The sequence below is a fragment of the Anopheles marshallii genome, chromosome X (genome assembly GCF_943734725.1).
Source record: "Anopheles marshallii chromosome X, idAnoMarsDA_429_01, whole genome shotgun sequence".
Taxonomy (NCBI): Eukaryota; Metazoa; Arthropoda; class Insecta; order Diptera; family Culicidae; genus Anopheles; species Anopheles marshallii.
In genome coordinates, this window is record NC_071325.1 from 12,221,194 (window position 1) to 12,277,191 (window position 55,998).

Below are 55,998 nucleotides of genomic sequence, written 5' to 3' on the forward strand. Positions count from 1 at the left end.
TCACATGCGCGAGCTATCTATAGACACGGACCGTTTTCGTGGTAAGGTACATGAATCCTCCTATTCTTCGTGTTTTGTTTTGTTTTTCGTTTAAAAAAATTGCGTCCATTGCATTTTTTCCTCTCTTGTATCTATCGGCCGAAAAAACATACACACGGAATACAACCAACCAGGAACATAGAACTATCCACATCGAGATGGGGAATTTTTGTTATTCCTCTGTTGCGCATGACAAAACGACAAAGTAGTGGCTTTATGCGCCGAAAAGTATGCAAAAATCACCGTTTCTGCTTTGGCGCTAATTGCACATGCGCCTACCTTAAGCATTTGTAAATAATTCTCTAGATGTAGACCTGTGTGCTTCAAGCTTCGCGTCACCCATATGGGGTTATTCGTCTCTAAAGGTTTCGTCTCTCCACTGCCTGTTGCTGTCTCTTAACTAACCCTTTCTCCACCCCGCTCTATCTCTCCTCTCTCACCTCTCTTTCTGAACGGCTTGTTTTCGCTTGAAAGTGACGCTTTTCCTTACACAAAAAACCCAAACATGGAGTATAAGGCAAGTACGAACAGGCGCGTAAGAGAGTGTTATAGAAAGGAAAGTAGCCTCGTTGAAGGATCGTGGGTAGTAACCACAAAAAACTCACTTTTCTATCATACAATTTCATACGACAACTTTTCCGCATTCAAACGCTTCCTAACTGTTCTACAACGTATGGGGTAAATTTTGGTTCGTTATGTTCTACTACCGATTCATTCGAAGCGTGCTAACCTAATCGACAGACCCATCCAAACAAAAAAAAAACTCTACTCCTCTTTCAAAAAGGGAAAAGGACCGTAATGAGTGGCTGTATCTCGCTGTCGCTAAAGGAGCGTCACAAGGAGCGTGTTACCATTTACGAGCATTATTTGTTCCGTTTTTATACAAATATTACAATATTATGTTCACATGCTTTTGACGACCAAACGGATAACACGCAGATTGGCAGATGATCGTCTGGATCTGTAAGGTTTTTCTTTTACTTCCATGTTTGTTTTCCGTTGTTTTCGCATCAAATTCGATTTCTAATTTTGCATTCATTAAAACATTTTCTTTTGTTTGTTTCGTTTGTTTTTGGTCTCATTCCTTCTCGGTTGGGGTTTCGATTTTGTGTCTTGCTCTCGGTAGTTTTTTGGCTCCTTCTTTTGTTCGATCATATTTTTTTTCTATTTTAGTACAAATGAGACCATCTGCGAACGAGTATTCGGCTTTTCGTGGCTCTCTAAACCGTGGGACTTTTGTTTGCGTTTGTGATGTACCCTTGTTGGTTGCCTGGCTATGCCCTGGACAAATATTGAGAAGAACGAAATGTTGATAACTGTTGTTGTTTTTATTAATAAAACGCAGATATTTACCACCTATCTATATCTGGTAAGGAGAATCGAACACAATGGAAAACAAGCTAAACTTAAAACCTCTAACGATTTACCTAATACACAAAAACACACGAAGAGAAACAAAACTAAACACACACTTGGGTCGCTTTTGCTCTACCAAAGGAATAATATGCCCTTTTTGACAGATATCATGAAACTTAATATAAACAATGCATAATACACTTAACATACATCGGCCAAAGCCGGAAAATAAGGGGTAATTCCATTAAACGTAATGGTGATACAACAACTAATAAACGTAAACCTTAGCGCTAGATACTAACAAATTAAGACCTTTTTTGAATTATACACACTTGCATCAACCTTTTGCCGCCTTAACGGTAGACCCATAAAAAAAAAGCTTTACGCACACAGCAACAGCAACCGGAGCCTTTGGTTTTGAATGCGAAACGGTAGCAGGTGGCGCACTGTGCGTGGAGGCACCCCACAAACAGCGCAGCAAACATTTGAGAATTTCGCATTTCAATCCCGTTTTTCGGTTTTGCTCTTATGATTATGAGAACTGCCTCGCTTGCAGCACCGTTCCCGCAAGAACTTAAGGAAGGGGCCAGAAAGGTTTTATATAACATACAGCCGTCAGACAATCGTAGCTCGGACAGTGTTTGGTAGCTTTCTACGTGGTGCGTTATCCTTCACCTTGTGCAGTCAACATTTAACGCCACTTTCACGCTTCACTTCGGTACTTCTGGTTAACATATTTGAGCGCGAAAAAATGACCGAAACGGACTAACAAAGATAAAAAATGAGAGATAATGCAAATATTGATTTAGGTTCGAAAACAAAAAAAAATGGAAATCGGTCATGAAAAGTCTTTATTTCACACCAGACATTCAGAATTCGAACACTTGGATTCAATAATGATAATAGTAAATATAACTAGCTTGCATTATTACTAACAATTTGCACAATAACAGCTGGCTCTCGACCCTTTGTAAACTTATCGTTTGCTCATTAGATTTCTGCACACCGTGAAGATTTATATGTGGCGGGGTTTGATGGTTTTTGGTTGTCGTAACCTTTCTCTTTAAAATAAAAAAGCATCACTTAGCACAAAACTACACAACAGCATCCGACTGCGATTGTTTGAACACTGTAAACGTTACAGCACGAAACCCCTTAGCTTTCTACCGGCATTCCGTTTCGTTTATACAATTGGCTCTGTGTGAGATGAATCAGCGAGCCGCGGGACAGATAACATATAACAGGGTAATGCACAATTTATACAACATTGCCCGCCTCTGGGTTCGATTCTCCACTATGCCGTTACCAGCTTAACTTCCGACTTCCTAAAAGTGTGATTTTTCTTTGTGATTTTACTTCATTTATCTTCATTCTTCATTTACTTTTGTACAATTGTTCTGCCTACTTGGCCCAACACAAAACAAACCGACACACATACACACACTGTTTTGCAACTAGCCCGAAACGAAATAAATAAACAAAAAAGTTCAATTCCTTAACATTATGTTGCCTTGCTTTGCTTTGTGTTGTAAGTTACTTTGTGGCTCAATTTTCCTAGTGGTGGTTTCTTACATCTACTTCCAGTTTTGCGTTTTCAAACGTACTTGCTCTGTTATTCATCCTTGCAGGATATATCTATATACGGTACACCGTTTCTTCGCTGTTCTGCGTTTTCTTTTCTGCTTGCACCAAAAGCTCTCGTACCGGATGGTTTACACAATGGTATGCGCATATATGTGTATGTTTCTTTTGTTGTTGTTGTTGTGGGCACATGTACGTGGCGTTACGGGCTTTCGGTGTGTGTGTGTGCTGTCAAAATAAAACCGTGGGATTAAAATGTACTTCTGTCTCGCGTTTGAATCGTTACCTCTCTTCTGCCTACAAACTATGGCAAACGGAAATATCAAATATTAGAATCTCACCCTCCCCAGAAAGCGGATCATCATCGAAAGATCGCGTAAGTAGTAATGGTAAAACATAAATCTATTTGCTGTACATGTCGGGGCATCGTATGGTGTCACCGTCCGGTCTAGACACTACACGAGTGGGTTGGGTTGGCGAACGTACCCGAGCCGCAAACGGACTGACCCGTTCTTCTTTATAAATACAAGACTAAGTATGACGACGTAAGGCAGACACAATGATTTGGTTTCGTTGGTGCCGAAATAAACGATATTAAAAATAAAACATTTGCTGTACACGTGTAATTTAGTCATTTGTGGCAGATATTGACAAAGCTAGCTTCAAATCTTAAATCCGCCCAACTTATGGGCGGAGCTTATGGAATTTAGACATACAAAAAAGTGCCGCGACTGTCTAAACAATTCGCTGGGATTCTTAGCAAAATGTAAAGAAAACATACAGTCTTTTCCCGAGTTACGCGAATTCGAGGTACGCGAATCCCAAAATTTTAACAATTGGTGTAATTTTGTATGTGGAATTGAATTGAAGTTTGTATTTGGCTAATTAAAAATTTTCCCAAAAATACGTTACATTTTGATATTAAAAACATTAATTATGGTAAAAATTGCCTCTACTTATCGAAATAATCATAAAAATATTAATTAATAAAGTATTTCTTCATTGAATACTACATATAAACAATATTACAAAGGGAATTCGAGTTACGCGAAAAATTCGAGTTACGCGAACTTCTCTGGCACGCATTATTCGCGTAACTTGGGAAAAGACTGTACTATCAAAACAATTTCGATCTCACTGATAACAACAATTGTAGTACAGTATTTATACATCTCATCGATCTAACCCTGCACCAAATCACAATGAGATTGTTAAAACAATGGCTTCAGATCGTACAAGGAATTTCTGGTTGAAGTTGCAAAGCTGCAATCATTTCTGAGTGCTTTTCAAAGTTTGAAGATAGCGTATGCTGAGGTAGTTCTGGAATTCGTAACAATTTCTGGCATGCACACATTTGCAAACACTTCTGTGTGTCTCTCAAATGCTAGCATAGCACTACTGCAACACGATATTGGTAGAATTGCAAATCCATCTCAAAATATCAACTTCAAAAGAAGCCAGAAATATCTTCCACTTTGCGCTTTCGGCTCAAAAATCCTGTACATCTGCCCAATGTTATGTATGTTTCAAAATATAACAAATGTCCGAAGTCAATGGGCTATGGGCAATACTAATTAATCCAGAACATAACGCACGGTAGGAGGAAGAGCGCAGTCTTTCACACTTTTTTAAGTTTGTTGGGGGCTATCTGTGCTGAAAAATAGATTCAAACGATTAAAATAGTATCTTGAAATCTAGTATGCCTACTGGTACGGGCAACGCTCGCCATTTTGTACATCTGTTACACCAGAGATGTAACGTCAACTGTCACAAATGTCACCATTGGTTCCCCCATTGTGTCGCGTCCGGTTATCCGTGGCATCACCACCGGTCATTGTCTGCACACACTGTAGAGTACTAAGGACTAGTGCACGTTAGTTGTCTGGATGCAATTGTTTGTGGTGGGCCCGTTCTCCTCCCCTCTTCCCGTCCAAAAGCTCCACGGCTCCGCGACGAACTGCTGCTACGTATGGTCCGGTATTTCACGCTGCTGTTGCTGCTGCTTCTAACGCTACTGCTGCTCCACTAGTGCAGCCGACCACCACCAACAACAACCACCCACAGGTTGGCTTACTGCTGGTGGTCCCGCCGTTCAGGAGTTCAGTCACTTTTCTGCTGACAGTACAACTCCTTCAGCGACTTCAGCTCCTCGATTAGGGCCTTGTTTTGGTTCTCCAGCACCGCCACCCGGTTCTCTAGGCACTTGATGTACTCCTTCTTCTTGCGGCGACATTCCCTGGCCGCTTCCCGGTTCTTCTGCAATCGCATCTCCCGCTTGCGTGACTGATCCTCCAGTTGCACGTTACCGCCCATGACTGTGTTGGGAAAAATATCTGCTCAAGTTTTTTTTTTGTGGATGAACGATAAATGACGAACGGGAACAGTGGGTAACGGTTGACCCGTGGATGGTTTTTGTAAGGGAATGGATGGTTTTTGGGTGTGGGACCAACCGCATCCCAGTCGGTGTGCCGGATTAGGCGTGATGGATCCGAGAATGCATCGGAGATGTGTTTTTGGTTGCCGGGTGGGTCGTGAGCCAGGTGTATTTGTGTTTGTATGGAAAGGAGATCAGATCAACAGGATGAGGTCACATTAGGGAGGTTGGTTAGATATTACAACGGGAGCGGAATTGGGACAATAGAACATTTATATGCAAATATTTATATATATATATGTATATAGTATGACACGTTCATCGGTGGAGCGGTTCGGGTATATGCCCATGAGCGGGTAACGCGCGAATGAATTTTTCGTTTCCAGACGGTTTGAATAAACGCATAATGTTTGCGAAGTTGTGGAAGGCGAGTAATTTGAATGCCGATGAGAAAACGAAATCACCACCACGGGGGGGCGAGGCGAGTGGGTATGGAGGAGGAGGAGGGGAGGGAGAAATGTGTCCATAGGTGGAAGATTAGAAACGTTGGCCACGGTACAGAACAAGATTTTTTTTTATAATAATACAATCAACGTTATCGTCATTGTTATATGCCAGTTACCATACACGTTAGCAATTGTATAGGGCAACATGCCAGGGAAAGGTAGATTACGTTTTAGTAGCGCGGTAGCAGCATGGTTATGTCACGGTAGCGCATGGTGTGTTGGTGTTTATAAATAATCATAACCGTAGTAGTAGGGTTAAACAATACAGTTGAGGGTGTGTTGTGCGTTGGGGAAGGAAATGAAAACAATGGAAAAAGTAATGGAAAAAATAGAAAAATAAAGAGAAAAGAAAAGAAAAAAAACTCATTATAACACCACGAACTACCACTACTGGCTCCTTACAACAATACCGAGAATTCTAGAAAACGGGGACAGATTTTAACATGAAGACATTGGCACTAATAAAAGGAAGGTTACAGGGTTTGATAGTCCAGAAAACAACTGTCCACATGATCATAACAACTGACTCTTCGACTTGACACCACTGTCTACCACTTGTACACACGACAGGCGGCGTAAGCTACTCTGTTCAAATGATTAATACAATAGTCAACTTCTTTTAAACAACTGTCAGCTTCGCCATTTCGGCTACATATTTATCATGTACACGCATATGTATACCTAGCTTTTCCCGCTTAATTAATTTTAATACAGGTGAGTTAATCATTTGGACAGAGTAGCTCACGCCGTCTGTCGTGTGTGGTAGGCAGTGGTGTCAAGTCGAAGAGTCGGTTGTTATGATCATGTGGACAGTTGTTTTCTGGACTGTTAAACCCTGTAAGGCAAAACTTTAACATGCGACTCTACTTTACAAACATTAAAGCGAAAGAGACCTTACAACGCCTTCTGGACAACATTTCCAACAGAATTGCTTGGTTTTTTGAAGATCGTTTTAATCGGAAAAGCTACTTTACAATCATTGGGAACTTACTGGAACTTTAAATTGCCAAAATCTTGGATAGAAGTTCCAACGCGATGGACAAAGGTCAAATATGAAGAATTATCACACTAAAGATTTCTTCCCATCTACAGTGATGCGTAGCAATTCCAAAAGAAATATAATTAACAAAAAACTATCTGTTTACAACAAAGCTACATATTTAACTACACTTTGTAAGCGAATAAAATATAGCTAACGTTACCTACAAGTACTAAACGAAATTAAACAAACTAGCGCACTATTATAGACATGGACATCGACATAACATATAGGAAGGGGGGAAGAAAATTGAGCAGGTAGAAGATATTCTTGATTGGTTCTCGGACGGGGCCAAGGGAGTGTGGAAAGAAAAACGTTTGACACATCGGAGCATTGGATCATACTTACGAGGTACGTAAATGCCCTCCGAGGGCTGGGAATATTGCACCACACCACCAGGTGTTGCTATGGTATGCAGGCCGGAACCATCGCTCGGGGTGTTGGCTGTGGTAGTGGGTAGTAGCAGTTTGACAAGTTGTAGTAATGTATGTCATTCAAAGCAGATGTGTGTACGAAAACTAAACCGTCGTCTAATAAAGGGACTGTTTTTGGATGGTGGAGGTTTTGGGGGGTTGGGGGGGGGGGGGGGGAGGCTCCGAAACGGGTGGAATGAATAGTGGGACATGTGGTTGTTTGGCAAGAATTTGTTGGACACTATAGTTGTTCGAGCTGGACTTTTCCCCAAAACACACTTGCCGTCTTTAACTTGTATGGTTCTAGCGTTAAGGGTATGGAATGCATGTTTTGCGTATATGATTTGTTAGCACCCATACCACATGTATTTTTTTTTTTTTAGTTTTGCGTATGAATGATGCACGGTTTAGCGTTAATGAGTTCTACGCAGTACAAGTTGGTAGTAGCGCTGTCTTGAATGCGACATCAAAGAGGCATGTTGAACAATACCAGATTAATCGACGAGCTTTACTTGCTAGCACAGAATTGCACATGGGAGATATTTACTAATACGGAACAGGGCAAACCAGATTGTTCCCGCCGTATGAGAGACTGCCTATCTGGCTATACGGCTAAATTAGCCTAATATGCAAAAAAGCAGACATAACCTAGTAGGTTGTTACGCCGAGAAGAATTTTGCTGTCCGAATTGTTCGTAGTTCATCATGTCAAGAATCACGAAATTCCCAGTAAAGTTGTTGACGTTAACAGTGACGCTATAAGATATCTCCATCATTAAATGAACCAGTCGGAAGAAGGTTATTTCTGGAAGGATGAATTACTTATTGTCGTAATTACTCTAGAGTCAGTGAATGTCGTGGAAGTGCAGGTAAGTAGAGGAACAAGGGATATATAAAATGGATATCTACTGAAGTCGTCATGTCTCGACTATTAAAATAAAACTAATATTGCTATATGCATTCCTCTACGAAATATAGAATCCGATCGATTAATGTTTGAACATTGTAAACGAAACCGAGCTCGACTGAAGCATAAACTAAACTAATTACAATTGGAGTTCATTTTCAAATAGTAAACATACATGGTAGGCAATCAACTATAACAGTGCAACAGCTCTGGCAGAACCGACAAAGCGCACTTCTACTGAAACTAATGCTAACTATTTGAAGAGAATTGTTGAATTTCAAAACGCATACTTATTGCTAATTTCACAACCCCATTCTAGAACTACAGTACAAAATAAAACTTTATCATGCGCAACAATATTGGGCCGAATAGTTCATTAAATCATCGCAGAAAACCTTGTTTGCTCATGAAACAAATAAAATGTAACAACAAAACACATTGCTTAGTATGTTTGTATTTGAGATTATCTTCAACTGGTCAATTACTACATTTGACATGTTTGGACATGACCAATGTCCAAACCACTCGATGTTTTCGTGTGTGAAAAGGTGTTGAGAATATTTTGAACGTGCAATAATAAGTTGTTTTCTTTTTTTAACCCTTGCACGCCCTCTCAAGTGTATATGATATGTTGAAAGTGTAATGTTGCTATCATTATGTTATGACATCTAACATAAATTACATTTAAAAAACAAAACGGAGATTTTACACTTGAAATTAGTGCTATAAATTAAGAACTTATGAACAGATTGTGAGCTCTCAGCACCATTTTTGAAAATAATGTAAAAAGTGTTCAACAGCAAAGCATAACTAATGTACATCAATCGTATCCGCGAGTATTCGAAAATAAATTATACAAATTAAAATAAAAACTCAAATTGGCCGAGCAAACCGGGATAAGGTGCCCTTTTGCGGTCAAGGTCGAAGAAAAAATAAAAAGAGCTTATTTTTTAAAACAAAGTACAAGGTTGATACAAAAAATAATACTATGTTGAAGTACGCAACCCAACGCGTTTCTACTGTATTCGGTGTCCGTGGTACGTATACTTCCTAATTTGCGTTGCACGATTATATAGAAGGTTTAATGCTTTAATTAATGGGAGTTTTGAAGAAAAAAAAACTGACAGAAGGCAAGGTTCGGTGAAAATTCAGGTTAGTAATGCAAGCTACTGCTGTAGTGTCATTGGAATGTTACAGGAGATTTACATCAAATAAATACGTTTTCTTTTGTGCGTTAGAGGCGATGGATCGATGGTGATGTTTCGTTTCATATTTTGATGCAACGATTTTGGCCAATAATGTTTGTTGTGAGAAAACGAAGTAATAATCGAAGCTAAGAACGACCAACGAGCCAAGTTAGCGAAGTGGGACACATTCACGCATTGAACAGATAGTCACGCACACGCACGCAATTTCCCGGGTATTGGAAATGACGGTCTGGACGAGCACGCACCGGGTAAGAGTAATGACAGAGATACAGAGCGAGAGAGAGAGAGCTTTTGGTCAAGAGTTGGTCATATTTCCTCTTTTCCTCCAGGGTGTGGGAAAAAGCACAAACACACACGTACCGATTTCCGCCCCGCCGAGATCGCTCAATATCTTACGATAGGATGGTCGCCTGGTTAGCAGGTCTCTTCGCTTTTTCGGGGACGCTTCCTCGTCCGAGAGTGTATCATCGCTGTTTGTGTCGGTCATAATGCTACCGGATACGATGTGCGGTTCGGGTTTGATCTGGATGTGAAGACCGTGTACCGTAAAATTGAGGGGAAAAATCATTAAATTATTGTTGCCTCATATTAAGTTGGTAAGTCGTACTTACGTGTATGGTTTGCAAATTGCCCGTAGTTGTGTGGATCACGGAGTTTGGTTTGTTACACACTAATAGTACGCTTCTTGCTAGTGGGACGTTTCCTGTCGCCGTTTGTATAACAGATTGCTGGTTCTGCTGTATAACAGATTGTGCCTGGTTGAGTTCGTTTAGAAATAAAAAGAGATAGGATTATTAGAATGGAGGGATTGTCACCAGCTTATATGCAGTACTGGATTTGCGAATATCTTGCATTGGGAACATTATTTTCCATGGTTTTCATTTCCAAGCTCAGTTTAAAAAAAGGGGACACACCGTTCCTTAACACAGTGGACAGAACAGAGAACAATTTGATTCTAGGAAGCACCCGGGTTTTCATACTAACCTGCCCGGGCGATTGCGATGTCGACAGTAGCTGCACAATGTTGGTTCCGGTGGCAGTTACTGCTGCTGCTGCTGCAGGGACCAGTGTCACTTCCGGACCGGCGGCACCACCAACGGTCACCGTACTGTTGGCGGACCCAGACCCTAATGCGCCGACCAATCCACCCGCGCCTGCACCGCCTGGTACCACGCCCGTCGCTCCCTTTCCTCCACCTCCTCCTCCACCACCTCCTCCACCGCCGCCACCGCCACCACCACCTTCACCGGTAGATGCTGCCACCGTTATTGCCGTACTGCTATCGGTGCTACCGTTGTTGGAGGTATTAATTAGCTCGTTCTGGTGTTGTGTTCCAACTCCCGATGCGGGGCCACGACCACCACCGCCCGTTACCGCCTCTCCGACCGTCGAACCGGTTGCGTTCGGGCCGGTACCACCACTACCACCACCAAGCGGATCGCCTATCGCCGAGGAACCGTTCTCCTCGACCATACTACTGTCCATAATCCGCCGCTGCGTTGCGCCGCCTCTTCTAGGCCCCGTCACCGTGCCGTACCAATTTTTGTACTGTGCCAAGCTTGTGTTTTTTTTTCTTTTAATTCACAAAAAAAACCCGTTCCAAAATCGTACTCCCAACTCCTCTGGCTAACCCACCGTTAAAGTAATGTTCGCACAATGACACTCGATTTGCGTTTTGCTTTGTTCTACCGCGGTCGTTCGATTGTTTTGCCTAACTGTATACCGACACAGGGTACAAGGTAAATTTCATCTAACTACGGTAAAACGACAAAAAATTAACCTTCACTACGAAAACTTTTTGTGTTTATGCTCTTAAATTCGTCCTTGTTGTGGGTGGGTATAACATAAACGCAAAACAAAAGCTCACAAGCACTTACAGATGCACGTAATCGGTGCATTCGTTCATCTGGACCACGGTTTTAAGTACCTCGTATTAACCACCTCGCTTAGTTCTTGTTTACCATCAACCCCGGTATGCTGCATACCTTCGGGAACACACGTGACGAAGAAATAACCAAACATAACCAAACCTCGGTTTACATTCGGCAGGACCGTACCACCCAAAACAACTCCGTTCGGCGGGACGGAGAATCTATACTTGAAAAGTTGAAGCGGACGCACGCGGCTCTACCTCGAATAGCCTTAGCTCCTTCACGGGAATGTTCTTGCCGTCACTAGCGCCTATCGCCATACGTGGCAAAGGTGTATGCGCGCCCGCCAAAACACTCGTATACCTCTCGCACGATCGACTCACATTCCAGTCTGTTGCGGCCTGTTGCGGCATCTACACATTTGTTTCGAATAGCGGGCGATCTGGAGCTTCTTGCAGCTTCCTTCGTCTCGAACACATCGATCACACACTATACGGTGCGCACGTGCGCATACCAAGGCATGTCCCGGAACCGTCCTGTCCTGTTTGTAGCACTACTGGTTGTACACGTCGATAGTACATTACATTGCCGATCGTGCCTTAGACGGTTTCATCTTCGCTCGTATAGCATTTCGGCACTAGCAAGGGCTGCAAAAGTCGGAAAAGTCGAAAATTGGATATTAGAACCTATTTTGTAGGACAATGACATTCATGAGCTCCAATAAATTTTGCAAAGATAACTATTACGCCGCTGAAATAACAAAATGAATTTATATCGGGTTCGGAAATTGGAAGTAAGGGAGATGAGGTGTATGCAGGATGACTCGATGATGACCTTGAGCGCATTGCACGCAGCCGTCATACCCATCCCAGTTTTGCGGACCAACGTCCTCGCAACCTTGAAGGGAACGGTGACACCATAATAGACGAGAATGGTGAAAAAGGGCGCAACAGCAAAACACACACCATCTTCCAGCGGAAACACATTTGCTGGTGCATTCGAAGTACGATTTGTTTGATTTCGATTGAGGTTCAAAAATCGAATATATATCAGGGACTACCAAACTAAATGCATATTTCCTTGCAGCAAATACAACAATTCGCCATGTCCTTGAATGTCATACATCTCTTTCCATGGTTGTCTTCCAGAAGCAGCACATCTTAAAGCACTTTTTGCAAGAAACTTCTAAATGTCATGTTATTAAATTATATTGAGCAATCTTCGAACAAGGCGTGTAAGAGAAATAGACAATATTAAGCAGCATTGTCCCGCACAGAATATTGCGTGACCAAGACCATCGTTATTGCCCAAAATGGAAGCACAACGAGATATATAAGACTCATTAGCATTATGCCCGGTCTGGTCGTAAGGGACCTCTTAACTTTCCGCTCGACACAAGGAAGCATTTGTCTTTCAACTGACGTCTAAAAAAATAATAAAAGGAAAGTAGAAAGTAAGGCGTATAATAGTAACCACACACAAGACACCGTCTCTTTACGACATTTCTACACAGAACCACTTCTGGAATGGTCGACCGTTAAGCTGCAGGATCTATGCATTTTATTACACTTGCGTGCTTGCCCGCAACCACATGTGGAGTCACGTGCTGGCTGTTTTAAGAACCAGGAAGTTACCAAACGCAAACATTCCATTGTATGACTGGTGTAAACATTTAAAAATAAATTTCCATAGGTAGCGGGATTTCGCTCAGCGGTGCATTTTCTGGGCCCGGTTCCAACTATTTACGCTACACTAAGGAAGTACCATGTGCGCAAAACCTTCCGCGTCTAGACCGTTGGTTGTGTTCAATACGGTACGCTGAACCACATCAAGCTAGCGCTGAGTTAATTTACACCTTAGGCCAAGTATGGCGTTAAATGGTCCGAACCACCGATTGATTTAGCGTCAATCTGTTCGCTGATTCTGTCAGTGTCTGATGCTATTCATCCGGAAGAATCATCTTGGGATGGGTTTGAAATATGTTTTTTTTTTTCATAAAATTGTTTGTCTTGTCTTTGATAAACAATTCTTTCCCTGCTAATATGTGTGCAAATCTCATCACGAAAACGTCTCTTTTGGGGCCAGGTTTTTATGTTTTACACGTTATATTGTTGTTGCGTTTCCACACACTCCAAAGTGTGCATAATCGCTGGGCATCTTTTCACGGTCACCCCTTGTCAGCTTCTTCAGCGAGTGCTTGCTTGCAAAACGAGTGTTCCATTGGTAATGGTTGAGCATTTTCCACTCGATTTTGCCAAACAAGGAGAGCATTACACCCATACACACAGGGCAGACACGAGGTAGTGGCAGTATATGTTTCGTCCTTTCTTTCCTACACTCTCGTTCCAACAGCAGCATTTTATGATTACGTTCGCTTTTTTTTCTTAAGGTTACCGCTCGTTTGTTACATCGAACGAACAATCCGATTCCATACGATTCTTCCTCTAAACATCGGCAGCAGCAGCTCAAACCGTGACTCACGCACAAAAGCAAAACATTAAAAATCGCGTAAGCAATAAAGTAGAGCGTGATACGATGCTGCTTACACACCTCCCAGGCATGTCTGAAGATGGTGAATAATAATAAAAAAAAAAAACGCGATTTTGCCAAAACTGTTTGCCAGTTTTATGAGCGCAAGCGAGAAGAGTCGAACGTCTCAACCGAAACCCATTGCTTTCTTCTGCGCCCGCTCTTCTGGGTCGACATTTAACCGCACACTACCGTGTGTCTTTGATGCGCCCATATGTTTTCAAGGATGGTCCCCTGTCAACCCACCATCTCTGTCTCTGTTTCAACGAAACTGGCTGGCCCGTTCTACCCTACGCGCAACACTCCGGACAGTTAAGTGCTATCTCAAGGACATCAATATGGTTGGAAAAAAAAAACTAGGAAAATCAGGTGCATTACGAGTGCGAGGAAAATTAGGAAATTCATTTAATGTAGTTACAACATCGTACAAGCAAAACATAATGCAGGTTTTCGATGCATTTATTAAACAAAATATACATTTCTTTTCCCTTTCCTTTAACATGATTAACGATCATTACATATCTCGTTACCACTTTTGAGCCCAAAAAAACAAAAATAAAACAAAGAGATTTTTCAAATTGATCAAACAAGCCAACTTATACCGATTTGCTTGGACTAGCGGCACGCATCGAAACGCTGAGAGCAAACATTTTTCGAAACTGTTGCGCTTGATGCTTCGCTGTGTTGGTAGTGTTTGTTTATACATAACCTCTCACAACCGTACGTAAGCAACTCATCGCGCTGACGTAGCAACAGCGTTCTACGCGCCCGCACGTTACGCGAGAGCGCACACGGGCGAAAAATAAAACGGTTCGTCACGTCATCCGAATCGGGCGGCCCGCTTCGACGTGATTATCAGTTGAGATGCGAAAGATAATCTTGGCATTAGATGTACCAGCCTGGAAGCGGAATTCCACACCCGTTGGAAAAATGTACACCAAGGTGAAATAGCGCAGAAATCAAATGTGAAACATGCGTGAGTCCGATTTCGCTGGAGATTTCGGAAATCGCCGTAGAGGTGAGAAAAATCTTTCAACCGTCTCATCCGCTCCAAACAGCTATCGTTCCCTGGTAGGCAAAACACCGTTCGAGCTCCGAATTTGATTCAGACCATATGGAAGCGGAATGGAAACGGTCCCGTACATCATCTTTGGAGTGAGACAACCTGCATGCAGTAGATTAACCTTGAAACATCTTCCCGTACAGCTGTGGGCCTAAGCTATTAAAATGCAGTTGAAAACAGATGGATACACTTTGGAACTAAGACCTTGATTTGCTGATGTTTATGATGTTTGCATTCACCACTTGCATATGTTGGCGTATCAATTTTACTTTGGCCAGTAACTACAACACAAATAAAATATGTTCTGAGCTCATATGGATTTTGTTTTATTTTTAGAGTAAACTAATTGAGTCGTAGTGTTAAGCCACCATCCCCCAGTTATTATGACTTGCCTCCTAGATAAAACAGTGCTACAGCCTTCATTTTTTGCACTACGACAGTGACGGTTTGGTCAAGCGAGTAGGCTAAATATCGCAGTGTGATGACGTCATGCACCGAACCGAAAGCCGGCGTTATGATGAAGGCAAAGCAAAGGGCCCTGGAGAAATTGCGCTACGATTGATATATATGTCAGAACTGAGTGCTTGTGAAACGGGAGATTGATGTCCCATCCAAGTGGACTACGGTTGGAAGCAACAGATGGAAATTTATTTCCGGTTGCAAAACAGATCGTAATCGAATAAATTCGGGGACAGATACCGTCATGGTGGGAAATTGTGCATACAGTGCAACATATGGCTTTTTAGTTAAAGTAACTACAGGGCGTAGAATACTTCGAGAGTATGTCAATGTGGAAGCTGAACTTGTTGATACTTTAATGCTTTTCAATAGCAAACTTCATGAGTGAATAAATATGTAATGGATCATTTCTTTTTCTTTTTGGCCCATTCATAGTAGAGCACTGTTTGTCGCATTGAACCGAAATCCAATTCTTAAGGTGGCGTTTTTCAGTAGTATGTACGCTTCACACACCACCGCCGATGTCCGTCCAATGATGTCGATGTCATCCGCGAAGCCAAGGAATTGATGTGAACGGGTGAAAATCGTGCCCCGGATATCGCAGCCCGCGCTTCGTATTACACTTGCCAGAGCTGTATGCAATAGGCTACAGTACAGTCCGCCTCCTCCCCTGTCTCAGTCTTCGGTGAGATTCGAATGGTTCCGACAGCATGTTCGAGACTCTCACCCTGCATCGCACTCCATCCATTATGGCCCTTAATAGCCGCACTAGCTCCCCAGGAAATTCGTACCATGATACTTCACAGCATTCGACCTATGGTATCGTACACCGCCTTGAAGTCAATGAGTGCGTATTGATGAGTATTGATCTGATGGTCGAATCTGCCGAAGTCTGAAGATTTGGTCGGTGATGGATTTTCCTCCAACAAACGCAACTTTGTTACCAAGTCCGACGAAATTTGTGGCAAGGAGCGCAAGCCTACAGCAGAGGAATAGGGACAAGATCTTGTAGGCAGCATCAAAGACTGAGATGGATCGGAAGTTAACTCAATTTATTTCGCGCATTCGCATTCATTCCGATAAGATGTCCATCGAAGTAGCACTTCCACCTTTCAATCACCTCTCGCTCGTCCGTCTTTACACAAAGACTGTTCTTCCTCTCCACAGACACAACAACCTTAATAGGTCTAGACCTGCCATTTCTGGCTCTCTTTTGACTTTATTCATCCGTGGCTGGATAGTCAATCCTGCGTTCAGTACCGAGTACCGAAACAGCAATAGCCACAGAATTGAAGCCACTATTGAAATCGATTCAATAGACAGACTTCGCAATGCCCTGTGTTTACTCTGCCTGTTCCTACATACCACATTTGATTGCAAACTAATCTAAATATCTTCATATTCATCAGAACGATCTGATCGTGATGATCAGCGGAGAGGAATGTGTTTTTCATCGCTAAGGATATTCAAAATGGCTGTGAAAGTGAAGGTCAAACTTATCCCATTCGCATTGGAGAGTTCCCCAATATTCTGGGGAATGGACAAAAAGTAATGTCTGTGAAGCAACTCGAAGTTATCTGTAAATAAGGATAAAATGGTAAATTTTGCCAAATAATAGGTATCTCCTGCAGTGTATCAGATCCTTCTAAACTGTAAAAATCAAGCCTCCATTCCTACTCCAGAGTACTAGCTTATCGGAGTCCCAGAAGTCCTCAGGCAAATATCTAACCACGAAAGTGACTGCAGTGGAACCCAAATCTCGCGATGCGCCCAATCCTAGATATTCGTCGGTTTGATAGTGGCTGAACTCTTCATGTTTGATTTGCTGACCAGCTGGTATAACATTGATTGTAGAGTCGAACATCGAGTACACCGGTTGCTAGTAGATGTGTTTGAACGGAGCCACACAAAAAAACTCCAAAAGAGGCACAACACGTTGAACCGGCACTGGGACTGAGCGGTGTGTATGAGTGAGCGTATGGGCAACTGATATCGTGCGGGCTCTGCTCTATTTGTCTATCTTATCTAAGCGAATAAACGACTTCATATTGCCAGGCAAAGAGCCACAGATACCACCACGGGCACGTTTCACGGGCGCTCATCATCTTACCTGCAAAAGCGCGTTTGCAAGTTGGAGAAACTTTTTTGCACTTCTCACTGGGTCAGTCAAAGGTAGGTTGAGCTCTATTTGGAACGTCAATAATGTCCTTTTTCTCGCCCAAGAAGAGCTATTTGTTGGTGTGCGTGCGTGTATATGTAATGCTGCAGTGTGTTATTATGTTTGTGAATGTTGCACCTTCGCTAAAGGGATAGGCGGATGGTGAAGGTTACCTATGTCCTTAGACACGGTCACGCACCGCACGCGTGATAGCCGTGTGCATACACACGTACCGTGACTTCCCGTGTCGCACAAATACACACACACACACAAGACCGTTCTTCGTACGAAGGGCACGCACGCGTAAGCCTCCCTCACATATTAGTCACACGCAGTGTTGTGTATGTGTGTTCCTACCTTCCTACACACTTCTCGCCCGAAGCTGAGCAAATCGATGAGCTCAGCATTCTAGCAAGAAATGGAAGAGAGAAAGCGATAGGTGTGCCAGGCGTAGGCGTAACACCCACAGGGGAGCGAGAGAAACAGAGCACGCGACGTGTGCTTTCACAGGAGTAAAGTACACTTTCTTGCAGATTGGGTTATCGTACGCTGAGGGTTGCCAATTTCGGACATTCGTCCACAATAATATTCTCTTGCCCGTGTGTGTTCTTATCATACGGGCATTCGACACTAGAACCACACACACTTCTACAGAGAGCCCCCCCGAAAGGCAGCACACCGGCACACGCGGGGCGTAGGTTAAACACACTAAATAAACAGATAGGAACAGGATAGATAACACTCAACCGTCCGACGGGTACGGGTACGTAAAGTCGGGTTTTCGGGATTTTTCTTGTTCGCCTTCTTCCTTCCCTGCCACAAACACACATACACTAGAGTGGATTCTTTCGGTCTTCGGCCTTCAACCACTCACACACACACGCACAGACTGATGCGTCACAGTGCACAACAATAATATTATTCTCATATATACCTCACTGCTCTGAAGAGTTTACGAAGCGAACGCGCTACCATTGAGGCGGATACGGAAAGAAAGCGAAGAACTTCCACCCAAAAGTGAGCCCAATGTGGATGGGGGTGTGATCTTGGGAGGGTGGATGGTTGACCAAAACGTCGAGGCCGTATATGCGTCCTAGAGCGCGTAACACAGCAGTTTCTTCCCGCAAGAGGGTATACACACTAAGAGGGCAGGGCAACACACACGCAATCACGCATTTATAAAAAGAGTATACAAACACAAATCACAAACACGCCCGCACACACACATCACCCAGTTGGGGCCGCTTCTGCCAGTGTGCTATTCGAGCGAGAGTGCAGTCTTACTGCTCACACACGACTCACCGTGCTGACCGCGGGGTGTTGGTGAACCCCTCACTGTGTGAGAGCCAACCCCTTTTACGTATGTGTGTGTGTGTTTGTGTGTGTGCGCCTGCGCCCATGTGTATGTGTGCGTGTGTGTCACGACTGAAATTATTGCTACACCTGGCAAATGGGAGAACGCGCGCGCGATCTCTGCAAAGTGGGCCCAAAACCACTAGACACACGGAGGTAGCCGTTGTTGTTGTCGTTGGAGCGCTAGGGATCTCGCGGGAAGAATAATTTGGGGACTTTGTAAAGATTGGTAAAGGAGAGGGACTAAGAAGAATAGACAACAGATAGGAACAACGGAATAAATGCTTACGACGGCAATGCTGCTGGCGACGGGCAACAACAACAATAATAACAGCGCTGAATGCGACGATGCGACGACGACGGTTCACGCTTGCCAGCAAGCGGACAATTCGTCATATTCGTTGCGAACACCGAAACGGAACTATTGTGGCGTTGTTTTTGACAGTTAGCTCGAACGTCATCGTGGCCGTGCCTATGGTTGGTTCCCTACGGCTGTACGACGGGGACGGGAATGTACTACGCGTGAGTGCGAGCGAGATAACCCGTTTTAATGCCGTTTGCTACCATAGGGGGGAATTGGAATGACCGCCGTCATGAGGTGCCAGCAGAACTAACCCCGGCTAGATCTCGTGCTTTCGCTCGCTTTCTCGCTCTTGCGGATTGGCGGAATCAATTCTCGGCTTGCTACCTCGCCTCCGCACAAGCGTTATTGGACACACATACACGCGCGCGCAATAAAACCCAATAGCTCTTGCAGTTTAGTTGCTCTCTTTCCCGCATTGTATCACTAAACCCTGCTAAACGTCACGAGCAAGCTGTACCTGGCGGGGTACACCAATGAACGTGATATGGGCTGTTTTTAAAGTGATTTTAAGAATTTTACCATTAAATATCTTCTTCAAGGAATACCCCTAACCTCCTCCAATCATTATTCCATGTTTAGGTAAAAGTCAAAACTTCTTTAAAATAACTTCGGGGCTTCATCTTCATATTATGCCTTTGCTACATTGAATATCCCCTAGGTTTTTGCCTGGTAGGCAAAAAAAATCCCCCAACAAATCGTTACCATGATGCGGACGATGACGGCGATGCGTTGCTAATACGAAACATGCCAATGTTACGCGAACTCGATAGAGTGAAGGAATTTTAAAAGCCTGCGAAAGGGGAACCTCGGCCGTAAATTAACGTAGCTTGAACAATTCGTCCGACGATCTGGCAGTACCGTCGACGTCGGCGAGATAAATCGTACATGGAAAGGGGTACCAGCACCCGACCGGCCGACTGCAGTGAACCTTTTTCTGCGTGGTGACGTTTGCCGCAGGGCGACGATGATGTCAGCCGCACGGCATACGTAATCGCGCGATGACGTCATCCAACATCCCAGGGTCTTTCCAGCACACGAGGCGCAAAACCCACCGGGTGACGATCACCTTGAAAGTGTCTGGCAAGGAACCTGAAACTCTCCCTCCTTTTTTACATTATGCAGTCCTTTGCGGTTTTTTGAGGCTGAAGATTTGTGGGTAAGGATTCCCGCCCAAGAAATATGATAACGTTGGATAAGGTGGCAAAACCATCGCAAAACATATGAAAATCCCGGGGATATGTCGAGGCTGCAAAACGGAGTTAACAGAAATAGCAGGCGGTAAACGAGTTCCTGGTGAAAAGTGGTACGTGCGCACAGAGCCACACACACGACGACATGGCAGCTGAAAATACGGGTCGTCGATGCCAGAATCACGTCATCCAAACCCCACCCCGCGCTATGTTCACCCCAAAAGGCGCACGAAACGGTGTGAAGCCGAACCACGGTTTCCTTCTCTTCTACGCCACGTACGCTTACGTCATCGCGACGTAAGCAATAGTTCAACTTCTGCGTTGCATTGTTTTCTTCGCTACACTGCGATAGCTTATTATCTCTTGAGCGCGCGTGTATGTGTGTGAGGGTTTCACTCTCCTTGATGCGATGCTGCTTCGAAGGGAGCCGGAGTTGCCGATATCGGCTGAACCTTCTGGAACGGCTTTAAGCCGGGAAGAAGCAAGAGCGCAATCATTCAATTTCACCGCCATTTAGGCGGCAGCTGGAGCTGTATGTGTGCTCCAGGACTGCATTGGAGGGGCACCTTGGATATCCAGAATCAGTTGTGCTTCCATGAATTCATTACCATATTTTACCATGCAGCCAGTATTTTCAACTTTCAAAGACACTTTTCCTACTTTTCGAAATTGTGGAATACCGTAAAATATCGGAGAAATTATAAATGGAGAAGATTGAAGTTGCAAAGCGGTTAACTTTCGCACAAAAAGGCGAATGAAGCTGTCCAGCTCAAAGTCTCTATAAAAACAATAAACAACATAACTTTCGCATGTTTAATGTGCAGTTGACTAGATTGTCAACTGCGGTGGCTTGGAATACCCACAACCGAAAATTTGCAATTCCAAAACGCTATTTACAACTCGTGCTAAAGATCGCTGTACGCCAGTTGTGCTACGAAAACAAACATCTTCTGGAGGTGATTTACAATCGCTAATATATCGTATTTAGAAGCCGATCACAAACGGTCACAATACGCATTCAAAACATTTGTAGAAGTTTTGTACCAGACAGAAGAGTTTGAACAAATTCGGGAGTTCCTCTTCTCCGCACCGAGAGGAACAGCGAATCGCGAAGAAGCTTACCACGATCGCTTCCAGTGCGGTTTATAATGCCGGTTTGCACGCTTGACCACCGAACAAAATCTGGAAAATTAATCACCACCGAATGGGAGAAACGATTCTACCAACCAAGTCCGGTGAAAAACAAAATTTCCCCCTTTTTTCGTGTAATTTACGGCGCGGTTTAATCATGGAAATTCGTAAACAAACGCACGAAAACAGTGGCCCACCGACACAGCGCCATGCGTTGACAGCCGCATGTGACAGCCGTGCATATAGCGAGCGCTATAGCGCTTATGTGAACAGAGTGCCTTAAAATCGGAACAATACCAGGGGCGCAGGATTTCCAGCAGGGTTCCAGTGCTGCGCTTGTATAGCGGCCCCACGGAGGACCGTGTTTTGACAGTTGGGAAGCGATCGCTGGTGCGCCTGGTATAGTGTTTTTTTCTGGCGCCAAGCTGATCTTTGTTTACATTTGGTATCAGAGCAGTTGCGATGCGGCAAGGCAAGATTTTCGCTTTTATTTTAATGAAATTGGTGGTGTTTGGCGTTGGTGGTGGAAAAGTGTGTAATCCAATTGTCGGTAATATTTCTATCGCGCTGGCGATTTACAAATTTCCAGCTCGTTGATTTCGTTGTTGAAACGTCCGCCGAACAGTAAAACGTGCCGTACGCAGTGTTGACCAAAAAAAACACAATGCAAATCAAACAGAAGACCCAGTTATTTGTTTTTGTAAAGTTTTTTTTTTAACAAACTTGCCAGAAATGGTACAATTGGTTGTAGAATAATGTATTTTTCCCATAAATCATTCTGTGTAAATATTGAAACAGCTTGACGTATTTGTTCTTTTCATGTTCTTAACTCTAGTTTACTTGGTACAATTTACGAGATTCCTTTCAAATTGTGTTGTGTGTGGGTCAAAATTGTTCGCTCATGTATGCAATACGAATAGCGTTGCTTTCTTAGATTGGTTTTACAATGCCGGTGTGTATTGCTGCGGTTTGCTGTAAGTGAATCTGGTGTTGGAATTAATATGCTGACGAAATTGACTGTGTTTACATGTTGGAGAAGAGCTCACAGATTTCAAATTGATCCGAAGTGTCCCAAATGATGTAAGTTCAAAAATGTCTATCAACTAGAGTTAGTTTCTGTTCCTTTTTTGATAAAGTTAGGTACTGTTTGTTCGATTGTGTCCTATTCTGCATATACTAGTCACGTTTCCACAAAACCACTAGGCGACTAGAGATTTTAAAATGTAATTATCAGGTAAACAGGCATCAATCCACGATAAAGTTAACGCCTAGTGGATTGGTTCTCCCATTTGCCTTCACATTTAACCGTATCGGCGTATATATAATGTTACGGGGGAATTGTAATATGGTGCAAATAAGTGGTTAGGGAATGTTCCAGCCGGTGCATCTCACTGTTCCATATCACCTGCGGGTCCGCTGGCCGCTACGTGTAGCTTGCTTTGATGTGACCCATGATGTTCACGGTCAGAGTTTGGATGGTCGTGATTGTGATGCCCGTGATGGCCACCATGGGAGGTTTGCGAATGCTGCCTCGGATGCATATGAGGTGTTTGGAAGTGATGGTCCCGGTTCTCCGTTCCGTCCACCTTCAACGATCCAACGTTCGCAGTCGCGGCCGGTCCCGGTACATGCCCGTCGTATGTTACAACCGTACCGACATGGTTGGGTTTCAGTTCGTGCGCCTGGATGTGGATCTTTTCTTTTATCTCGTGCCCGTTCTGGATGCTCCGGTGTATTTCCAGCTCGTCCTGATCCGACTGAATTACAAACGCACCGTGCGGTCCACGGGCTAAATGATGATGCGCATCGATGCGTTCGCCCACCATATGGTGATGATGTGCATGATGGTGTGACCTCGTCGGGGTTGCCGATTCCCCAGGTGTGTTGTGTCCCTCTTGGGCAGATTTCGCTTCATCAGCAGCATTTTCCTTTGACCCATGCTCTTGAAGATGGTTTTGCCGGTGGCGTAATGTATCGTACTGGTGCTGTATCAACCGCTGGTGATCTGCATACTCTGGTGTGGAGGCGTGTTTCGCACTGCCATGGTCAGCATGATGCTGTTGTTTGACCGGTTCATCACCTCTATCCCCATCGGTTCCACCGAATGGCGGTACGTTTAACGGCTCATCTTCCACCAGCTCGGACCGAAGCCGTGTAAAGTTAAGGATGGAGTTTTCCGACTGCAGGCTCTCGACCAGCTCATCCCAATTACGATCACTCGTACCCTTGATGAGCCGTATCATCTCGATCAGCTGCTCCCGATCGGACTGCGAGTTCGTTTCCTCGATTGATCTCAGCAGCTTGACGATCTTCTGGTGCAGCAGCTTCTTCACGTTGTCCGTGTGGCTGTTGTGTTCGTAGTGGTTGAGTTGCTGCTGCTCCATGTACGTCGTACCGCTGTTAGGCGTTTGTAGATCGTGCACTGGCGTGTGACGTATCGGCTCGGTGTCATTCTCACTATAGTGCACCACCTCCAGTATCTCCGGTATGTCGTCCTGGATCATATCACTGTCCGCAGGTGTTTCTTCCGATCCCGCACCGGCTCCGGGGTGTTTTGCATGCGAAGAGGTACGGTGGGACTGATGGTGATGCTCTGCCGACAGCATATCCTGATCCTTATCTAACACCAACGGTGGCTGATGATGGTGAAGTTGCTCACCCGAACCTATCAGATGCTCCTGTGAACCATCCGACAGGTCACGGGTATTGCTGGTGGGCGTTGACCGATGGGTCGACTGTTCGTCGCACGCCGTACAGGTGCAGTTGTGTATCAGCTGTACCTGTTTGTACAGGTAGGGATTCTTCATGTTCGCATTCTCCGTACAGTCCACCTTAACCTGCGAAAACATCGATTGAATGTAAGCACGATAAGAGCAATATACTGAGCGGCTAGCGTAACAGGTTAGCACGGTTTTACTCACGAAAACGTACGATACGTCCGACGGTTGACAGGAGTCGCAATACGGTCCTATAATCTCGCCCGGATCGGACGGTTCCGTGTGCGGTATCGAGTAGCTGAAACAAGCACCCACGCACACATTGTTATCGATCGTAACCTGCTTGCAGCCCGGTTCCGTTATAACCTGGCTTATGTTGCGCGTCGTACACCAGGACTGTTTGTTCGGGTAAAGCACAATGTTGTGTACCTGGGAATAGGCAATGAAAGAACGCTTAGACATGCATGTTTCAGCGGAATTAGGCTGTATTTACCTTGTGTTCTCGGTTTGCCGTTGCTGGTATTCCGTGCATCGTGGCAAGGATCACTGTTGCCAACGCCAACCAAACATTCGACATTGTGGCCATCTCTTCCCTTGGCTGTGGTATGCACACTGTTCCGAAGTATTGAAATAAAAAACCTGTCTACAAGGGCTGGAATTAAAAACAGGAGGGGGTGGGGAGACAGTGGAAGAGAGAAGAAAAAGTGATACAGGTATTAGTTTCATTTTCAATGCTCGATCACCATCCCGTTGCATCTAGTGTTGAATATTAGTGGCACCCGGTGGTGGATTGGATTAGAAAAGCGTTTTTCTCTCTCCCTTCGCGTCCCGCTCCCAGGGCTCCCGGAGCGGGCGGGGGGCCTTTCCTTTCAACTGCAGGCGGCCTGCCAAGTTTCGGCTGGTTTCAGACGTGCTCAAACTAGTTCTAGCTTCGATCATCTAACACCACTTAGCATCGGCAAACTATCGCTAAATTCCGTGCTCTCGCTACTCGCCAAACAAGTTTTCTGCCGGCATGGAAATCTTAACACCGTGCATTTTTGTGATGTTTTTTTTGTTTTTTGCTCGCCGTGCACAAGGCGTATCTCGGCTTGCGCCACACACAAACACACGGTCGTGGAGAGACCCCAGGAGTAGATCTCGAGGCGGGCAAGCGCGCGTGAAGCGAGTGAAACCTATATTGAAAAAAAAGGTAATGAAGCAGCTTGCGAAGCTTTAGCCATATGCTGGTGACAGAGCGATAAGCTAAGCATGAATGTTTGTAAGGAACGGGGCAGATCCCACAGCAGTTTGTCCAGTTGGTCCAGCGAACCACCTATAAAAGCTCCCTGTGCAGGCACACGCCTCGCCGCACACCAAAGCAGTGCCGTTACATTGCTAAAAGGCAACCACGCACACACGCGCGCATTTTGCGAACGTTTTTGACATCTATCAATACGCGGGGATGTCTAGCAGGTTCTGGCGCACCGTGTGGACCCTTTTCCTGCGCACCGTGTCCTCGGTGTTCTATTTTGCTGCTGCTGCGCGTGTATTGCTTAATTAGCATACGGATTGTTTCCATGCATCTTGAGAAACTACAAGACTTCTAATTAACGCGTGTCGTGTTCCGCAACCGCGATGTAGCAGACGTCCGAGGTCCCCAACCCCCACCCACCCCTCAGATGTCGGAGAAGAAAGCCGAAAACCGTGTCTTTTTTTTGCGTATTGAAATCACCGCTCAAACCCGCAGCAGGATGATTGATGTTTCCCTAGTACTGCTAGGTGGGTGGGGGAGGGGAGAGCGAGGGGCGGTTTGGGTTTTAAGTCATCCACATCGCCGCGCGGCTAGTCTGCCGAGCGGATGACTCATCAAGGTGTGGGATTAAATTTGCGCAGGACAGGTGTTCATTAACAACAACAAAAACCCGTCTTGACGGCTTTTAGCGGGCCGTACACGCACGCAAGGGCGGAGATGCCTATCCAGGCCCGCCAATAAAGCATTGGTCGATGTTGAATATTTAGGAAATAATAATGTCACGGTATTTTATGGCCGGTGTGGATGTGATTTGTTCATGCAGGAAGCTATAGGTGGATACCGTGGGGTAAGGTGGTAGACACGTTGTGCAGGTAGGGGTGTTTGCGGTGAAAGTGTAGTTTGAGATATCTGATCAGATTGCTTGAATGGATCACTTCTTCACAGCTATCTTAATGCTAATAATAATGGGAAGAATATTAACTAGAATCAGCTTTTCAAGGTACTTTTCGCCAGCTATATAATTCCCGAAAAATGAAGCTGTTATCAGTAGCAACCTCCAATGCTTATTATTCTCCAGTTTTGATGGCCGACAATCATAGCCAAGTGAAAGTACCAGGCGGCAGGAAGACTTGCAAGCTGTGATTAGTTATTATAATAAGAAAAAAAGAGTTTAGACAAAGTAAAACCCATAAGCAATGAGCAGGTGTTGAATGACGATCCTAGGAGGCTGGTCTGTTTCACACAAGATGGGGAATGAAACGAACCCCAACAATAGTTCGGCTTTTGCGGAAAGCTACCTTGCAAGTAGACTCCTGTCACCTTTAGCACCGGACCTGGACCCTGCGGCACGTACCCTGGCCGTGTGTTGTCCGGCAGTCTTTTATGAAGTTTGTTTACACATGTGTGAGTGTGTCCATTGCTCTACTCGAAACCAGGCATTAGGTGCTTACATAAAGGGTGACGTGCGGGCGAGGGTAGAACCGTTGGAGGCTCCCCCCCCCCCCCCCCCCCCTCGCGTACACTCAGAGATGCCTCCACGCTGTTGTGGAATGTGGAAAAGTTGTTTTATGCATCTCGTACGCCTAATTGCAGTATGCAAACACCGCCACCGCCACGCCGTACCATTTCAACGGTAACCCAACTGCTCCGCCTATTTACGCAGTGGCAATCGTTTGCTTGCGTGATTGCCGATTGCCGTTCGGTGCGGAGATCTGTGGCGGAAGGCGCTGAACGCAGGGTGCCGGATCTGAACCACGGTAATCTGGCCTGCCAGCTTCGACTACCGAAAGGCGGCGTTGCAACGGCTACCAGCAAAACTGTAAACCATGAATCTGTCGGCACCGTTCTGTCAAAGATGGCGACGAATTGGTTGATACACCGTACAGACACGGAACGCAATAGATAGGTTAGAAATCAACGCGAAATCAAAACGCAGGTGGTTCTGCCCCTGAAGTTAATTGGATGCAAATTAACTTTTTGCTCCCTGTCGCTGATAAACACTACTTGTTTTTGTTCAATCTTCGCCGTAACTGCTCATTAGGTTCGTATCCCTTGCCAACAGCACAGCTGCTACGGTGCTTGTTCTTCGAAACCCTAATGCTCTCGTATCGATAGAACACGTCCGCTAGCTATTGACGAACTTTTCTACAACCATTGGACAATGCTAGACGCTCATGCTCGGATTACACCATTAAGGAGGACTATTGACAGGACTTAGTGGTTTGATGAATGAAACAAGATTTTAATCGCATTTGTTTATACCCTAGCGGTAGTCCTACGGTGAGCGCCCGTTTTGTCCATCGGTGTTGATAATTGCGACACTATTCCCGGGGCTTAAGTCGCCATTCCGGTAGTGATTCTTACCGCTCGACTTCCTTCAACCGAGCAAAATCTGCTCGCTTCTGCACTGTTGTGCGGAGGATGTGCAAAGCAATAATAAAAAAAAAACAAACTGATGCCGTTCTGCCTTCTTCCTGCGCGCTACGTTGATGTGCGGTTCACCAGTTCTCAGCGTGTTGACATTTGGAATGAGATAATGAATTCTTAGTACCAGATGTTGATTCAAAACGTTGAAAACTAATCCGCTCCAGTGGCCCGAGACTAGTTTCCTTCGCAAACAGTTTTGATCGAATAAAAACATAACAGAAACACTTTTGGCTTTTGAAGTCCACCATAAATGCGCTGTACGCAAACACATCTGCTTATTTCAGAATGGCCGTTCAACGATGAAGCAAAAGCGAGATGTAACCATCGCATCACGTGATGAACTAGGATGCCTTTCGCTACGTATGATTGATGAGCAGATTAATTTGATTGTAGATTATTGTGTCTAGCACTGATTGGATCAGATAGGTACTGAGGATAGGCTTTGCACGGGCAGCTCGGTGATTTGTACTTGGCCGTCGATACAAAGTCATCGTAACGAACTCGTTTTGCAACTCATAACACATCAGTATCCTGACGGTATGTTTACACTTTCAAGCGGCGGACGGTTATTCCATTCTTTCCAATTGTTTAAAGTACACTTCTTTTGCAAAATGTTGTACCAACCGGACTGAAGAGTCAGAGAAGTCGTTTGCATGCACTGTTTACGCTACTTGTGAAACACTCAACTTATCATTAATGGCGAGATGCCCAAAGGTAAACTGCAGGATTTAGTGGAATGGACACCCACCTGTACGCACTTGGACATACACGGCAAAAAGGCCTTGCAGGCGCTGCTGCCAGTACGGTGGTAGGTACCTCGTATCGCACTCGGACACTACCCGTTTGATACTAATCGCACTCTTTTGTCTACTACCGCTCTCGACCAGACACTGCTCACACGCGCCTTGCAGCACTTAGTACTCGAGACCCCAAGAATCAATATACAAATAAAGACATCACTGATACATCTGCGCGCACCGCCATGTGTTCGTCTGTTCGGTTAAGCGTGTGCGTGTGTGTGAGTGTTCGTGTTGTACGTGTTACAGTGATGCTGTCGGTGTTTATGGCCCTACCCTGCCGAGCTCAATCGGAGCGCGCGCGCGTAGTCTAGGCTTTGTGGCTGGTATCAAGCCTGCTCTGTCCGGTCCGGCGTTAACTAGTCGAATGAGCTAAGACGTTTCGCCTGAATGGGAGATACTCGATACGCGGGAAACCTTCACACTTGGGGGCTGTGCGTTGTATTTTTTTGTATTTTTTGTTTTCCTTTTTTATTTCTGCCTTCCGCCCGGTTTTGTGATGTTTTACCGCAGAACAGTTGTAGAGAGAGCCTAGAGTGTTGCGGCGGTGTCACTTTACGGCAGGTTTTCTGCCGTGTGTCTTTTTTCCCCTTTCGTGGTTTATCTTTTTTTTGTTGTTGTTGTTGTTGCTTCTTCCACCAACCCACCGTGCGCGAGCGCCTTCCTTTTTTTTAAATGCTGGAGGGTTTGTTTTTGTTTGCTTACTCTCCGGACTCGATCTGATTCGCCAGGGCGCTCCGCTCCCCACGCATCACGCGACCGCGTCGCGTATCGTCACGCCACAGCTTCACCGACCGACCTCGGCGACATTTTGTACGTGCCGGCGGCGGTTGGGCACCGGGGAGATCGGCGGATCCTGCGCGAGTGACACGGGCGATACATGGTGGTTGAATGGGTAGACGAACAACCACGAAGCAAAGCATGGCAAAGCGTAGCAAGAGAAAGACGGAGCGAATAAAACGGTGGAGAGCGATAAAAGGCTGAACTGATATAAGCGAGCCGTGCGCGGAGAGGATGGCGATTTTTCGCCTTCGTAGTTGCCTCCCAAACAGAAGTACATTTGGCAGTTTGGGCGGGCTGGTAAGATGCAGGTGTGCGGGTGTGCCCAGCGGTCCAGCTGTGGACAGGTCCTGTGTGCATCGTAAAGGAACCGGCGGTGAGTGAGCACTGGAGCACGCGAAGTACCTGTACAGGTCGCAACACTTCTCGTAGGTTGCGAGCTTTTGCAAGACTCCCTAGAGGAGTAGACAAAAGTCACAATACGGGGCGGGGGATTGAAAAAATTTGCACCTAAAAGCTCGCTCCATGAAACGAGCGGTGCTCCATTTGCAAACAGCTATCAGTTCTGCGTAGTCAGACGATAATCACGTAACTCCATCTCTGCTTGGATGCGTTATCAGTGAACGTTAGCAATGTCTGCATCTTTCCCATAATTCTAGTGCAGCTGTTGCGCTGTTTCTTCAATGTCAGTAGTATCAGGCAGTGCCGATTTCTCCTTCCACATGTCCCAAAATTTCGCCAGTGTGTCTACGAAGCAGAAAAAGGGACAGACTAGCGAGAATGGGAGGTTTTCTGCATCTATAGCGTAGCTGTTAAGTGGGACAGCGTCTGCACGGTCTTTTCCTTTCCGTGCTGATTTATTCATTCGCGCTACCTACAACTACTTTCGCACGGTGCGGATTTAGTGCTTCGTGGAATGGCCCTTGCGGAAGCAATGTTTTCTATAGTGCACGTGATAGGGTGACGCTCTTGGATGGCGATGCATGCGGGAGCCTTGGACATCTGTTTGTACTCCACTATTGGTGTGGACACTAACTAAGACACATTCTAATCTCTGGTTTGTTAAACATTTCCACGATCAATCGGCATCGCGTTGGAAGTTACGGTGACTACGACACGCTTGTATTGATGTTATTTTGCTTTGCTTTAAGAACGAGTCTTTTTACATCAACTTTAGAACATGAAACTTGCTTCAAACGAATGACGTCAGTGGTAGTGAATCTCGGCGCCAAGTAGGGTGTAAACTAATCTTACAGAGTTTTTTTTTTTTCGTGTGTCTTTGTTGTGATGTTATAGCACACTTGCCATATAGTTTTTTTTTAATACCCGGACTGAGGGATCTTCGAAAAATCATACAGAGTCACACATGGACCACAGCGACAATACTTGATGGTCGTTAATTTGAATTAAGCAAAAAAGAAAACGACATCCGCGGGCGCCCACACACGACAGCGAGGTACCCCGTGGCAGCATTTTGCGGCCGTCAGGTCCAAAATTATTGACAGTTCGACATTTGATATTCCGAGCTGCTTTTGCGGTTCCGTGCGGTAAGGCGATGCTTGGGTAGAAGTACGGCAGAAGATGCTTTTCGGTTGGATCATGGTGGTTTGGAAACAGCAAGTGCGAGGTTGGAGATCCTAAATTCGACGGTGTTCGAACTAAACATGTTTTCGGCACCAACGTCTTTTGCCGTGTATCAGGGCATTCACTAATATTGCAATACTGAAGGGGGGGATGTTAAGATATGTTTGGAATTGACATGAAACAGAATTTCAACAAAAAGACCTGCCAATTCAGCAAGAATTGTAATGTCTGGTGTTGTTTGCGGTTACAGATCCCAACCGCTGCGTTATATAATTGAGGCAGTACTTCACTACAGTACACTTCTCCAATGGTCCAAAAGTGGATCCAGCCAGAAAGTAGATTGTGAACTTTAAATGGAAAAGTCAAATTTCTTGCTGGAGGGGGGGTCCCAGATAATCTGTCTCACCCGTGGTGATCTTTTAATAATCTTTCACAATACGCCTGATAGCCTTTTGCCCATGGTAGCTACGAGAACAATAATCAAACAGCCGCCTGATGTCCAGAAGACGTTTCGCAACCTCTGTGACACCTCCGGAAATACATGTTTTCTTCCGTCCCAAGTGCCAACGATGGTAGATGGAGGCTCGTCTTACAGTTACAAAATAAAGCAACTGAAGGGAGTAAAAGAAAGCCAGAATTGGCAGGTCTACATCTCTTGAGATTGTTGTGCCAATAAAAAAGGAGAAGAGAATACATCACAAATGAATTCTTCAAAAAAAAGTGGCACCAACTACCACTGCCACCTCTCTACAAACTTGACCATGTGACGCCGCTGAAAGAGTTGCAATACACCAACAAAGCTTAGATGTAAAATTGTACTTTATTTTTGTACATCTGTTCCCAACATATTCTTCCTATTAACGAGATTAAACCTGATCGTTCCAACGCGCTGCGCTTATCACCTAAAAGGATCCGACCTGTTGACCAAAAATCAAGCAAAAGTCAGTTTGAATGCCAAACAGTTTATGAAAAACTTTCCATTCAATTAATCTACGTATTCGTGGCACAATGACCTCGTCCCGAGAGATGCGGTGATCACGTCACAACCAGCCTACCGCCATTTGTCGGTAGTAAGTTTAGCATAAGCACAGTGCCTACGAAACGACTCTATTTCACTAGTACGCACTATGTGTAGTACCTCGTAGAGGCATCATAGGATATCTAAAGATATTTTAGAACTATAAGAGGGGAGTATAATTCTGGTTGTCTTATGAATATTGCAGCAATTCACAAATCTACATCGTCTTCCAACTCATCCTCCTCAGAAGACGTATTCAGTGGCTTATCTTCACCATGGTTGTTGGTATTGTCGTTCCTGCTGCCAAGGAGTATATTGCCCAAAGGCGAAGAAAATGAAGGCACATCCGATCGCAGATAGATTGGGGAGCCGCGCAGAATCGTCGCATGTATCACGCCGTGCAGTGTACGGTTTAGATATGGTGTCGCCTTATGCTGGAACTCGATCATGTCCTCCGTGACGGTAAACGTCCCCTCAGGATCCCACACACAGATGTCACCGTCGTAGCCGGGTTCGAGGCGGCTCTTGTACTGGTCCAGCCCGCTCAGACGTGCCGGTTCGGTGCAGAGCAACCGGACCGTATCCTCCAGCGTGAGACCGTACTGCTGACAGTGCGTCCAGAACAGTGGTAACCCTAGCTGGAGGGACGAGATACCGCCCCAAGCTTCGAGGAAGTTACCACGCTGCTTCCCATCGGTAAGCAGCTTCATCTGCGGCGTGCTAGGCGAGTGATCCGACACCACGAGATCGATCTCGCCCTCCCGCACGGCACGCCACAGTTGCTCCTGGTTGGTGCGATCGCGTATCGGGGGGCAGCACTTGAACTCAGTGCGCGCGTCCGGCACATCTTCGGCAGCGAGCGCAAGATAGTGATGGCAGGTTTCCACCGTGAGCCGGCCACCGAGCGCTCGGGCATGCCGTATTGTCGGTAGTGCTCGTGCCGACGAAAGGTGCACGATGTGTGTCCGGACATCGAATTGCTGAGCCACTTTTGCCACTAGCTCGATCGCCTGCTGCTCCATACTATCTGGACGGGATTGGAGGAATGTGCGATACTTGAACGGATCGTTGATGTTACACAGGTCTTCGTTTTGCTGTTGTTGACATTCGACCTCAGCGTGAAACTATAAAGGAATATTGGGGAATGGATATGATTTGCTTTGAAGGACACCGAAGAGATGAACTCCTAGTATGCATGGACATCCTTCAACTCTAGTACACTTGCTTCCACATCTTGTACGAAGGTAGTTATGCCACCTTTCATATAAAATACTGAAATTCTCAGCCACATCTACTTACAGCCAACACTGCACCAGTGCCCTCGATCAATCGTGCCGCTGCGTACACCTGCTCCTCCGACACGTGTGGGAACTCATCCACCCCACTGGGGCATAGGAAGCATTTGAATCCAATCACACCGGACGCGATCATGCGGCGCAGCTCGCGCTGATTGCTTGGCACCAGCCCGCCCCAGAACGCAACATCCACGAAAATCTTCCCCTTCGCTGCGTTGACTTTGGTGCGAAGGTTGGCCACACTGGTCGTTGGCGGTATCGAGTTGAGCGGCATGTCGCAGATCGTCGTAAAACCGCCGGCTGCGGCCGCCTTAGTGGCGGTGTGGAAACCTTCCCATTCGGTGCGACCCGGCTCGTTAATGTGGACGTGCGTATCGATCAGCCCGGGCATAAGCAACAGATTGCCAAAGTCGAAATGCTGTTGGTAAACCGAAAAGTGTCAAATCTTCCGGAAAGGCAGTGGCCTGGCGAACGAATCCAGGATCCAGGTAGGTTGAGTATTGTGATAGAGAAAACCGTGCCTCTCGTGACACTAACCTTAAAATCACCTTCATTGTCCTTCAAGTAACGGTCGACCGCTGCCCGGGAGCGGAGGACGCGTGACACCTTACCGTCAATGGCCGACACAACGATCCCGCCGGCAAACACATCCGCCGGCAGGCTGGCACTATTGACAAATATCCGCGTGCTGGTGTAGACGGTTTCCATCGCTGGTGGCTGTGGGCAGAATGGAGGATGTGCGCGTCGGTACACCGGCTTATAAAGCATCCGTCCTCAATTGGAGCAGTACATTGGTTCATCTGGAAGCTCCCAGCTTTCGTTATTGTTTTTGTTGTGGTTCTTTTTTCGTATTATGAGCTGAGCTGTGGAAATTTTGTATTATCTCTTTATGTACCACACACTACAATGTACCATGTTTGCACCATACGTTGCACCAAGGTGGTATGATCACGCAGCACTTTTATGACGATTTTAATTAACGATTACGTCAGGATATATTTGGATTGTTTGTAAAAGCGAAATTTAGAGGAATACCTTTATCAACGTTTGCAAAGGCTTACAACACTTGGCTCACAAAACCTTGGCTGAATTTAGTGATCGATCATATATTTTCCGAAAGGTTCCTTACGATAGATTTTGCTTGGTGGTTTAAGATCACCGCTACGTATTAAACGGCTCACGTTTCTAATTCTTTACTCGAAGAAATAGCATAGTCGTATTTTTTATATTGTTCCTCCATCAATATTGTACCATCAATGAAGTCCCCTGCTGTAGCATTTTGATGAATAAACCAAGACCAAGCCCCTTACATGCATAATCAGTTGCGTTTGAAAAAATGTTAAGAAGTATCTGCGACCGTAGTGTGTCTGGGAAGCTTGAGCATTGAACTCCCGAAATGCTGATTGCGATAAGGGCCCACAAGGTGTGAGCTAAAAATACGCTGTGGCGCTTGGAAAGTTACTAATTATAGTTATTGGGAGCGGTCGCTTTAACTCCCAACTCCTCCAAAGTGTTGCTAATGATGGGATTACATTTGCTGATGTTTACATATTGATACGATTATATTAATTATATTAATTTTATGCTTATTAAATATATTTCTCCATATTGTTGAGTAGTAGAACTTGATAATAACTTGAAAAGTAACGTCTCTGTTTAATAATTCTCAAGTGTTTGTGCTTTCGTCAGCCGTCCGGTGTGAGTTACAATGTTCTATTTAACCCCTGGGTTGTACCAATGCTGTTTAATTCGCGGTTTTATTCATCTGTAAGTCATTTACGACGACGATAAGCTTTTGTTATTCAACTAAATGAGCTTTGAATATGTTCAATACGACGGTACGGCGATAGAAGCAATAATAGTTTAATAGTGTTGCTTTATAAATTCCCCCATATGGAAGAATTTCATTTTTTTACTTTGTAAACCAAACAAATAAACGAATGGAATAAAAAAAAACTTTAATTTGAAAACATATTGCGTGGTACATAAAATACGTTTTGTTTCGTTCTATACATTTATTTACAGATTGTTCGCAGTGTTTGACGCACACACGCACGGGGTCGCTTTCAATTGTACGCAACATAGCCGTAACATAAACAACCGCAAACGTCAAACAAATCAGGTGATGCTGTCAAACGGTTTCTGGAAACGTTTTCGTTTCGTACGCGGCTACCGATGATCAAAGTACACGTATGTATCGGCAGAGTAAAACGTTGTTCAAATGCTCTTTGATGTATCTATTTTAGGATTAATTGTAGGCTGTGAAAAGCATGTTTTGCGTGTTGCGAAATTCCACTATTTACCGGCATCGTTTGCTGGCGATTGTTCATCTACCAAATTCGTCACGACCGATTAAAACAACCGAACAGCATGGACGTAACGATAATGGCTGGAATATTCACCGCAAAGTTGGCATAACGATGGCACTGACCGGAGTATTGGGACTGCTCGTTTACAAACAGTTGCAGACCTGTGGCAAACAGCGCGGCTTTAGTTGGGCAATACCGGCAGTTAGTGCGAAAACGGACTTCACCCCAAAACGTAGCCAGCGAAGAGATTTTAATTTCATCGCGGACGCGGTGGAACTATCGGCACCGGCTGTGGTATACCTGGAAATACGAGATCGACAGCATGTAGACTTTTTCACCCGCGAACCAATGACGGTTTCAACCGGGTCCGGGTTTATCGTGGAATCGAACGGCCTGATTCTGACGAACGCGCACGTTGTGGTGAGCAAACCGCACACGATGGTTACGGTGAAGCTAAACGACGGCCGTACCTTTCCCGGTCGCGTCGAGCACGTTGATCCGGCGTCCGATCTCGCTACGGTACGCGTACAGTGTGACAATTTGCCGACGCTCAAGCTCGGCAACTCGGCGGACTTGCGGACGGGTGAGTGGGTGGTAGCGCTCGGGAGTCCGCTCTCCCTAAACAACACGGTAACAGCCGGGGTCGTAAGCACAACGCAGCGCCCGTCGCAAGAGCTTGGATTGCGCGGCAAGGACATTAACTACATCCAAACGGATGCCGCGATCACATTCGGCAATTCTGGCGGCCCGCTGGTAAACCTCGACGGTGAGGCGATCGGCATCAACAGCATGAAGGTCACGTCGGGGATTAGTTTCGCCATTCCGATCGACCACGCGAAGGAGTTCCTGCGCAAAATAAACGAATCGCCTCCCGGATCGGAACGGCGCTCGGCCAGTAATGTGCCCGCCTACCGACGATACATCGGCATCACGATGCTAACCCTTACGCCCGAAATCTTGCGCGAGCTGCAGCAACGCAATCACAATTTTCCACCCTTTGTGCGGGGTGGCGTGTTGGTGTGGAAGGTAATCCAAGGATCTCCGGCGTACAAGTAAGCGTTGCTATTTCCTTGAACTTTATGCACACATTACAAACTTATTCATATTACTTCCCAATAGCGGAGGATTGCAGCCGGGTGATATCATAACGCACATTAATGGAAAGGAGATTAAAAATTCAAGCGACGTTTATGATTTGCTATTGGAGCAGGACAAAAAGCTGTCAATGTCGGTCTATCGCGGCCAGCAACTTACCACGGTGCATGTTTTCCCGGAGGATACGGCAACCTAGACTATAGTATATTGCTAGATTGTTTTGTTTCGCTTTTCGAAGCACATACGACTTGATTCAAATGAATTAATTTAGATCCGTTAACAACGAACACCTGCTTGACGAATTTTGGAATATATGTAGACATTATTTATTTTGCTGCAAACAAACACCTCCACAACATCACACCATAGAACCAATAAGACTGGAATCGATATATGACGATGCTTTAGCTAGTGGGTGCACAGGTTACGAGAAGTAAAACAGCATAAAGGACACGTTTGTTGGCCATCAATACTCATGTTCATTCATATGGAAAGTGCCACTAAAACAATACATTTCTCCTTGACGGAATTGAAGCACTTGCTGGAATAACTTGGAATACGCGGGTATTTGTATCTCCAGGATTCCGTCAACTGGGTTCTACCCACATTAGTTAGCTCTCAATAAAATGAATTTCCTAAATATATGAAAACATGAAAAAAAAAATACACACACACATATACCTCGCACGCGCCTCTTGTAAGGTGTTCGTGTCATTACGCCTCTTAAATCAGGTCTCGTGGATTGTATTCTGCACCTATGTTGCCGCATTCGCAATGCGTACTACTACTACTAGAACTACTGCTAGACAACCCTCACTTGTTCATGTATCACACTGTGTCGAATCTCAATCTTGTAGCGTAGCAAATGGAAGAAACCGTGCGCATCGAGCCTAGTAGTTATCAGGAGAAAAGAACTAACCCCCAAGCTTTCGAGCGGTTTTAGCTTCGGCCGTTCGTTTGATGTTCCGTTCCGTTACCGTTCTCGCTCGCCACTGCCCGGTACGTGTAGAACACGTCATAGTTGCCGGTGTAGTCTCGCGGCAAACGTAGCTTGTACGTGTCCGCCGCTAGGTAAGCGGCCCCGAGCGCCATTGTCGTGGTCAGACGCAACAGGCGCAAATCGTGCGGGAATCCTTGCAACCGTAGCTCCGACACGAACCCATCGCGCAACAGCTCCCAACTAAGCCACACCGAACCGACGCACACGATATCGAGCAGTGCGGAGGTCGAACCTGCAGCCGACGGGCGCAACAACTCCGGGGAGATTTTATCCTGCAGTGCGCACACGGACCGTGCGAGCGATTGACCCGCCTCGTTGAACAGCTTGTAGCAGAGGGGTTCACGCTCGTCGAGCGCAGCTCGAGCCAGCTTAGCACAAAGTCCCGCATACGCCGTCTTGCAGAATCGCCCGTAGCTGTGATCGAGCAGATCGTGCAATGTCCGCACGCCAAAGTGTTCCTGGATCAGCTGCCAGACCCGGTCGATTGGGTGCTTGGATCGCTTCAAATTGTCCCGATGGTCGAACACGGTCTTGATTGCGTTGCGTGCAATCCACCAGGCTGCAAACGACACACAGAACACATCAGTCATTGGCTGGGAAAGCTTCCACCGGAGCTTGCGGTTTAACTTACCACCACCTTCATCACCGATCATGTGACCCCACCCACCACAACCATGAGTACTTCCGTCCGGATTGCGCAGCAGCGTGTTTGATCCGGTTCCGGCTATAATCACCATACCGCCCAGGTTCGAGACGGCCTGAATACTGCCGACAGTGTCACTGCACACCACGTACCGTTCTGCCACCATCGGGTAGTGCGTGTGAAGATACGTCTCCAGCTCGCGATTGGTTTCCTCTGCTTCGGCACCGCTGAGACATAGCCCGACCGCTGTCAGCTGTTGGTCCTCTGGCAGATTCGCTTCTGCCTTGGCGGCACGGGCCATTGCATCGATCCGTTCTGCTACGCCCGGAATTCCAACCGCCCAGTGGTTTGTACTTGGGCCCTTCGCTCGGCCGACCACCTGTCCCGCCTCATCGCAGATTACCAAGGTGGAATGTGTCGCACCGCTGAAATTAGAATTAGATAAATAGTTTTAAATACTTTATATTTAAGATATTTCGTTAAAAGAGACTGTTAGGGTGTTTTTTTAACATTTGAAGGCCTTGTAGTAAGCTACTGGGTTGTTATTCTATCATTTAACGGCTATTGTGGTCAAATTTAACCAACCCAAACAGTTGAATGTGGCCTGATCCGCATGAGAGTGAGTGACCATGTATGCAATATGAGGGTGTGGAGGTGGAATGAATGCAAAATTCAATTATCAATTAGTGTTGCATGATGATGTAGCTCGTTAGAAGAAGCCACAAGGGCAGAACGCTGATGGGCTGATGGAACACTTCCCCATTAAGTATGACATGTGTATATATCATAATTGCGTCCCAAGTTTATCACACCGCGGATCTAGGAAACAAATTTCTTCCAACGCTCTACTTGCAACAACGTTGACAGACGAGTTATCAAACGACCCTTACCTACACACACACGCCTTATCTCTGGTGTATCGCATATGGCATCTGGTGTTTTGTGCGATTATTCACAAGACCATCAATTGTACACCGGTTTGATGAACAGGCTATCATTTTGTGCTTTTCTTCTTTCAACTATGAACACGTTAATGTTTAGCGCGCCCATTTGTCCAGTAAAAAGCATCCGCGAACTGACTAGATTATAAATCATTTCTAATGCGCAAAAACCTTCTCTTCCGTGTTTTTTGAGATAGGCTTCTTATATTGGCACACACATTAAACAGAGCACCAAAACATTTAAAAGGGGTTTAAAAGCGTCCAACACGCAAATGTTGGAAATAGCAGCAACAACAAAAAACCCCCGATTGATTTCGCCTTATCGGGGGGACATGGGTCGATTACACGTCGAGTGGTTTGTTTTGGTACGTTCAAGTGGTCAATGCACAGGTTTATGGTGTAATTAAAATCCCAACCAGAATGGACTAATCTTTGCTGCACTTAGATAAACATGCTCAATATATCCCTCCCCCGAAATGGGTGTGATCGGATGCATTATGTCAAGGTTAGAACGTCATTTCTAATCTAACGCTTGGCATATTCACTGTTAGCTGTTGCCCACTTACGAGTGAACAATTATTAAATAAATATCACTGTGATTGTTGTAACGCCGGAAGTGGTGTTAAAACGTTTTATGTACAGTATAACTCGTGGGTTGTAAAAAAAGAAAGTTATTAATATGGAGCAGGGGTCGCCAGATGTTATTAAAACGCAGAACAGTTGGTAACGTCTCAATCACACAACAGTAGTGGTAGATTTAGATTACAGAATTTAACTGGACCATGAATAATTCACATCACAGATTCTCGGGGTGATACATCGTTGGGTCCAGCAAAAACCCAGAAATTTTTGGATCGAATCTCACCGGAAAACTATTACATTTTAAATGTAAATATTAGCCTTTAATTTAAGAAATGTAACTATACAGATTCCAAACCCAATTGCGTGTTAAGACCAGCCCATGTACGCAATCCAATATCAACTGAATAACTTAAGTTAAAATAAAATCAATCTGATAGATTGTCACAAGATCAAACCAAAACAGTTGTTGTTTAGGAAACGAAATTGTTGATAAAAGATAAAAGATCTCTTTAGAAACTAATTTGTTGCTGTTCAATACAATCCAATATTAATTTATGATCTCTTGCATCATTTCCAGTTTTATCTTCGACCTTCTTCGGTAGGTTAAAAATTCTATCGAAAGTTAAACCTCAATACAAAACATGACGACCCCTGTTATAAAAGTACTTGATACAAACACAAGCAAGAACTTAAGAGTGGCTTAATCTAAGTCGATCAACCATGAAACCAAATTACGCTTCTTCGCGCCACAATCTAAACTTGGCAGTGAACTACACTCGACACTGTCTAACTGTAAGGGCAAGGTCTCGGCGAAATGTGTCACATCTACTGATAACAAAAGAGCATGGGCCAAGAACGACTAAAAAGGCTAACGTTTTACAAACAAACAAACCCAACTAATGCAAAACAATCACGCATCTGAAGCGAATACCGCGGGTAGCTTTCAAATTGGTTTGTGGTGATACATAGGAGTTCGTTACGAACTGCATCACACACATGGTATCTGCCACCGTCAGAACTGCATCTCTCACCTTGAAATGTGGTGCAGCAATTAAATGAAAGTGAACGGTCGTGTGCGCACACCAAATGTAGCACTGAACTGAAAAGCCAGAACTCGAAACTTCCGCCTTCTTTCAAATATCCTCTCATTCACCAATGGTGGACGAGGAGGTTTGTTGAAATAGCCGAATTCCGATCGTGGATCGATACGAAAGAGAAGGCTCTGTTGGAACGATTTTCACTTTCATTTCGTCTGTTTGTTTTCCTCCTTATCCGGGTTTCGTTAGTGGAAGAAAAGCAAGGCGTTCATTTTGTGGTCGATTTCGAAGCTGTTACGTCGTTTGTTATGAAAGTGCTGGGTGGTTGATCTTTTTTTCTGCTTTCCTCTTTCTCTCTCTCTTTCTCTGCCACACAATCGTTTGTTTCGATGATAGTTTGTTGTTTGAGTAGTGTTTTGTTGAATAAAATGCATCATCGGTTAAAAGCGTTAGACAACAATTGGCTTCCGGTAAGATGTACGCCTTCACTGCGAATTACTCATTGTCGGATACTTCCTTGTATCCATTTGCACATCCGGCATATCCGTTCCAAAAGCTGCTAAAAATAAACTCGCCGCTCGTCTTACCTAATTACAGATGATCTTTTTAAGAAACTAAACTTCTTGAGATGAACTTTTCTCAGAACATAATGTAATGTTGTAGAACTTATTCTATTCTGCACAAGCGAAAATGAGAACGAAATTTTTACAATTATATGCAAAAAAACTGACTTACCCTTCAACACCTGCAATGTACATCCTGAGCTCTATCGCTATCACCTTTAAGATTCGACAATACTTCTTACACCGCGCTGCTGCTTGGAACGGATTGTTTCACTGCGTGCCGGGTGTTTGCTACAGTTGGAAGAAATATTCACTCGCCCAACAGCAGCTTTTTGTTGAGCACGTCGACTCTGCTCGGTGGCCTTCTGCTTAAGACACTTTCGCTCAGGTAGCGAAACCAGATCATCCACCTGGTGCGCGGTCTGTCTGTACGGCTGGTGTGGCGGTTGATTGAAGCAGCAGCGCGGAACAATGCGGAATTGGTTTCGTTTTCTGGATCACCTTCAAATAAACGGTAGTTTGGAAATGTACTCCTTATTGCAGTTTACGAAATGTGGCGAAAGAGAGATATTGTGGAGATTTGGATCCAAGAACACTGCAGGATGGATATCCTTTGGGAGCTCTTGGTACAATTTGAGCAACATACAAATTAGGCACACAAAACAAGACACACCACAAGCAGCCAATAACTACACAGGATATTAAAACCAGTATCACTGGACGGTGTTACACTCCCGGTTACGCTCCGACACCATGCCAACTGGTCAAAACGGCTAGATATGTCGGTGTTGTCTCACACTACACACCACACTCGCTGTAGTCGCGTTGTTGTTTACCTGGCACCCACTAAAGTCGCCGTCGCTACTCACCACTACTAACACCTTTGGCTCCGTTTTACAAAACGACACGAATTGATGAAGGTTCGGCACCGCGTGGCTGTCTCGCTTCTGTAGTGGCGTGCGATTGGCGTGGAATCCCGCCATTGAATGCGTCCGGTATGCGCTCGCATAGCAATATAGTCTACCGAGTCGCTAGCGGGTAGATACAGCAGCGAAAGGCGGCGTGTACCGCAGGCAAATGGCAAACAACAGAGACGGGTATTGTTGTTGGACCTGACCCAATCTTTCAGCTCACAATCCACTTCTTCATACCCGCCTCTGGCCCGTCACGGTGAATGATTAGACAATCATAGCTAAAACTGATATCGTGGCAGTGTTGTCTATTCGCAATCTAATTACACATTCGCTTAAGAAAAAGGCTCAACAGATTCATGTCTAAGTAAATCATAATATTTATAAACTTATCACACTTTTAAATACTTGTCTTCCAAGGTGCGAATGTGCATAAAACTTAGACTACAAAAATGCATTTTCTCGAGTTTTGGATAAACATAACAACAATGGATAAATCAGAGGTACGATCATGATGGCATTTCGTACGCAATTTATCAAGGATATTGCTGACAGTTTGGTACGAATACAGACCATACGTTAGCAAGAAAGAAATGTATTATATACCGCTCGAGCAAATGAAATACATTAGTAAGTTGTATTTTATAATTAAACAAGTGATATTGCACAAAGAATGAAATTGAAATCAAATTCAAATATTGCCTAACTGACAAACGACTTGACAGTTGAGCACCTAGGAATTGAACTGTCACGAAACGGCATCAAACCAGCCTTGTTTTCTGCGCGCTGTTCAAGGCTGTTGTAGAAGACCATGTAGCAAATGTTAACACAGGAGCAAATGTTGCCGAAGCCGAAGAAATCCATACATTTCACCAGCCACATTATTGCGAGCGATGTGTTATTCGAAGAACGGCCGGGCGTAAACAGAAACTTAACTATAAGCTTGTTTTTTTGCGTTGCGAGAGGAATTAATTGGAACGATTGATTCACTTCATCCACAACCGGTTTCAATTGTGAATAAAGTGAACAACGGTCTAATCTGACCGGAAAATGGAACCTTCCCTCGGGACCTTACTGTCATGTGATAAAACGTCAATAAACATTGGCCCACCATCGCTGGTACCCTATAATAACCTTGTGTCAGACCCAGCTGAACTGACACTGTGTGCGTATGTATTCGTAAGCATAGATGACGTACAAACAATCACGGGTAGGTTTACCGGAACTGAATGTTTTTTAAGGGTTGTTTGTGAAATCCGAGAGTTGTCGTCAACACTTTATTAGCATTACGTCTTCACTAACATTAGATGCAGTTGCGTGGCAATTCCAGCGCATAGTGACGGAAGGTAGGCACCATCATGAAAGTAACGCAACGTGCTGGTGCGGCAACATTGCTGCTGCTGGTTCTAATGGTGCTGCAAATCATACCGCCCAGCTCTGCTCATGGCTGGGGCTCGGAAGACATGGAACTTTTCGATCTCGTGGAGGAGGTGAATGAAAATTTCTACACACTCTTGAACATCAATCAAACTGCGACTCTGGCCGAAATTAAGCGTGCGTTCCGAACACTTTCGGTGGTACTCCACCCGGACAAAAATGATGCGGAGGACGCAAACATTCGGTTTCGCAATCTAGTTTCGGTCTACGAGATTTTAAAGGACCCGGGAAAGCGCGAAAAATATGATAAAGTGCTGAAGGAAGGTATGCCAAACTGGAAATCTGCACTTTACTACTACCGCCACGTGCGGAAGATGGGAATGGTCGAGAGTGCCACCATTCTGTTTGTTGTTATCACCGTGATGCAGTATTTTGTAGCCTGGGCGGCGTATATTGAGAAAAAATATACAGCGGTAAGAAGAGCAATCTGATCAACCGTTTGTAGTGATAGCAACTAAGTGTACCGATATTTCTTCTGCAGGAACAAATTGTGGGCAGTAAGCTTAAGAAGCTAAACAAGAAGAAACAGACAAACGTACAATTGGAAGAGCTAATAAATGAGATACCTCTGCCCAGCATTAAGAACACATTGCCCTGCCAGATTCCCATGTGGGTTTGGAACACAGTAACCGGTACACCGGCAGCCATCCGATTGATGTTCGAGCTTTATTCGCAGCAGAAGAAACAGAAAGAGGAGGAACTTCAGCGGTGAGTGTCCCCAAATTACTCGTGGCTGGGTATGTGGAATATTTTGTTCATTTCATTTTATTGTACAGGGAGAAGGAAGAGATCGAACTGCAAGCAAACCTCGAAGAGCAACGGGCAAGGGAAAAAGAAAATCGCATCCTGCGTAAACGATCGAAAAAAATGTTAGTTCCGGAGAAAACGGATGAAGAGTTGGCCGCGTACAGTCAGCGCATTCTGAAACCTGCACGCGATGGCGATGCGGACAAGAGTACACACACTCCTTTACCACAATCTGGTGGCCTCTGGACGGAGGACGACCTGACGGAGCTGGTTCGACTGGTGAAGAAATATCCAGGCGGTACCAGTAACCGCTGGGAAATAATAGCGGATATGATGCAACGAAGTGTAGAAGAAATCACCTACATGGCCGCAAAGATGAAGGAATGTGGGTATCGGCTGCCGCACCAGTCGGAGGGCACAAATTCGTCCGAATCCGGGCAAGCATCTTCGTTTGGTGTGACCGGTCCGGTCAAGGTGAAAACGAAAACGCGTGACGCCGGTACGAACGAAACAGCGACCAGCAACTGGACACAGCAGCAGCAGCAAGCACTCGAGGTTGCTATTCAAAAATATCCGAAATCGGCGAATTATGACCGGTGGCAGAAGATTGCTAATAGTGTACCGGGCAAATCGAAGGAGGAGTGCGTAGCGCGTTATAAATATCTAGTGGAGCTGGTGAAGAAGCAAAAGAGTGCCAATCCAACTGATGACACGTCGCAGGACGTGAAAACTTCGGACGACCCCGCTCCGAAGGAAGATTTAAAATCGACAAATGAAGGTAACATCGCCCCGTCGGCAGGTGAAGAAATGGTGGAGGACGATAATGTTGCACCGGTAGTTGGTGGAAAGAGCCAGGCTAAGAGTAAACGACGGGAGCGTAAGAAAGCGAAAGCTTATTACAGTTACTCGGATGATTCGGATATGTCCTACGAAGCTGAAGAAATATAAACGCTTGCCACCCCGGTAAGAAACGTGTGAAGCAAAACGAAATTATTCTTTAGAAGTGATGTTTCAAGTCGGAGAATAGTGCACACCGAACAAGCGTAGAAGTTACAGCAAGGGGGTTCGTTAAATAATTGATTATTTTATCCTCTCTCGCTCTTCACTCTTTTTATACTTCGCTCTCTGTTATTCTCACTAGCAGCATATTGGTGACAAGGGGTAGAATAAATGGGTTTAGGCATCACCAATAACAGAATAATTACGAATTAGTTATAGAATCAACTGCATAGATAGTTTCGTTACGCTGCGTGTGTTAGAATGTTTCGTTTGTTACGTATACTTTCATTCTTTTTCATGCTTTCTAAGTCCATTTTAATTAGATATTTTTCTAGCATCGTAAAATAATTGATGAGATAAGTAATAGATCGAGGGAGTGGAGAGAGGATGAGGGGGATAGGGGGATATCTGGCTCTCTTCTTTCTCAATATATTTGCTAGCAATCATTCTGGTTCTTCAACGACGAACGTAGAAATTAACTCTTTAATTAGCAGCAGCAGTACACCACAGCTCTAGAAGCCCCGACAAAAGACTTCAACAGGGAGTGAAGCGATGAACCTCAACCGACCGAGCTAATAAACGGACCGCACGCGCTCACCCCTCTTTATCAAATTATGATTCCGATGAAAAGGAGAAGCAACAAAAACAGCAACAGAGCTCCCAACCCCAAACCCCAACGTCAACAACGCCAAACGCCGCAGCAGCGGGTTCACTACGCGCAAGAGCAGGGCAACCGATCCGGTTCCGTTGTCTCGCTTGCGGTAAGACTGTGGCCGCAAAATGTGTACCACACACTGCCAAAACCTTCTGGAGCTTCGGCAGCAGGCCCAACAGGGGAGCGAATAGGGGTGGTACGCTTTCTTTTTTTTTCGGTGTATGGTGTACGAGCAACGCACACACTCACACACCCACACTCTTCGCCTTGCGTTGAATGTGCCACCGCGCTCTTTCCGCTTTTTATGGACGTACATTTCGCTGCTCTAGCTTTTACCCATTTTACATCGCGAGCCAAAGAAGTCACAACTTTGACAGTGGAGTATCCGACCGCCGATATCGTGGCTGCGTGGTAACTGGTGATATTGCGATGGTTGGTGCGAGCCACCGGCTGCTGATCGTTTGAAAGTTTTACTCCACCGTGCGCGTGTGTCTGTCTTGTTTTTTTTTTTATTTGATTGTTGGGAGACTGGGCTGCTGCTGGGAACGGTCAACTGGCCTGTGTGCGCCTTCCATTCCAGGCGATCTTGCAGTGGAACCTGTCGCTCGTGGCTATCGCTTCATCCTCTTGGTCCGACATTGGAGTGCATCGGCTGCGATCGATGCAACCACATCCACGGATCCAGTCAGGTGGGTGTTTTTCCGTACGTGTGTGTGTGTGTGAGTGCATGTGTGTATTTGCTGAGCAACTTTCAACTCCTCCACTCCCAACTGTGGAGTCCTAGTTCGCCTGTTGCTCCAGGCGGCAGTTGCGTGGCTCTTCTATCGTACGCCTGGAATCCTGGTGTTTCGCACGTACCATGGGGACAGCTGGCACGCCACAAAGTACCAAGTAGAGTAGTGCGTCCAGTGCAGCTAGAAAGTGCATCCAAAACCACCGGGATAACGATGCAGCTGTAGATGAAACAGGTAAAACCGGATCAAATGGTAACCGGCATAGTTTCGATTTAACTCCAGCATCGCTCGTTGCCCATTCATGCATTCCTGTTCGGTGTTTGAAAGAAGTTTGAAAGCTCTTTGCCACCCCAAAAAAGGGGGGGTTAGCAGCAGCGAGCTGCAAAACCAGAGCAAGATCCGGTTAAGTGGAAAACCCCCAATTGATCCGGTCCCATAACCTGTGCCCTTACACTGCCACACCAACCAACGCGCGGTTCCTGCACCCAGTGCAGTGCCCTGTATCGACGGGGGTTCCGAAAAACCAACTTGTGTGTGTGTGTGTTTTTTTTTTTTTGCGCAACTGCACATCGGATCTTCACTCAACATTGTAGCTGCTTCCATGTGGTATCGACACCCCAAGCAAACTTGATCGAAAATGTTAAACTTTCCTTCCTTCGATTAATTTCTGGTCGGGAAAATCTCCTATCTAGGCGCAACAGCGCTCCCAAACAACCTGGGAATGGCAGAAAGCAGGCAGGCGAAAAAAAAGGAAACTTTATTCCAAATTTGGAGTTCACGCGGGGAGAGAAGTTTTTAATTTCTATTTCTGTTGCCACACCGAAGCGTACTGAAAATTTTGCTTCACGGCTCGCCCAGCGCAGTTACTACGCGCTACCCATCTGGAATAGGGAGATGATTTTCCTGTGGGGTTTTCAGTGTTTTTAGTTTTTTTTTTGCAGTGAAGCGGAAGCGTTCGCCATTCTCGCCCATATTTCCACGGTTTGCGGTGCTATTATTGTTAGTATTATTACAGCCGGGGGGGGGGGGGGGGGGGGGGGGGGGGGGGGGGGGGAGGTTGCTGCCTTCTTCCCCATCCCCCCGTGATTGAAGCTTCTTGCGTTCCCGCGCGCCTCCACGGCGTAACATACTTTCTCTTCTGCGCAAGCTGCAACGCGCGTAGCGCACGTACCACGGTTCCCTCCAGAAACTTGGAGATTCTTAGTCCGGATGCTCCACATACACCGGGGGTGTGTGCCGGACCGCGGATGGGATGGGAATTACGTGTACGGGTGGGAAAACCTCCCCACTGCCGGGCAGATTCCCAAACGGGTTAAGCCCGAATCTCCCGTTTTTCTTCGTTGCGCATAGGGCGCAAAAAGGGGACAGATAGCGCCGGAATGGAACTCCGGGCGAAACAGGTGGAGAAGAAAAAAAGCACAACAAGTTGCTCCTGCCCCCGGGGGGGGGGGGAGCATTGCGGGCAGGCGGGAGCGGCAGAGCAACAGCTTGTACTCATATGCTACGCCATGGCAGCTCGCTCGCAACCACATTCGTGCTTTCCATTCGCTCGCTCCAATCATCTTCTCTTTTCTTTTCTGCTTAAATTGTTTTTCACAGGTGGTTAAACTCGCTGCACTCCCAGCGCTCCGTTCCGTGCGTGCACCACCTGGCTGCAGGCAGCGCACGGTAGCAAAAAACCGAGAGCGAGAAGGCAAGTGAGCGAGTGTGCGCTCGCAAGGCTCACCTGTTTGCGTGCGTGAGGGAGAAAGACCCGCGGCAAGCGTGGGCGAGCGAGCGAGAGCGCCAAGTATCCAGCGTAGCAGTTCGGTGGGAACAAAAAAGGCAAACGAGGATCCCGGAGGCGGAGAAGCAGAACGAAGCAGAAAAAAAAGGCTAGATGGACTCGGCGAGTGCAGCTTCCCCAGACCGACCGCAGCTGGAAAAAACGTGCCTCCCGAAAGCAACGGTAAATGCCGTTGGTGCTGTGAACGAGGAGGGTGAGGACGAGGAGGAGAAGAATGGTGCTGCCGGTGGTGATGGTGATGGCGCTTGCTGTATGAGCGATGCGGCGAGCGGGGAGCAAGCGGAGGAGTGCACCGACGGTGATGTGGATCTCCCGCTCGGTCGGGTCGGGTCCCCTCCATCGTTGGTGGTGGTGGCCGACGGTGGTGAGCATTCCTACTGCGAGCTGGCAGAGCAACCCACCGATGAGCACGCTGCGGTGCCGAGCACTGCCGAAGAAGCAACGCTACCCGCCCCAACGGTGCAGGTACCGGAGGCGTCCGAGCAGTTGGCAGCAGCAGAGCGGCTGATGTTTATAACGGCACTTGCCCCCAGCGGCGTGGAGGCTCCCGCAGCCGAGATCAACCAAGTGGCGGAGAACCACAACACTTTGGCCACGATCGTCAGCGATCACGGAGCAACTACGATCAACGGTGCGCAACCGCAGCAGCAGCAGATCGTGTACATACACGGTACGTCAACGGACGAGCCCGCAGCAGCGACGTCAACAACGGCATTGCCCTCAGCGCTGGTACACTGTAGCGCACCGCCACACAGCAACGTCGTGCGAATACAGATCATCCCGGCGGAGTGTGACCAGCAGTCGATTCCACCAACACCGCTGGAGGATTGCAATAACAACAGCGTACGTGGCGCTGGTGCGAGTGTTAGTGTAGTTGGTGGCAGCAGGTGTCAAAGTTCGCAGGTGACGGTAGTATCGCTCGGTGCGAGTGACAGTGCGGTGTGTGCAGGTGGCGATAACGCGGACCAACTGCTGGCTGCATCGCATGACGCCGTGCTGGTGACGGTTACGATCGAGGATAGGACACTGCTCAGCATACCCCCGACGACGCCACCGGGCGCGGACAGTACCGAGTCCAGTGCCGACGCGGTTCTACCGCCGCTAGACCACGAGGAAGGCGAGATGGTGCAGAAAAAGTTACTAGTGTCGAAGGGCGGCCCCACCGTCGATTCGGCCGTGCTCGATAGTTCCCCCTACGTCTACTACATGGCAGCGATGGCGCGGGACGGGGCGCGCACCGCATCGTCGTCCGCGTCCGGCGGCAGCAGCGGTCAGTGCTCGCCGAGTGACATGCTCGACAGTGGCACCTGTAGCGATATCGAGCTGACGCCGCCACCACTGCCGAAAAAGATGTCGCAAATACTGAAATCGTCGTCCGCGATAAAGAAGAGCATGGGCGCGGACGGTCTCCATCAGCCGGTGTCACCTACACAAACGCCACCGCCGGTTACTACGGTGACGGGGCCGGTGGGCAGCACCGTGCTGCGACAGTTTTCGCCGGTTGATAAGGTGACGGATAGCGTTATCAATCAGCAGGGCCACCACAACCACCATCATCACATCGAACTTCAGCGGCTGGCGCAGCAGCACGAGGAGGAACGGAACAGACAAAACGAACACGGAACACATCAAACGTCCGTTGATTTGACGCCCGACAGTTTCGCCGCGCGGCAGCAGCAACAGCAGCAACGGCAGCCACCATCCCAGCTCGGGTGCATCATTGCGACCGATAGTGACGGATCGGAATCGTGTCTGAGCTGTGATTCGCTCAACTTCGAGCACCTGTCGAGTTTGCAGCCGTTGGCGGAGATTGGCGGGTCCACCATCGCGCACGCCACGGCGCTAGAGCCGGCCACAGCCGTACGGGCCAGTCCGACCGATTCCAGCACGGTGAACGGTGAGCCGACGCATCAGCTACGGCCGAAACTGCCGGCGTACCTCGGGGCGAAGCGGGACGGGCCGAGCGTTTGCATTCTGCCGGACTCGCTGCTGGCCGCCATCCGTGGCAGTCGGCCGAAGGTGTACTGTACGGACGACGACGATAACGACTCGGTCGACGGGGAGACGCACCGGAAACGTTTCGCCCCCGTCGGTCCCGGCCCGAACGATGCGCCGGGTACGCTCGATCTGAGCAGCCTCGCGTCCGCCGCTGCCACCACCACGACCACCCGGTCCATCCTGATGGACAAGATCAACAGTCTCGAATGCGGCAACCGGATGCACCGGGCCACCGATCAAACGGACCATCACCACCAACACGACCCATCAAGCAACTACCTCCAGCATATGCACCCCACCGCCATCAACGATCCGGCGGGTGTGGCGCGCGCCCAGAGCAGCTGCTCCGCCGGATCCTTCACGACGGAAAGCGTGCGCAGCAATCAGTTCGAGAGCGATCGGTACTACAAGTTTCACATCAACGAGCGGGGCCGGCCGGACGGTGGTGCCGAACCGGGCAGCAGCTCGCCGGAAACCACCCCGTCCGTGGTGGACGACGACGAAAGCTTCGCCGGGCTGAAGGACCTGAGCAACGGCACGTCCACGATCCGCAGCAACAAGGGCACGGTACGGGGCGTGAAGAACCGCGTGCGCAACGGTATCGCCACCTTTCTGCAGATGCAGCAGACCGGCCTCAAGGTAAGTGCGTGTCGCGGTACCCAACACAACTGGAGACGTGACTGCTCGCCATCAGTTCGGGGCTTTGTTTCGTGGATGTGGCTTAAGTCTGTCTGGGAGCGACGCCTAAACCCTCCAGAGCCCTGAAACAATAACCCGCCCGTGAGGGTGGCTCTTCCTGGGTTGGAGGTTTCCGGGAGGTTCAAACGGTTCAAATTTAGCCGCCCTAATTGTGTGTGAAGCAGACGTGAGCATTGATGTGATATGGTTGGACGTTACCCCGGAGCCACCCCCACCGGGTATTAGGGCCTCGCTAATCTTCGCACGATTAGCGTTATGCGAAAGTTAGTGCACGAAGTCTCACGAAATGCTTACGCGGCTCGACTTGGGATGATGAAGCTGGCGGGTCTCATCACCGTACCGTCACTCAATTGCACAATTGCACCGCAGCAGATAAGCATTTTAGTAGCTTCTGGCTTTTTGTTTTGTTTCTTCGTTTTTGACAGCACACACCGCCATTACGCAATTATGTACGCTAATTCCAAATATCTCCACAATACCACACCGGGTACTGTGAGATGTTTTATGTCTATGCGAACTCGCACCACAGTTTTTCGCAACAATTGAAAGTCCCAACACACCCACCCTCGTCCGCTCGCCACCCTCACCCGGGGTGGCTTCGGTGCGCAAAGTACCACCGCCGTGCGGTGTTTGGGCGTACCGCGTGTTGGGAAATCGATCACCCCGAAAGATCATCGGCATTCGGGGCGGGGGCGTCACACGTTTCACTTTTCGTCCGCAGCAGGCCCGTGTGGCGCGGACGGTCAACAACCACCCGCATCAAATCTGGGGCTTCCAAATTTTCCAGACAAGCGCACCGCTGAGCAAACAAGTCACCCGCGTCCAATGGGTGCTGTCCGAAGCGAAAGGAGGCGCGCTTACGTCGTGTATGTTAATCAGCAACACGCCATCAAGCGGCGGTGCTTTGCTGTTTGTTATCTGGCCCTCCGCTTGCCGTCGCGGTTGGCCACGGCGTATCAAACATTGCTTTTTTGGTTTTTTTTTAGTGAGCAGGATCGCTGCAGAAGTCAACGGTTTGGGTGATTGCCTTGCTAGACGAGCCGTTTTATGTCATCCGTAGACATCAGTAAACGGGGCCAGTATCCTCATGAATGCGGGCAAGAGAAAGGCGTTGCGATGTTTGGCAAGCAAAGGTAACCGTCTAATGCTAATGCGCTTCCAATCACGTATCGCGCTGGGAATGGTGCACAAAGCCAGGGTATCTTTGGAATCGCCAGGAACGCTCCAGATTTTCGACTTCGCCCAGAATCGGACCGTACTGCGCATTTGTAGGCCACCCGGGGGACCTATATCTGCTTAACGGTGCTTAGGGATACGCTCGCCACCATCAATGGCCCTTTCAAGGCGGGAATCACTCGCCAGAACCGGTTTGACCCGTTGACAATTCCCCTCCGTTGGCTACACTTCCGACATTGGCCTTCGCTGGTGGGACAGGGATGGGGGAAAAATGTACAACAAACCGGATCAGAATGCTTTCTTTCGCCTTGACCGAAGCCTTGATCCAACACGGGATGACTGACTCTGACCCACATACGCCAAGCCGATACAATGTGCGGTAGCGTACAGTTGGAGTTTATTGTTGCTGTTTTTAGTTTGCTTTATTTTTTTTTGCTGGCTATGCAAAACTGGCGCCACCGCGTATGCTCCCGATGTGTGTCACTTGCCGTAAAGTGTGTCACCCCGCTAGGTGTGTCAGATACAACGCTTCGCGTTGGATTATGGCATCGCCAGACCGCTCTACCTATCCATTCGCATACATTTCCGGTGTTTTCCTTTCTTCCGTGCGCAGAACTACAAGGACAAGGAGGCTGGCAAGGTGGTCGTCTACAGCACCAGCATGGGCATCGTGCGGGAGACGTACACGAAATGCATGAACGTGAAGCAAATCCTGCGCACGCTGCTGGTCAAGTTCGAGGAGAAGGATATATTCATGAGCAATGAGTATCAGCAGGAGATTAAGGAGCGCATGCAGGTCGACACGATCAACATTCCGCAGGTGTTTGTGGATGGGCAGCACATCGGGGTAAGTAGGATGTTCATCCACGACTGTCTCGAATTGCCGTCGCTAATCGTAACCCTTCCCTCGGCAAACTAGGATGCGGAATGTATCGAGCGGCTTAACGAAAGCGGTGAGCTACGGAAAATGCTGAAACCCTACAAGGTTAGTATGAGAGTGGCAGCTGGAACAAGTATCCAAAAGTAATGCGTTTCGTTTCCGTACAGTGTCTGGAGTCGCCCTACATGTGCAAGGTGTGCGGGGGCTACCGTCTACTACCGTGTCCGTCCTGTGGCGGTTCGAAGAAATCGATCCATCGGAACCACTTCACCGCCGAATTTGTCGCCCTCAAGTGTATGAACTGTGACGAGGTCGGGCTAGTAAAGTGTCACAACTGTTGATGCCGGTGGTGGAACGCGAAGGATGAGGAGGCCGGCGGCGGTTTGCGCATTCCCACACCGTTTACCCACACACCTGTTCCTAGGACTATCGTTCCATCTTTCACTGTTGATAGGATAGTTTGTTTGCTTGACCGTTGCGGTCTATTTCGACTTTGGTTGGTTTGTTTTTTATCAGTTCCATCACATAGGCCCGTTGCGTATCCAGCATGTTTTAGAGATATCGAAAGCACTTAAGCTAGGTGAGTCAGTGATATAACGCACTTGTGGTTGTTGTTGTTGTTTTTGTTCACATTTGATACCGAAGGACACCTAGATAATATGGCTACCCTGTTCACGCGTAGCGTCTGGTAGTAGAAGAACGTTTCCGTAAATGTAGCGTCGTTGTTAAGGGCTAGTGTTGCTAGGGGTTTCTCCTTGTTTTGGGTTTATTCTATCAGCAGCATTACGAGTAATATCCTACTGGACAATAATCATTTCTTCCATTGCTACTACTTCTTACCCACTAGCAAGCATTATTTAAATCGTTTTTAAGGACTTGGTTTTTTTTCTCTTGCATCCCATTTCAATCTACGATTTGTGTTTATCGCACAAACTCTATAATCGAACAGCATTCCGCTATGTACATAGAACGATTAATACTACTAGTAAACTGTGTTTTGCTCAAATGTAATCCAGCGTTAACGACCTAATATCGACATTATAATCTTACAATACTCTTAATACTTGTGTGTACATCGTCGGCCGGCCATTCGCTGCTGCAATTGGGAAGCTTTCGGCCCGACCCGAATGGCGAATGGGAATCAAATAAATGGGTATATCAGTAGCAAAACACCGTGGGGCAGCACGGCGAAGTGGTGTAATTTCTCGAAAATAAACGAACTAATACACGAACTGATGAATCGATTATTTGAAAACCAATGTTATCCGGTTGAAACACCCCCCCCCCCCCCCCCCACCTCCCCCCCTTCCCCAATAATGATTATGATGACTCCTTTCTCTATACCGGACAGGCCCAAGCAGAAGCTGACATTACTTTTTCATTTGTTTGTTATTCATGGTGCTACAATTTCGTTCGTCTGACGGTGACACACCGGGCTCATTGAAATATTTCTTATCAATTGCAGCACGATAAGATAGGTTGCCTTTCTCAATCATTGCGATAACGTTGACTCAATTTGTGGGTGACAAAATGCTACTTTGGAAGTTTGATAACACCGCGCGCGAATGCGTATCAAAGTCCGCGCTGCACGGGTTGTTGGGTGATGGTTAATTTATTTATTTATGAGGCGCTACTGTAGCTTTGCTGTCTTGCTCTGCTGCTAAAGACGCTTGATTACCTTTGCATAACGCGAGCGTGACTTCTTGTAATTCTTGTCTGTGTTAATTGCTTTCAATGCTTTGGTAAACAATTTGCTTGGGACGACTGAACGAGCGCACTTTTCACGAAGGAAAGCCCTGCTTTCTAGTCCTATTAAAGAGTAATTTTTGATGCTTTCACGAATATCCTCGAAGGAGGTAACGGAGATTCACTTTCGCTTTCTAGAATTGCGTCGAGTTACGCGAATACGAAACCCCAAACGTACCAGGCTTTTTTGGACTTCTGATACCAAGAGAGCAACTATCTAAGGAGGTGACACTCATTCCTCTCCAGCGTGCAGATAGCTGTTCCGCTTACGCATCTTATCACTGAACGTAACCGCAGGTCTTCTAATACTTTGACTATCTTTATCGCATACTATCAAACTCTTGGCGATGATCGCTGGTGTTAGTGAGAAACAAGAAACGAAAGGTATCCTTCATCTCTCTCAAACTCCGCGTGGGTGGATATAAACCAGCCTTTTTTTTACCAAGAGCAGCCAAAAATCAAACGGTAAGTTAAGAAAACAATCATAATTTCAATAAACTCAAGGTCCTTTGAGTTGTTCCTTGCTTTTGTGAGGATTTAAAGCGGCGCAGGTATGTGAGGATAGCAACTAATAATGAGATCTAGTTGAATAACTGCAAGAGGTTTTTATTGACTGGAGAGGTTTGTTCTCGTTGTTAGGTGTTTGTTAACATTCCTGTGTGAATTTC

At 46.5% G+C, this 55,998-nt stretch overlaps 7 protein-coding genes across 7 annotated transcripts; 3 read left to right on the forward strand and 4 right to left on the reverse strand.

The window, feature by feature from the left end:
• Positions 1 to 5,076: 5,076 nt before the first annotated feature.
• LOC128711657 (cyclic AMP response element-binding protein B) lies at positions 5,077 to 10,907 on the reverse strand. Its single transcript, XM_053806543.1, has 5 exons — positions 10,407 to 10,907; positions 10,034 to 10,177; positions 9,783 to 9,945; positions 7,244 to 7,339; positions 5,077 to 5,291 (listed from the first exon to the last, which is right to left on the reverse strand). The coding sequence occupies exons 1-5, from the start codon at positions 10,905 to 10,907 to the stop codon at positions 5,077 to 5,079; spliced, it is 1,119 nt and encodes a 372-aa protein (XP_053662518.1).
• Positions 10,908 to 22,928: 12,021 nt separating this feature from the next.
• Positions 22,929 to 24,843, reverse strand: LOC128710180 (uncharacterized). The gene is made up of 3 exons (XM_053805228.1): positions 24,751 to 24,843; positions 24,462 to 24,686; positions 22,929 to 24,377 (listed from the first exon to the last, which is right to left on the reverse strand). Exons 1-3 carry the CDS (start codon positions 24,841 to 24,843, stop codon positions 22,929 to 22,931), a joined length of 1,767 nt encoding a protein of 588 aa, XP_053661203.1.
• A 7,463-nt stretch (positions 24,844 to 32,306) lies between these two features.
• Positions 32,307 to 34,160, reverse strand: LOC128708761 (allantoinase). The gene is made up of 3 exons (XM_053803744.1): positions 33,930 to 34,160; positions 33,397 to 33,810; positions 32,307 to 33,221 (listed from the first exon to the last, which is right to left on the reverse strand). The coding sequence occupies exons 1-3, from the start codon at positions 34,158 to 34,160 to the stop codon at positions 32,307 to 32,309; spliced, it is 1,560 nt and encodes a 519-aa protein (XP_053659719.1).
• A 1,407-nt stretch (positions 34,161 to 35,567) lies between these two features.
• LOC128719781 (serine protease HTRA2, mitochondrial) lies at positions 35,568 to 36,992 on the forward strand. The gene is made up of 3 exons (XM_053813416.1): positions 35,568 to 35,582; positions 35,651 to 36,753; positions 36,821 to 36,992. The coding sequence occupies exons 1-3, from the start codon at positions 35,568 to 35,570 to the stop codon at positions 36,990 to 36,992; spliced, it is 1,290 nt and encodes a 429-aa protein (XP_053669391.1).
• Positions 36,993 to 37,735: 743 nt separating this feature from the next.
• Positions 37,736 to 41,763, reverse strand: LOC128709163 (N-acetyl-D-glucosamine kinase). The gene is made up of 3 exons (XM_053804151.1): positions 41,735 to 41,763; positions 38,428 to 38,864; positions 37,736 to 38,355 (listed from the first exon to the last, which is right to left on the reverse strand). The coding sequence occupies exons 1-3, from the start codon at positions 41,755 to 41,757 to the stop codon at positions 37,736 to 37,738; spliced, it is 1,080 nt and encodes a 359-aa protein (XP_053660126.1). The 5' UTR covers positions 41,758 to 41,763.
• A 2,068-nt stretch (positions 41,764 to 43,831) lies between these two features.
• On the forward strand, positions 43,832 to 45,605 carry LOC128709634 (uncharacterized protein F54F2.9). Its single transcript, XM_053804642.1, has 3 exons — positions 43,832 to 44,323; positions 44,392 to 44,618; positions 44,687 to 45,605. Exons 1-3 carry the CDS (start codon positions 43,832 to 43,834, stop codon positions 45,603 to 45,605), a joined length of 1,638 nt encoding a protein of 545 aa, XP_053660617.1.
• A 3,319-nt stretch (positions 45,606 to 48,924) lies between these two features.
• Positions 48,925 to 53,925, forward strand: LOC128709600 (glutaredoxin domain-containing cysteine-rich protein CG12206-like). Its single transcript, XM_053804609.1, has 4 exons — positions 48,925 to 51,468; positions 53,318 to 53,551; positions 53,624 to 53,689; positions 53,752 to 53,925. The coding sequence occupies exons 1-4, from the start codon at positions 48,925 to 48,927 to the stop codon at positions 53,923 to 53,925; spliced, it is 3,018 nt and encodes a 1,005-aa protein (XP_053660584.1).
• Positions 53,926 to 55,998: the final 2,073 nt, after the last annotated feature.

Coding starts and splice junctions, on each gene's coding strand:
- LOC128709600 (XM_053804609.1), top strand. CDS start 48,925: ATGGACTCGGCGAGTGCAGCTTCCCCAGACCGACCGCAGCTGGAAAAA. Junction 51,469..53,317: donor TGCAGCAGACCGGCCTCAAG/GTAAGTGCGTGT, acceptor TTCCGTGCGCAG/AACTACAAGGACAAGGAGGC. Junction 53,690..53,751: donor AAATGCTGAAACCCTACAAG/GTTAGTATGAGA, acceptor GTTTCCGTACAG/TGTCTGGAGTCGCCCTACAT.
- LOC128708761 (XM_053803744.1), bottom strand. CDS start 34,160: ATGCTTTATAAGCCGGTGTACCGACGCGCACATCCTCCATTCTGCCCA. Junction 33,811..33,929: donor ACAATGAAGGTGATTTTAAG/GTTAGTGTCACG, acceptor GTTTACCAACAG/CATTTCGACTTTGGCAATCT. Junction 33,222..33,396: donor GCACTGGTGCAGTGTTGGCT/GTAAGTAGATGT, acceptor ATTCCTTTATAG/TTTCACGCTGAGGTCGAATG.
- LOC128709163 (XM_053804151.1), bottom strand. CDS start 41,757: ATGTACATTGCAGGTGTTGAAGG. Junction 38,865..41,734: donor TACATTGCAGGTGTTGAAGG/GTAAGTCAGTTT, acceptor TTCTAATTTCAG/CGGTGCGACACATTCCACCT. Junction 38,356..38,427: donor GATCGGTGATGAAGGTGGTG/GTAAGTTAAACC, acceptor TGTCGTTTGCAG/CCTGGTGGATTGCACGCAAC.
- LOC128709634 (XM_053804642.1), top strand. CDS start 43,832: ATGAAAGTAACGCAACGTGCTGGTGCGGCAACATTGCTGCTGCTGGTT. Junction 44,324..44,391: donor TTGAGAAAAAATATACAGCG/GTAAGAAGAGCA, acceptor TTTCTTCTGCAG/GAACAAATTGTGGGCAGTAA. Junction 44,619..44,686: donor AAAGAGGAGGAACTTCAGCG/GTGAGTGTCCCC, acceptor TTTATTGTACAG/GGAGAAGGAAGAGATCGAAC.
- LOC128719781 (XM_053813416.1), top strand. Junction 36,754..36,820: donor CAAGGATCTCCGGCGTACAA/GTAAGCGTTGCT, acceptor ACTTCCCAATAG/CGGAGGATTGCAGCCGGGTG.
- LOC128711657 (XM_053806543.1), bottom strand. CDS start 10,907: ATGGACAGTAGTATGGTCGAGGAGAACGGTTCCTCGGCGATAGGCGAT. Junction 9,946..10,033: donor GCAATTTGCAAACCATACAC/GTAAGTACGACT, acceptor CTTCACATCCAG/ATCAAACCCGAACCGCACAT. Junction 7,340..9,782: donor TCTCGGCGGGGCGGAAATCG/GTACGTGTGTGT, acceptor CCACTACCACAG/CCAACACCCCGAGCGATGGT.
- LOC128710180 (XM_053805228.1), bottom strand. CDS start 24,843: ATGGCCACAATGTCGAATGTTTGGTTGGCGTTGGCAACAGTGATCCTT. Junction 24,687..24,750: donor CGGCAAACCGAGAACACAAG/GTAAATACAGCC, acceptor GCCTATTCCCAG/GTACACAACATTGTGCTTTA. Junction 24,378..24,461: donor CGGACGTATCGTACGTTTTC/GTGAGTAAAACC, acceptor ATGTTTTCGCAG/GTTAAGGTGGACTGTACGGA.